At 44.8% G+C, this 71,383-nt stretch overlaps 2 protein-coding genes across 2 annotated transcripts; both read right to left on the bottom strand.

The window, feature by feature from the left end:
- Nucleotides 1-6,699: 6,699 nt before the first annotated feature.
- Nucleotides 6,700-10,075, bottom strand: LOC144246173 (serine/threonine-protein kinase pim-1-like). Its single transcript, XM_077782632.1, has 6 exons — nucleotides 10,066-10,075; nucleotides 8,504-8,607; nucleotides 8,361-8,411; nucleotides 7,694-8,060; nucleotides 7,125-7,301; nucleotides 6,700-6,803 (listed from the first exon to the last, which is right to left on the bottom strand). The coding sequence occupies exons 1-6, from the start codon at nucleotides 10,073-10,075 to the stop codon at nucleotides 6,700-6,702; spliced, it is 813 nt and encodes a 270-aa protein (XP_077638758.1).
- A 19,658-nt stretch (nucleotides 10,076-29,733) lies between these two features.
- Nucleotides 29,734-59,502, bottom strand: CDS1 (CDP-diacylglycerol synthase 1). The gene is made up of 13 exons (XM_077783039.1): nucleotides 59,377-59,502; nucleotides 51,370-51,497; nucleotides 48,312-48,408; nucleotides 44,404-44,501; nucleotides 43,968-44,107; nucleotides 42,348-42,406; nucleotides 39,910-39,992; nucleotides 38,380-38,467; nucleotides 37,296-37,364; nucleotides 36,199-36,351; nucleotides 35,497-35,616; nucleotides 33,623-33,726; nucleotides 29,734-32,460 (listed from the first exon to the last, which is right to left on the bottom strand). The coding sequence occupies exons 1-13, from the start codon at nucleotides 59,464-59,466 to the stop codon at nucleotides 32,331-32,333; spliced, it is 1,359 nt and encodes a 452-aa protein (XP_077639165.1). The 5' UTR covers nucleotides 59,467-59,502; the 3' UTR covers nucleotides 29,734-32,330.
- Between the last annotated feature and the right edge of the window lie 11,881 nt (nucleotides 59,503-71,383).

Genomic DNA, 71,383 nt, shown 5'->3' with positions numbered 1-71,383 from the left:
GCAGGGGCTGCCCAGGGGGCTGGCGGGAGCACGTGGCCGCTTGCCAGGAGTCGCCCGAGGCCTGGGGAACCTGGGAGCCGCAGGGGCTCCTCGCTTCCTCCGTGAGCCTCTGGGCTGGACCCTGGGGCGCTTCCTCCACTTCCCTCTCCGTGTCCGCCGGCCCCGCGGTTGCCGGTGGCCAAAGGCCCACCAGACAGCCACGGCGGCCAGCAGCAGGAGAAGCACGGTCAGCAGGACGTCACCGTCACCCATGGCTCCGGCACGTCCCGTCGCATCTGCACTGGCAGCTGCAGGCGCTGGCCCGTCTCACACAGCCACAGCGCAGTGATGTCACAGCGATGTCACAGTGCTGCGGCCAGCACAGCCCTGGGACATCACAGCCCTGCCTCACGGCAGCGCTCTGCCCCTTTGTGCAGTCACAGCCCTGCCTCGGCCCCGCCCTCCGCAGTGCCCCAGGAGGGATGAGGGGGCTCCCCAGGGGCACTTGCCAGCTCTCTGGAGCAGAGCGGGTGGAAGATTCTTCTTTACGTAGGACACAGGGATGAGGAGGGGAATGTTGATGGTCTCACCTCCTTGCTGGCAGAGCACGGGACATGGGTTGTCCAATGTGACACTGCAAAGTCCTTGAGGAGGGCAAGCCCCACTCAGCAACATCCAAGACATCTGTGTGCTATCCACCATATTCCCGTGCTGAATCCAAACCCAGCTCTTTGCCGCTCCCTGGGAAGAAAATGGATCCTATCCCACTGAAAGCCAGTACATCTGCCCATTCTTCACCCAGCACACCCTTTCTGTCTGTCACACAGCTGGACACCTGTTCCAGGTGTATTCTGTGAGGGACAGGATCAAAACTCCACTTAAAACCCTGAAATAGAACCTGCTTTTCCTTCCCATCATCCATGAGACCAGGCCAGGACATCGCTGCTGTTTCTGTGCTGCTGGAACTCCAGTGGTGTGAGCTCCAGTCGAGGGATCTGTGACCTGTGGATGAGCCCAGACAGGAGCAGGACACCCGCAGACATCCGCGGCTGGGAATAAGCCCATGGCAGAGCAGGAATCTCTCAGAGTACTTGTGGCCATGGTTGTTTCCATGCCCAAGAAGGGATTGTGGCCCAGGGATAAACCTGAAGCCTCTGTGGCTGTGGATTAGGCCATGCTCAGCAGGTAGCCCTCGAAACATCAGTGCCTGTGCCTGGGGTCGTGCTGGAGCACCTGAGAGCCATGACCATGGAAGAACCCCTGGCAGAGCAGTTACAGCCTTGGGGGTGCTGCAGCCGTGGTTCAGGCCAAATCCATTTCTTTAGTGGGGATGGAAAACTTCATTGCCTATACTTTGTATAAAATCATGTTTGTAAAAATGTAAGGTTCTAAATTCTTAGGTTCAGGACAAATAAAACACTGCTAATTTTCCTTCAGCTATTTTGTTACTTGTTCCATGGTTATCTTTAAGAGTGAATAAAGGATACAAAAGGCGCTCTTAAAAATGAATTTCAAGAGCTCTTTGGAATTTTGTTTTCAAAGGAGAATGAAATAAAGAGGATTGATAGTATGACCTATGCAGCTGGTGACAAGCTTGGCATTATGTTTAAGCTTTTTTTAAATTATTGGATATAGCCACTTTTTAAGAAATCTTGCATGTAAATATACTGTTAGTTTTTAAAGTAGAAAAGTGTAAGCTGATGTTTTGTAGAAGCAGCTGAATGCATTGGTCTTCCTGGCAGGTTTGGCTGAGTTGTGTTGGTGAGTGTGTGTTTTGGTTTTGTTGCAGTTATCCTGGAGAGGATGGTCTGGGCAGGAGAAAAAGGCTCTCTGCAAACCTAGCAAACAAAAGTACCTTGTAGCTGGGCTTTGTTTCAGAGCTGGATCTACACACATCCTTTTCTTATGCAGCCTTGGAAATTGCACCGCTCCTTTGCTGTTAATGACAAGGTTATTTAAATATGGCAAGGTAATCTGGACTCTTAAATCATGGTAGCCTTGCACAGCACAGCGTGATCCCTTCTGTTCCCGAAGAAATCTTGGAAGTTTAATGGAAGAAATTGCCCCTTCAAGGCAAATTAATAAAACACTTTATTCTGTGAACTTCATCCTAACATGAGCACTGTGTGAGCAGTGCTCCAAGCAGTGTCCAACTAGAATCACCCTTGAAAACTGGAATCTGAAGGATCATCAGCCTGCCTGGGTCACTTTGTTGGATGCATGGCATTGCTGGTAAATTTGTTTCTTCAGAATAGAAAAGAAAAAGAAAATTGAGGCTTTTTGAGGGTGTGTATTAGATAAACTTTTGTCTGATAGTTCCTATTTATTGATATTCTGTGGTCAATATCACCGTTAGAGTTTGAAAATCACCTATCCAATCTCTGTAGTATGTTGAGAACTTCAAATATAGACGTTTCAATATTTGCAAAATAGTACTTATTTCACTTGGGTTAAATTTAAACTGGGTTAATAATGGGGAAGCACAGCAAAATCTTCCAGCAACAACTACTTGGAGCAGTGTCTTGGTTTGAAAAGACAGGTGTCTGCTAAAGAAGGCAGAAGCCTCCCCTGAAACGGAAAATGTAAACCCCTTCCCTCCAAATCATTATAATTTTAAAATTAAAAGGCTCTCGGTTGAAAATATGGGAATAACAGTTCTTGTCGTAGTTTCATACGGAAAGAGAATTTTTTCCGGAAGGACGAGGTCAATTTAGATATTAACCAATTGAATGTGGACACACCTCTGGGAATATAGAGGGGTTAAAAGCAGAATTCCCAGGGGAACTCGCTCTCTTTAGTTCCGGTCAGCGTGCAGTGCAGCCTCCCCCGCCTGGCCCGTGGCTGGGTGGGGAGGGGAAAGCCCATGGCCTGATGGAGGTGAGGCCGAAGGGTGGAGGGACGGAAACCGGGCTGGCCCCTGCAGATGGAAGGGTGGAAGAAACCTAAGATGTCTCCGTCCCCCCGCAGAGAAACACAAGATACACAAGAAGCACATAGAAACACAAGATGTAGAGCTGTATTTTCTTCAAGACTCTGTGCCACAAGAGACTCCTGCCTCCCTCGAAGGGCTGAGTATCGATTGTTTAGAAGGTAAAAACCTGAGTGGGGTCTAGATTGTGTCTCACTGTAGTTTGTTAGAGTTAGGTGGTAGGAAGATGAATGCTTTGCAAGGTTTCAATTTGATCTTTGTGTATTTTTTCTTTCCTTTTTTTCCTTTCTCTTTTCTTTTGTAGTAGTAGCCTAATAAAGTTTTTTTTTTTTTCTGTTATTAAGCTTGGGCCTGCTTTGCTCTATTCTAGATTCCACTTCACAGCATTCAAGGGAGGGATCACATTTTCATGGGAGCACTGGCATTGTGCCAGTGTCAAACCATGACATTTTTGGTTCCCTGACCGGGAAAAATAAAATAAAATCATATAAGACAAGATAAGATAGTGATAACATAAAAGCTGTAAGATGAAATCAAAGAAGAATAAAAGCAAAGCATGTGTTAAATTTTGAAATAAATTAGGGTAGAAATTTAGTATAAGTTGCTGTTTCATATAGAATGTGTTAAATGTAATTTTGATACTGATTTTTTTTTTCTTTTTTTGTAATCATTGTTCTCTGAAGCAAAGGGTAGAGTGTCGTGGTTTGACACAGAAAGATAATTTTTTCCGGAAGGAAGAGATCAATTTAGATATTAACCAATTGAAGGTGGACACGCCTCTGAGAACACAGAGGGGTTAAAAGCAGAATTCCCAGGGGAACTCGCTCTCTTTAGTTCTGGTCAGTGTGTAGTGCAGCCTCCCCCGCCCAGCCCGTGGCTGGGTGGGGAGGGGAAAGCCCATGGCCTGACGGAGGTAAGGCCAAAGGGTGGAGGGACTGGAACCGGGCTGGCCCCTGCAGATGGAAGGGTGGAAGAAATCTAAGATGTCTCCGTTCCCCCCCCCAGAGTTTCTCTCCTGAGAGAGAGAGAGAAAGAGACATCGGCAATTTTGTCAGCAATTCCACTGTGAGGAAGGAGGAGCGGGGGAAGCTGCTGCAAGGTGCCCAGTGCGTGGGAGTTGCCAGAGTCTGGGCATCGAGCCATCCGTGCGGAGTTTGAACTTTTAACCCTTTCTTGAGAAATGAAAGCTTTGTGAATTTTTCCTTCCCCTCCTCGGTTTGAAAGAGAGGAAGAGAGACACCTTAGACCCTGGGATGTTACAAGGAGAAATTCTAGATGGAAGGGGGACAAGGAGTGGCTTTTGACTGGACTTTTCCGTGTTAGCCACAAACTGAATTAATCTTCTTTTAAGAGAGACTGTATTTTGAGAAAATGCCAGTGAGTCAAGAGACCTGTTTCAGCTGGGAAGACACAGAAGTGAACAGAGAAAAAAGTTAGAGGGTTTGTGGTGGCACCCCCTGTCTTTAAAGGAAAGAGAAGAGAAGAAGATCTCTGTTTTTAAACCCTCAGCTCTAGGGGAAATGGGAAAATAGGGGGGACAGTGGACCCAAACAGTGAAAAACTGAACTGTTGTTTTTCTCCTCTCTTGGCAGGGCATCCTTGAAAGGAAAAATCCTAAAAGCAGTCTGTCCATCCATGCATTGGTGGTGAGAGCACTGTGCATAGAAAAGAGAAGGTCACTATAGCAAACTTTTCTCCAGGCGGTGCCATGTGTGACATAGAAACACAAGATGTAGAGCTGTATTGAAGAGTCTGTGCCACAAGAGAGACTCCTGCCTCCCTCGAAGGCGCTGAGTATCGATTGTTTAGAAGGTAAAAACCTGATTGGGGTCTAGATTGTGTCTCACTGTAGTTTGTTAGAGTTTGGTGGTAGGAAGATGAATGCTTTGCAAGGCTTTCATTTGATCTTTGTGTATTTTTTCTTTCCCTTTTTTTCCTTTCTCTTTTCTTTTGTAGTAGTAGCTTAATAAAGTTTTATTTCTGTTATTAAGCTTAGGCCTGTTTTGCTCTGCTCTAAATTCCACTTCACAGCATTCAAGGGAGGGATCACATTTTCATGGGAGCATTGGCATTGTGCCAGTGTCAAACCATAACAGTTCTTTACTAGGAAAACTCAAAAATACAAATGTAATAGGACAAAGCTCAACAAAAAGAAACGAGTGAGAGAGTCAGAATAAGACCTGACACCCTGTGGGTCAGGGTGGTGGCAGCATCCCATTAAATGGTGGCTGCAGTGCTCCTGCAGTTCCAGCTGTGCTTCTGCTGGAGCAGGGATCCTGTAGAAAGGTGGAGTTTTCTTCTGAAGGCCCAGTAGTGGTATAGATGGGCCTGGTCTTCCTCTGGGAATCCAGTGGCAAAGAAAGCTGCACCTCCGGGAATCCAGTTGGGAGAAAGGCTGCCCTGGTGTCCCAAAATCTCTGATTATACCCAGTTAGGAATACTTGGTTCCTCCCCCTGGGCAGAAGATCTCCCAGTGAGATGATATAATTTTATCAGCCATGCAGGGCCACTCCATGGCCCATTACCAGCAGATGTCTCCCCAGAGGGAGGATTGGTTTGTAGAAGAGATAAAGAAAACTGCCCAATGAACAGAAGAAAACTGCCACACCTCCAACAGGTGGCAGAGAGAATACACACATTGCCTTGCAATCTAGGACAAGGAGTAACCAAGCAGTTTGGTTGGATTATTGTAGGAAGAAAAGTTACAAATGCTCACTTGAAGAGGGCAGAAAATGCTGAACAACTTCCAGCTTGCTTTAGATCTACCTAAAGAAAAAAATACATCCCAGGGTTGTGGTGTATAACATTTCTGGATTGTCAGTGTTCAATTTATGGATGGAAAGGAGTGGGGAGAGGGGGAACTTGCAATACCCCTGGGAAGGGAGGATGCTTTCGCTCCCTGAAAACCTCTGCCACAAATGGCATTCCTGAGATCAGGGCTCCACCTTTTCAGCGTAAGGGTGGTTGTGATGGAATGGGATTGCTTGATTCCAGTTTTGCTCTGACAGTGGGAATGAGAGCAGGAGAATGTGCTGTTGCCTCGCAGAGGCAGCCACACTATTTTCTGAAGGTGGCACAGGTTTAGTAGATGGCACCCTCCACAGGCAGGCAGCTGGGTGCTTTCCTGTGACTGGTTACTGCACTTTCCATTACCATCGGTTGTTTTTAAGGCAGCAGAAGATATTTTTGGGGGGTAAAATGAGACCAGCACTGTGGGAATGACTCTGGCATCTCAACATTTCCTGTGGGCTCCATGCACATGACTTAGGATGGTGCAGACCAAGCTGGTCAAGCGCCTAGCCCTGCCTGCCATTTCATAGGAAGAAATAAAAAAGAGCTCAGCAGGGCTCAACCTGAAATGATATTTTGTAGCTTCTGGCTCTCCTCAGAGTTCTGCTAAGAGAGGAACGTCTCTGTCCCGGAAACCAAAAAACCCTTGGAATTCACACATGGACCTGTGTGTCGCTTCAAGAGACACCAAGAAGCCCTGCCACTTTGCAAGGGCAGCTGTTGTTCCACTGCTGCATTTCTTGGCTGGGCAAAGCCCCTCCTGCCCGCACTAGGGCCTGAGCTGAAGATATAAAGAACCAGCCGGGAGGGCAGGCATGGAAAGCTTGACAAAGGCGGAAGGCAGCACTCTGATTCCCCCTTTTCCCAAGACGTTTCTTTAGCTGAAGTTGCTGACAAGGACCAGCCTTGACACACCACAATCGGTTGGTTGTTTTATTTTTCGGGTTCTCAGTCCTGTGTGGGACTCGGAAAGTGGGTGCTGCAGAGGCTCCGGCAAGGCATCAAAAGCGCCGGCCCTGCACCCAAGGGTGGCATGAGATCTCCTCCAGCTCCGGCCTGTCCGCAGGGTGCTTGGCCAAACACCATCGGATCAGGTGCTGGAGCTCTGGGGAGAGAAGGCAGAAAGCGCCGGTCACTGGCAGAGTCTCCTGCCCAGCTGCCCCCGTCGCCCGCGGGGCCCAGGCCATGTTGTGCCGGGCTCTGGGCCGTGCCGGGCTCCCGACCGGCTCTGCCCCACGCAGGAGAGCGGCACGGCGGGACACGGCCGCCTCCTCCGGCCGCCCGTGCCGCGCTGACCCCGTCGGCACGGGCCCCTCCTGCGGCCGGCCCTGGAGGGCAGATCCACGTCCCGCGGAGCTGGTGAGGGCCGCGCCGAGCTGCGCGCCGCCAGCTGCCAAAGCCCGCCGGCTTGAGGCCGGACACCCACCTGGAGAGAGCTGCTGCCGGAAGACCAGCTTGCCCAGCACGATGTCAGGCTCATCCTGGAAGGGGAGGCTCCCGCAGACCATGACGTACAGCAGCACGCCCAGGGACCAGATGGTGGCCGCGTGGCCGTGGTAGCAGCCGAGCCAGATCCACTCGGGCGGGCTGTACACGCGCGTTCCTAGGGGAGACAGGCGGCGCTGGCCGGGCGCAGGCTGCTGCCTTCCAGAGCCTGGCGCCGGCCTCGTGGCCGAGGCAGGGGCTGCAGCCGTGGCCACACCTTCCCCCCGAGGCCACCCCGCGTCCCCCAGCCAGCTGGCCAAAGGCACGAAACCATTCCGCAAGGCCAAGAAGGCCAGCGGAGCAGCCCAGGCCCTCGTGGGCCCGCTGAGCCCAGGGGCCTGGAGCCGCTTTTGCCCCCCCTCTGTCGGCAGGGCCGGCAGCCGGCTCCTGGGGCTCGGCATCCGCCCCGTTCCTAAAGGCGGCCGGCTGCAGGACGCAGCCCGCAGCCCAGGAGGGAACGGGGCCGTGCGGTGCCTGGCACCGGGAGCAGGGCCCAGGCCATGGGCTCACCGGCAAACCCCGTGAAGGCCCGCTCCTGGAGGAAGGTGCCGCAGCCGAAGTCAATGAGCTTCAGGTGGCCGCTCTCCGGGTTCACCAGGAGGTTCTCTGGCTTGATGTCCCGGTGCAGGACGCCGCAGGCGGTGCAGTGCCGCACGGCCTCCAGCACCTGGCAGAAAAGCCAGCGCGCCTGCTCCTCGCACAGGCAGCCCTGCTCCTGCAGGAACTGCAGGAGATCCTGCGATGCCTCCGGACGCTCCAGCACTAGCACAAAGCTGTCCGGCAGCTCAAACCAATCGAGGAGCTGGATGATATTCTGGCAGCCAGAGCCCACCTTCTCCATGAGCACCACCTCCAAGGGCACGCGGGTGCCGTCGGGCTGTGAGCAGGAGAAAGTCAGTGCCTGCAGCAGCCTGCTGCTGCTGCTGCTGCTGCTGCTGCAGCAGCCCTGGGGCTGCGCTGCGCCCTGCCCGGGATGCCCCAGTGCTCCCTGGCGCAGCCTCCCAGGCGCTTGCGCTTCCTCCCGCCCGGGGGATGCTCGGGGGTGCCGCTGCCCGGCCCCAGCTCCGCTCTCCGGTGTGCCCAGGCCCGCGGGGCTGCGGCTCCGCACGCTGAGCCCGCCCCGGGATTCTCCCTGCCCGCCACGCCCCGCTCTGTCCCGCTGGCCCCGTTCACTCACCAGCTCGTCCCACTGCAGGACGCTCTCCCGGGCCACGCGTTTGATGGCCACCTGCGAGCCACGGAGAGAGGAGGGCTGAGCTCCAGCCCTGCCGCTCCCCGCCGCTGCCCCTCCTGCCCCGCCCGGCCGTGGCGGCCACTCACCGGGCTCCCGTCCGAGAGGCGGATGCCCGAGTAGACGGTGCTGAAGCCGCCGCTGCCCAGCTGCGGGCCCCACAGGTACAGCTCCTGCCGCTGCCTCTGTTGCCCTGCGGCCGAGAGAAGCCATCAGCCTTGCGCCCAGAACCCCCCGCAAGTGCCCGCGAGTGAAGCGGGCCGGGCCCCCGCGGCCGCCGCGCTCTCACCTGCTTCCTGCTGCGCGCCGGGCAGCGGCCACCGCCCTGCAGCCGCCGGGCTGGCGAGCGGCAGAGCCGGGCCGGGGCAGCGCGCACAGGCGGCTGCGGCAGCCCCGGGGCAGCGGGGCAGGGCGGCACCGTCGCTGTCCCCGGCGGCGTGGGCTGGGCTCTGCTCCTGACGACGGCCGGGGCTGCAGCCCGAGCCTTGGCACAGGGGGATCCCAGGAGCGGCTGCAAGGCAGACAGGGCTTTTTCAAGCCGTGCCGTCGGAGGCACTGGAAACAGCCGGCGACTAGGCTGCTCGCAGGGGCCCTGGCCTGGCCTGGCCGCGCCCCTCCAGAGCCCCGGGGGAGCCGCAGGCAGCTCCTCGGGAGATCTCACCTGCTACTAGAAAGGCCTTGGCTGCACTCGAGGGCTGTCTTGGGGCAGCTTCCTGCAGATGGAGGAACCTCCGTGCTGTCTGGAGGCCCGTCTCCACCACCAGGCTGGGGCTGTTGCTGGCGGGCAGAACCAGAAGAGCGTCCTGGCTGTCCTGGCTGCTGTGGGATGCCCACTGCTGGCTCCAGGACGCTTGCTGCCCCGCCAGCTGCTCCTGAGCGGGCTCCCCTGCATCGGGCTGGGCTCCCAGTTGGACTTCTGGGCCTTCCCTTGCCACGTCAAGGGTCAGGATGTTGCCTGTGTTGTTGAAGTCCCAGAGTCCAAGGGAGCTGGGAGACCTGTCCACGGGCTCTGCTCCTTCCGCAGGCTGACAGGTCTCACTGAGCCTCTGCAAGGGATGCAGGCTGTCAGAGATAGCAGAGGCCCCTGGCTGGATGCAGGGTCTCTGACAGCCTGAGCTTCCTGCATGAATGGAGATGTCTCTCCCCTGCTGTGCCGTCCTTGCAGGCCTTGAGGCTCTCCCAGGGATGGAGAAACTTGCTGGGAGCAGCCTGTGGACGGGATGGAGGCTCCTGGAGGAGCTGGCTAAGCCACAGCAGGGCAGGTGGCCTTGGTTCTGCAGCTCCTCCAGTTCTTTCCACAATGCCTGCCACATCCCAGAATAGAGTGGCTCACATGTCCCGTTGCTATCCCCGAGGTGCAGCATCAGTTCCTGCAGCTCCCGGGCCTCTGCCAGGCAGGGGCCGCAGCTGCAGGGGCTGCCCAGGGGGCTGGCGGGAGCACGTGGCCGCTTGCCAGGAGTCGCCCGAGGCCTGGGGAACCTGGGAGCCGCAGGGGCTCCTCGCTTCCTCCGTGAGCCTCTGGGCTGGACCCTGGGGCGCTTCCTCCACTTCCCTCTCCGTGTCCGCCGGCCCCGCGGTTGCCGGTGGCCAAAGGCCCACCAGACAGCCACGGCGGCCAGCAGCAGGAGAAGCACGGTCACCAGGACGTCACCGTCACCCATGGCTCCGGCACGTCCCGTCGCGACTGCACTGGCAGCTGCGGGCGCTTGCCCGTCTCACACAGCGACAGCGCAGTGATGTCACAGCGATGTCACAGTGCTGCGGCCAGCACAGCCCTGGGACATCACAGCCCTGCCTCACGCCAGCGCTCTGCCCCTTTGTGCAGTCACAGCCCTGCCTCGGCCCTGCCCTCCGCAGTGCCCCAGGAGGGATGAGGGGGCTCCCTAGGGGCACTTGCCAGCTCTCTGGAGCAGAGCGGGTGGAAGATTCTTCTTTACGTAGGACACAGGGATGAGGAGGGGAATGTTGATGGTCTCACCTCCTTGTTGGCAGAGCACGGGACATGGATTGTCCAATGTGCCACTGCAAAGTCCTTGAGGAGGGCAAGCCCCACTCAGCAACATCCAAGCCATCCGTGTGCTATCCACCATATTCCCGTGCTGAATCCAAACCCAGCTCTTTGCCGCTCCCTGGGATGAAAATGGATCCTATCCTACTGAAAGCCAGTACATCAGCCAATTCTTCACCCAGCACACCCTGTCTCTATTTGTCTCACAGCTGGACACCTGCTCCAGATGTATTCTGCGAGGGCCAGGATCAAAACTGCACTTATAACCCTGAAATAGAACCTGCTTTGCCTTCCCATCATCCATGAGATGGGTGACTTTATGTTAGGGTGTGGGATTCCTTAAAATCAGAGGGTTTTGGGCATGTTGCAAAAGGCAGACCTCAGAGACAGCAGGATGGTGATTTAGAGCTAAGCAGTACCTATAAGATTTGTCAGTAAAAAAATTATACAAGCAGTAGTAAGAAAGAACAAATAGAACTATGGTCTGTGTATTAACGCCTGGGTAGAATAACTTCCTAAGTTGCAGAAAAGTATATCTGTTGAGATATTATGAAGTTCTAAGCTTAATAATGGACCTCTGTGCATTTTATCTTAAGGCTTACAAGCAAGTATTGTATTTGAAATAAGCAAGCATTGCTTTTACCAAAGGTATGTGTATTTATAGTGATTGAATAGAACTACTGTCAATATGCTTTTGCTTTGTGTGATTGGTCAAAATGTTTATAAAGTATGTTGTAACATTAAGTTCTTGGTCTGTTGCTTGGGAATGTGAGCTGCTGGCATCTTCCCATTGTCATAACCATGTAATGAGACTGATGCTAAAAAACAAACAGCTCAAGTCGCATACTACAGTAGTCCTGTCCCGTTCATGACTTGTATCTAGCCCCTGGCCGGCGATAATATAGCATTCAATATTTTTATACAGCATGACTTCTCATTACCTAATAAAATGATTTGTATAAATGAATTGGAATACAGGAAATAAACCAAGAAAAATATTCAAGCTATAAAAGATGTGAGTTTTCTTTCACAGTTCAAGATTTTCTTTGTATTTCAGACGAAAAATATTAGGAAGCTAAATGGTCACCCATTCTTTTAAAAAGTATCTGGATATCCAAAAGATATAAATTTTGGCAGGACTTGGATGTCAGGTATTCCTGAAAAACTTGATTTCACTGCTGCCCAACCTTGATTCAATCCACTTAAATGCAGCTATATTCCAGGTGCTCAGTGAAATTCTCCATGGAATGCATATTGTTTAGAAATCATCTGCAGAAAAAGCTAGATACATTTGAAGATCTTTTTTTGGGAATGGCATTTCAGTTCTTTCTACAAACAGATGGGATTTCTGCTGTCTTCTTCAGGCCACTTCCTCCAGAGACCTCTCCATTAAATCTCTCTAGTTCTACTCTTCTGGTGATCCAAAGTCAGCACTGGCATTGTCTAACTGCATGGAATTACTGTATGCTACAGCCACGCACTGAGGGCTTCTGTGTGCAGCATCACGTAAGCCACCCTAATGGCACCCTGTTGCTATCAACTCAGCTAGCTCAGCTGGCTGACAGTTGGATCTTAGGGGACAAGAATGTGCACTGATTTTGGAATACAAATGAGGTACTAAGAAGGAGGCTGGAGGATTTCAGTATTTCTGCCTCCAGCTTAAGCAACACTAAATCTTGGTCTTTATCTGAGAAATTATGTGAATTAACCCATTTGGCATTCATATGCCAAAAATGTGAGTAATACTCCTTAAGAACTGTCAAAAATGGAACAAATCCAATCATCACTTTATTAAAAGAATTCACTTGAAGAAGTCAGGAAGAAGGACTAATCATGCAAACATCCTTCCCTGAGAATCAGTCTGTTTATTTGCACAGCTCTCTTCTTATATTCCCATCTAATGCATTGGACATGTCTACTTGTGATGAGACAAATTCTTGCAAAGCTTACCAGATAAACCACGTGTTCTCTTCAAGCAGCAAAACATTTCTTTCTGCTTGGGTTTGCTAATTACATTTAGACTTAATGGTCTTTTCCAACCCAAGTTATTCCATCGTTCTTAAAGTTCGCACATACTACTTGTTCTGCTTTAGGGCAGATCTGGGAGAAGACCTTTGAAAGGGGACACCCCCAGAAAGCCAACCCACACGGCCCCTCCCCCCAACCGGTTTGGGAAAAATTTCCTGGGAGAGAAGTGGAAGAAACATGTTGATTTAACAGGCAAAGCACTCCCCAGCACAAAAAAATGAACACTAGCAGATGACAAAGCTCATTTGCTGCTCTGAAGAGATGACAACTTCAGAAAGTCTCTCCTGTGGCTGGCCGCTCTGTTATCAGTCCCTCCGGCACTGGGAAAGGCTGCTGCCCAGAGTAGGTCACAAAGTAAAAGCTCTCGCTGCTCCCCGAATCCCGGTCCGGGGCAGGTTCAAACAGGTCCAAGAAAAGGGAAAGAAAAAGCAACAGTCCAGAGAAAACTTCTCTGCCTCAGCAGCTAAACTAACTAAAAAGCAAAGTGCTCTCTTCTGCTCCGTCCGTGCCCAGACAGCACAGTCCAGCACAGAATGTGGAGTGTTGCTTTTAGAGGAGTGAGTGTGGTCTCTGATAACCAACTCCGTGCTTTGTCTTCTCTTTGCCTTCGCTCTCAGAACCAGTCTTGAAGGCACAGAATATAATAGCCAGCATCAACAGAGCAGACCACTGGGGATACAAGCATCAGAAAGTCACCCTAGGACACTGCTCTATTGAGATATGTCAGGAGACTATGCTAAGACCAGGTTTTGGAATTGCTAATTCAAATTCTACAATCACAGTGGAAAGCTGAGGAGGAAACATTGTTCACTTCAGTTATCTTGTGGCATACCAGTACTTCCTTTCAATCCCAATGTTTTTTGGTTTTAATCCCATGACATCACAGGCATAACTAAACATCTTTTGAGCAGCAAGGAAGATATTATTCTTCTCATGATACTGATGGGTAAGCTGAAATACAAAGCAACTAATTCAAAGTGAAAAAACAATAATGTCAATTGTAAAACTCACCACAGTTTTGTTTACTCCCCTAAATCCTTACTATCCCAAAAGACAAGAACAGCTGGAAACACCTTGTGGCTACTTAATTTTTTCCTATACCTACATGGTAGGGGAAGGGATAAATGATCCCAAACAATGGTAATCCACAACAAAGCATTCTTGGCATCACGTTCAGGTCCTGCATAGCAAGCTCTTCACCTGGTAAAGTTATTCCATTGCAACAGTTTGGGGAGTATCTTAGAGGGCTGGGTTTAAACCATTAAACCATCCTGATGATTGAGGTCTTCAGTAGCAATGAGAAAGTTTCCAAGAAGATAGTACTATGCATTGATTTTCATCTATGACAGACACATTTCTACAAGACAGAAGGCTGACCTAATGCTTTACTACATATGGGTGAAGTGGCATCCTGTTGCCACTTTTTTCTGGTTTTCTGTTTCTTTTGAACTGCTTTCTTACCAGATTAATGAGCTGAACTACCTCAAAAAGGAATCAGGTAAGTGCCAGAGCTTTCAAAAACAAAACAAAACAAAACAAAACCCCCCCCAAAAAAAAATCAAATGCAAAATGGTGATCTATAAGTGCATTTGAAAATAAAAGATTTTCCTACTTTTCATAGACACATGGAATTCTCTAGAATAATATTGTTCCAACGTTTTGTTTTGGCTTTTTAAAATTCTAAATGTTATGCATTATTTTTGGCCATTTTAGTAATGAGTTTTTTTATATGTTCTTTCAAGCTGAAATTGATTCTAGTAGATAGAAGCACACTGGTAGGTAAAAGTAGACTAGAAAAGAGAACATTCAGATATTCAGACTAGAAAAGACAACATTCATGTCCTCCCATGCAAGCAACTGAAGAAAGCAGGCAGAAGACTGTCAGATAGCATGCTATGTGAATTGAAAAGAATCTGTTCTTATTTGAAGCAACTGAGAAACTCAAACAAGGAAATACAGATCAGAGAGAGAAGGGGTCACATACGATGTCAAATCAATACATTTAATGTTGGAATGAAACAAGATTTCTTTAAGTACAATCCTATAGAAGAAAGGTGAATTTGCAGAAGCAGTTGAACTGGGTCTGTTTTAACTCAACTGAGAATTCAGGAAGGCAATCTTGACATTAAAATGATTTCAAAACATACAAATACCAAGACTGGCAGTTCATTAGCTTGAACAGTCTCTTTACAATGAAATTGATTTGGAACTTCTACTTGCCGTGGGTCTGAAGCCATTAGGAAGGCTGCAATATTAAAAACAATCAATCAATCAATCAAACAAAAAAACAAACCAAAACAACTTTCTCAAAAATCTTTGAGAAACTAGAGAAATGATGATTTTTAGGGGTTCAGTAGTCCTTTAAAATTGTCTCTGGGAAAGAGATAAAAAACCTGTAATGACTGTGGAGTATATTACAAAACTGTAATGAAGCCTGTAATAAAAAGACTATGCTGGGTTCATCTGTTGAAAGCATTCCAGAACGGTCGAAATGACTATTCACGTGTTGTGAGAGAAAAAAAAAAAAAAAAAAAAGAAGAAATCTGATTAAAAAAATTTGAACATATTTTCCCTTTCCAAGATGGTACAATGGCTTTATTTCATTTTGTTACTAAGAGTATGTAATATCTGAAGTGTTTTACAAGAATGAGAGTGTTCACACTAACCATACCATTTGGATGGATCTCTTTTACTTTATACAGCAGCAGATATGGTTTAGCCTCCACAATTCATTCCCTGAAAGTGAATGAGCAGCAGATTTAACCTATTTGCCCAGTCCACCAGAATCTTTCAATATCTTTAAAAATGCTTTGCTATATCTCATTATCTGGACATGTCTCCTTATCTCCACTGTGATCTCCTTGATCTTTCATCGACAGGATGAGATCCAAATTAGCCTAACAAGGATATAGCCTTTCAAAACCTCATCTGTTATCTTCTCTATTCCTACAAGTACATTTATGTGGATGTGATAGCCTGGTCAGAGAGAGAGAAAAGGACTAAGTTTTCTCACAGGGGACTTGTGAGACTTTTCGGGAGTTGTAGAGAAACGATGATAGCTTGTTATTGTAAATAACCTGCAGATTGTGTTTTTCTACTCTTTCCTTTTCTCTTCTTCTCAAGGATTGTTTGTGAGGAAAGTGTTTTTGCTAATTAGCCAATGTCCTGGTTTGTAAGAAAAGCTTGTATTCTATTTGCCATCTGTTGGAGGTTGGGCAGGTTTGTTATTTCTTCCAAGAACAATGGTTTGCTCCGAAGAGGTAATGGTTTGTTAATGGGCCATTGACTGACTCACTTGCAGGGCTGGTAAACGTAACATCATCCCATTGTAAGATGCTCCACCCAGAGGGGGAAGCCAAGCACTCTTTTATTGTATAAAGTGGTACCTTTTGGCGACAGAGCAGCTCTCTCTCTTTGCGGGATTTCCCAGAGAAGCAGCTCCTTCGGCGGAATTCCCAGGGAAGCGGCTGGAGCGCGGTGAGGAGGCGGCGGCGGAGCTCGGAGGCAACCCCGGCGCAGAGGAAGACCGGCCCCACTGCCACCAGATCTTCAGAGAAAACTATACCCTTCTAAAGATCACCACTTCAGCTGCAATTCATCAGCCACTGCAAGAGGAGCAGCTATCATTTCAACCGGACTGCTACCAACACCCCGAATCCTCAGGTTGTGGACTTTATCACTAGTTTTGTTTGTACTGATTGTATTTGCCTTTTTAAATTGTTATCTAGTTTTCTCCTAGTAAAGAATTGTTACTCCCATTCCCATATCTTTGCCTGAGAGCCTTTTAATTTAAAAATCCTAGTAATTCGGAGGGAGGGGATTTACCTTCTCCATTACACAGGAGGCTTTTGCCCTCCTTCACAGACTCCTGTCTTGTCAAACCAAGACAGCCAATCAGGTAGAATGTGTGGGAACAGTCTATAAAGAGAAGAGTTTTTAGAATTGAAGTTGTGGTGGTGCAAAGCAGCCTTCTTGGAGTCCATGCTGCTTTCTCACTCGGTAGCGACACCTCTAAACTGCAGGAAACAGTTTGGAAGAACCTAGTTGTTTTGTTTCTCAGATATGTTGCTGCATAAAAGAGCTCTTCTTTGAATTTTTTCTCTGCTGAAGTATAGCGTCTGTTCTTCAATGATTGTGATGCTAAATCATGGTCATCTATTCTGTAGTCTTAGAGAGTATGCAGCAAAGTTTTCTCTTCTTCTGCGGATATTTTCCTCTTTTGATGAGAAATGTTGAAGGTCTGAATTTAGTTGCAAAGGTCACTGATTCACAGGCTACAAAATTGTTAAGGCTAGTAACAGCAGGGAAAGTGTGCTGTTGATGTGTGTGCAAATGTCATGTCAGCTGCTGTTTGGATTAAAAAGCATGAACATAAGCAAAGATATCTGCATGGCTATAAAAGAAACAAATAAGAAGACACTTGTTGTGATTTCTCCCCTAAGGAACAAGAAGTATTGGAGGCCTCATTTCAGTGGCTAGATGTAGTATCTCATTTGGAGGAAGGCGGGGCAGGAATGCAAGAAGAACGATTTCCACTGGGGCCCTGAGCAGCAGCAAGCTTTCATCCAGATGAAGCAGGAGATGGATCATGGAGTAGCCCTTGGCCCAGTCAGGACAAGACCCAATGAAGAACGTGCTCTAGTCTGCAGCTGGGAACCATGGTCTGTCCTGGAGCCTTTGGCAGAAGGTGCTTGATGAGACTTGAGGCCGACCACTCGAGGCAATCCAGGGATTTTGGAGTCGGAGCTACAGAGGGTCTGAAGCTAACTATACCCCAACAGAAAAGGAAATCTTGGCCTCCTCAGAGGTGATTGGTACAGAAGCACAACTCCTCCTGGCACCCCGACTACTGGTGCTGGGGTGGATGTTCAGAGGAGAGGTTCCCTCCACTCGCCATGCCACCAGTGCTACATGGAGCAAGTGAATTGCTCTCATCACGCAGCGCACTCCTATTGGTACATTGAATTGCCTTGGGATTTTGGAAGTAATTACAAATTGGTGTGAAGGTGAAAGTTTTGGTGTCACAGATGAAGAAGAAGAACCAGTGACACGGGCTGAAGAAGCTGCACCATACAACCAACTGCCAGCAGAGGAAACACACTAAGCTCTCTTCATTGATGGTTCCTGTCGCATTGCAGGGATGAATCGGGAGTGGAAAGCAGATGTATGGAGCCCCACAGGACAGGTTGCACAAGCTAGCGAAAGTGAAGGTGGATCAAGTCAACTTGCTGAAGTCCAAGCCGTTCAACTGGCCCTAGACATTGCAGAAAGGGAGAATTGGCCAAAGCTCTACCTCTACACTGATGCACGGATGGTAGCCAATGCTCTGTGGGGATCGCTGGAGAGATGGAAAGAGGCTAACTGGCAGCGTAGAGGAAAAGCAATTTGGGCTGCTGCAGCATGGCAAGACATCACTAGCCAGGGAGAGAAACTACCTGTAAAGGTTCGCCATGGAGATGCCCATTGAGGCGTGCCCTGGACCTTCGTCCCACGGGGAACACCTCAGTGGGGTCAGTCAACAGGAGCCTGCATAGCTGTAGTATGTTGTTCCACCGAGACAGGATGACTCACAGGCTGCTGTATTTCTCAGAGGGCTTTATTGTAGGAAAGGCAAATCGGAGTGAAGGGAAACAGCCACTCGAGAAGGGAGCAAGCTCTGAGAGCCCCATCCTGAGGGAAGGCTAAGGTATATAACGGGGTAAGGAAAGGAGGGTCAAAGTACATAAGGACCAATAGGGGAAAGGCTCAGGGAGCAGCAGGGGATAAGTGACAGGGGATAAGCCAATGGGGACAAGGGGTAGGAGTGGTTATTAGGAGGGAACCAATGGGGGTACAGAGAACAGGGAACATTCTGGAACTGAAGGATAGTACAAACAATGATTGACAGGAACAGGGAAAGGCATAACAAATGATTGACATCAGGGGAGGCAGGAAATTACACAGTGGTAATCTCCCAGCGCATCCCAGGGCAACTATCCCCAGGACCCCCTCCCACAGCCCATGTACCAAGAAGCAGAGCTAATGAAGAGCAGCAAAACAATCAGCAGGTAGATCAGGCTGCAAAGATAGGGGTGTCAAAGATAGACTTTGAGTTTGGGAGCACAACGGAGGGTTATTCCTAGCTTGATGGGCCCATGCCTCAGGTGATCAGGGTAGAGACACCACCTCTAAGGGGGCACGAGACTGAGGTGTGGATTTAACCATGGGCAGTATTTCTCAGGTTATCCATGACTGTGAGACATGTGCTGCCATCAAATAGGCCAAGCAGGTGAAGCCCCTATAGTATGGTGAGTGGTGGTCCAAGTACAGCTATGGGGAGGCCTGGCAGATTGACTGTATCACACTGCCCCAGACACGCTACGTGCTCACAATGGTAGAAACCACCACGGGATGGTTGGAAAGCTCCTCTGTGTCTCATGCTACAGCCTGTAACACCATCCTAGGCTTTGAAAATCAGGTCCTTTGGAGGCATGTTACCCCTGAGAGGACTAAGTCAGACAATGGGACTCATTTCAAGAACAGCCTTATCAACACCTGGGCTAGGGAACATGGCACTGAGTGGGTGTATCACATCCCCTACCATGCACCAGCTGCAGGCAATGTGGAGAGGTACAATGGACTGTTAAAAACCATCTTAAAAGTATTGGCTGGGGATCTTTCAAAACTTGGGTGCAGCATCTGGCAAAAGCCACCTGCTTAGTTAACAGCCGAGGTTCCACCAATCGAGCAGGTCCTGCCCAGTCTGATTCCCTTAGGTCAAGTTTAGTTAAGACTTGTTTTAATTCAAACAGTAATATCACATCCCTCATAAAGAGCAAGTTAAACCATCCCTTGCGTTGAACATCATCATGTTCCCAAGAGTTTCAGTGTTAGCTCAAGTTAATTATGTTTAAATTATTTCCTTTAGTGAGCTGATGTAAAGATCATCTGACCCCTTAGAACATGAGCAGCAAATTAAAGCTTTCTGCCACTGCCAACAAAGGCTGCCTTACCACTGCACCCTCGTGGTGGTTTGCCTGTCTTGAATTTTAACACTGAAGGGCTACATCATGTAAAAATCATTGCTCAGTTACACTGCTTGGTTTTTTACCTAAGATTCTTCCAGGTAGGTGCTCAAAGTTCTCATCTTCCAAATATCTTTGTCAGGCAATGGCATGAAAACAAAAATCACTGAGCATAAATGCTCACCTGTGGAAGTTTCCAAACATGGGAATGTGTAAATTGGAAGCTCTTTCTGTCTTACAGCACAGCTAAAGACAGATAACTTCCAGGTGAGACAGCTGAGAAAAACCTGGGGTTTCTTGGGCAGCATTCCTTTTTTGACTGTTTTAAAATAAGCCCTTCAAACACATAAAGGACACGAATGAAAGAAACTGGATGAAAATGCCTCAAATCTGTTTTACGAGTTTTCAAAGTTTTTAGCCCAGGAGCATTCAAATTATCAGACAATTGGAACCTTTTCCACATATTGTAAGTATACAGATACTCTGGCCACAAAACCAAACAAACAGTAATGAACCAGAAGAATTTGTAGCTAGTGTTATCAGTGGCTTTAATCCTTGTGCTGAAGGCATGCCAAATCTCTGCACAAATTAAAAACCAACCATGAAGTACACGAAGGGACCTTTTCTGATTCTGGCAAATGCTTTCTTATGACCTTTTGTGTTGAATTTCTACACTGTAAATAAATAAAAAATTACTTAAGGCTTTCTTCTAAAGACTTACACTTTGTGATCTGATGGGTAGGGATGATGCCATGTGCAGAAGACAGGCTAGTCTTTTGTCCTGCTGTACAGGGATTTTCACAGGAAAAAAGCTTAAAAGCAGCATAAATCTCCAAGCTGTTTTTTCTTACAGCCTCCATTCAAAAACGGTGGCATTACATTTGCTGCATACCAGATGAATAAACATGATAACCTCAATGCTGTCAAATTGTTTAAGAGAAGGCAGAAGGCAGATATGATGTTGTCTTCTAGCCAAAGCTTCAGAGGACTTTGGTTCAAAAATTAGGTGAAATACACCAATGCCTGCAGACTAGCACTCTTTTCAATTCCACCCTATCAGGGGGCTCAAAGTCCCATCCAACCTGGCCTTGAATGCTTCAACGCATGGAAACTTTAAAGCCATTCTTCCTTTCTCTATCACTACATCCCCTTCTAAAAAATCCCTCTTCATCTCTCTTGTAGCCCTTTTCAATAGTGGAAGGCTGCTAGAAGGCCTCTTCAGGGTCTTCTCTTCTCCAGGCTGAACAACCCAAATTCTCCTGTGCTGTTTTCATAGGAGAGGTGCTCCAGCCCTCTGATGATCTTTGTGATGTTCCCTAGACTCCCTCCAACAGTTCCATGTCCATCTCATGTTGGGGATACAGTATTCAGGCTGGGGTCTTAGGAGAACAGAGTAGAGGGACAGAATCATCTCCCTTTACCTGCTTCCCAGGACACATTTGGCTTTTTGCGCTGCAGATGCACATTACTGGGTCATGTCAAGCTTCTTATCCGCCAGTATCCCCAGTTCTTCTCAGGGCTGCTTTCAATCCCTTTGCTGCCCAGCCTGTACTTGTACTTGGGATTGCCCTGACCCAGGTGTGGGATCTTGCACCTTGCTGAACTTCATAAGGTTCACATGGGCCCACCTCTCAAATCTGTCAAGGTCCTTTTGGATGGCATCCATCCCTCCAGCATGTCCACCACACCACACAGCTTGGTGTCATTGGCAAACTTGCTGTAGCTGCACTCAATCCCCCGTCCATGTCACCCACTAAGATTTTAAACAACTTCTTTTCTAGCTAAACCTTCTGTTTCCCTTTGAATAGGAAGTGTTTGTAAACATGTATTTTTGCTATGTGAAATTACTTTAGTTGTGTAATGACTATAATTTGTTAGTTTACAACAGAGCAGGCTAAGGTTAAATTTACATGCTGCTTTTGAAAGTACATCTGGCATTAGAAGAGCCAAGGATGCTGCAAGCTGGAGAAAAAAGCTTCCCATCATGTCCATTCACTTTGCCAGGCAACCTCCCTAGTTTTTGTTTGAAGCTGAAATAAGCTAGCTTGGGACTGGGTAGAAATTCATTTTGCTGAAGAGAGGAGGCCATTCAGGTGTGGGAAATACTGTTGAGTAACAAGGTGTCAGATAGTTTTGAACCCAAGATGAAAATCTAAATTTTTCATTTCTAATTGCTAACTATGCTTAGCCTTGAAGTAGTACTCTTTGCATGGGATAGGAACAATTTGGCCACTTTGCTTAAGTGCCTGGGTATAAAAGCCTCTAGAAGAAAGTCCATCAAGATAAAAAAAATCTTTCCGATTAACACGATATGTTTCGATTAAGCCTGCTCCAGTTAATGCAAAATCTAGAGTTTCATTTAACCTTTGCGACGTGTTTGGGTAGCCATAATCTCAAAATACACTTGAAGTCACTTTTGCTCAGACAAACAGAATGGTTAGGGAGTATTTAAATTTCCAAATCCAGATATATGCTCTGCAGGATTCCTGCAAACTGACCCTGAAGATTTTGACAACACAAATACCCACAAGCTTTCAAATTTAAACTCCCCAGGTTCATCTACTTCTGCTTTTGGGACAGCTCAAAGCATGAGTCTCTTTCAACCTGAGGATTAGCCTGCAGATCCTTGCTTCTCCTGAACACATCAAACCCAGATCATGGCTTGCCACATGCCCCCCTCTCAGTTGCTTGGCATGCAGTATCTGCAAAGGACAGTTTTTTTCCAGAAGAGACCAGAAATCCAGAAATCCATTTTTTTCCAGAAGAGATCCAGAAAGACATGATTGCTTCCCAAGACAGAGAGAGCACTGGGAATTAGGACCTGCGGCTTTGGAGGTAAATGCCTTGCCGTTTAGGATAGCTAAACACGGAGTTTCCTTCTCAGACAACTTCTGCATCACAGCATTCTGCTACAAACAGCCACTGTGGGAGTCAGGGTTTCATTCCTGACATAGTACAGAGGTGCTCTCTAGAGGCAAAAATGAGACTGGAACCTGAGCTGGCCACTGTTGTACACTGGAGGGGTGATGGCTGCATTCCTTTCCTGCTGCTGGATGTGGAGGGAATGCTGGTCCTTGCTTGGCCCTTAAGAGAGAAGAATTTGTTGTCTCTCTTCAGCAGCAGGAGGTACCTCACTATAAATCACAATACCAAAATACACTCTATTCTGACCAGAAATTTAAGGGGCTCTGGGATGTACCGGAAGTTGTCTGCAGCTGACACTGCCAGCTCCTCATTCTGAAACACCCAATTCTTATTGACATTTTAAAAAATGCCTGTTACCAAGATTATCCTGAAATCCCCAAACACGTCAGAACATCCAGATTTCTAGCCTCAAAACAGTGTATCTCTGATGCAACTGGAAGTCTGCTGAGACACAGCTTTGCCCAGTAGAAACTGTCCTTTAATCCTGTGACCTCTACCACAGCTGGCTGTCCCTTGCCATTCTTTCGGTGAAGGAAGTTTCCTGATACCCAGGCTGTGTCTTCCCTAGTGGAGCTCATCCTGTTGTTTGCTACTTGGGAGAAGAGACTCACCCCCACCTCACTACACCCTTTTCTCAGGTAGTTGTAGAGAGTGATAAGGTCTCCCTTGTCTCCTGATCCCGCTGCTCGGCCGCTGATCCTTCCGCAGAGCCTCCCGCTCTGGGAGGGAGTGGGATGGGGCAGGATGAGGGGGAATGCGGCGGGATGCGCGGACGGCGGGGACATCTAGTGGTACCCAGGCCCGGCCGGGAGAGGTTTTAGGTCCTGCTGCCTCATTCAGATACCTGGTGAAATGCTTGTGGAAAAAGTAAAGTCAAGTCAGTATTTTTAGACCACTCTGTTCAAAAGAGGGGAAAAGCATGTTCAGTGTAATTGTCACAAAACCGGGTCCACAAAGTGTGGCTGTTTGCAAGTGGCACACACTTATTACTTAGTCTAACACTCTTTAAGTCTTACAAACTGAGCTTAAGAAGGGAGATGAACTGTTAGAGACGAGAAGGAGGGTCCATTCAAAAATGGGATCTACTCAATAATTTTTGATACCAAAAGCATAAGGCCAGAGCCTTCCTTAGGGACACTCTAAATACTCTTCTGACTACATAATTTTCAGCTCATGCTAGGCCACGTACTGCTATTGTCCATTTAGGATGTCTCAGTGTAGTGCAGACATGCCATATACTCATGGGGCTGCAGTGCTCTGGCACAGTGGCTGGCCCTCAGCAGAGGGAAACACATCCCATCCCATCCCATCCCATCCCATCCCATCCCATCCCATCCCGTCCCGTCCCGTCCCGTCCCGTCCCCTCCCGTCCCGTCCTGTCCCGTCCCGTCCCGTCCCGTCCCGTCCCGTCCCGTCCCGTCCCGTTGTGTTCCATCGTCCTAAGCAGGAGCCATCACCTGCTTAGAAGTAATGAAAGTACCCTCTGAAATTTAAAACTGTTCTTTTTCTCAGCTTTTTGTGTTGAACCAAATTTTGTACACACACAACTCAGGTAATTGGGCTAAACTGACAGTTTTATTGAAGAAAAATTATAACATATTATATACAAGTACATATAAAACACAGTCTATTTGCAAAATGTGTGTGATAAAAATGAACTAGATCTAATCATAATGTCTGAAGGGGAATCACAGACTGCTGTCACAAATACATGGCCAAGAACAATCTGGCAGCAGGATGGTCTGGGGACAGCCAGAGGCCTGAAGAACTGGTCCTGCATCCATCCCTGCTGTGCTTCCCCGTGTCACTCTCTCAGAGGCCACTGCTGAGGCTCAGAGCATCTGCCTCCAGGTACCTGCCTGGTGCTAGGAGCAAGGCACTACTGCTCCTGCTCCTGTGGGTGGTGGGTGCCAAGGAATACCCTGCATACAGCCCTGAGTGCCCTCCTGAACAGGGACTGTCGCTGCTGTTGCACCATGGTGTGACTGGCTGTGAGGGAACGAGATCTGTCCCCAGGGGACTGTGAGGGCGACAGGTGAGCTCCTGCCTGCAATCCTGGCACTAAGGGCACTTTCCAGGAAGAAAAAGATTGTTCATGGCTAGTGCTTGTGGGTGTGGTGTGACCAGTCTCCCCTCGCTGCTGTGATGCTTGAGCTGGGGACGTGGCAGGCTCATCTTTGGTGTCCATGGAACCAGACAGGGCAGGAGATGTGCTCTGCAGTTTGCTGATAGCCTCTCCTGTTGCTGCTGTGCTCTCATCTTCTTCCCCATGAAACAGCTCTTGGTCACTGTACACTTCTGACATGTCTTGGGACTCCTGGCTTTGGCTGTAGTCTTTCCATATGTCTGAGGTCACTGGAGATGTGATGTCCTCTTCCAATATCTCATGGAGCTGCTCGTTGTCAGTCTTGTTTTCATAGTCCTGATCCACCTTGGCCAAGGCCTCTGGATCATTTGGAACATGCACTTCAAGCCACTCCAGCACCTTCTGCATGCTCGAAATGACCTCCAAACCCTCCAGGCCTGTTGGTGGTGGCTGCCCATGGTTACGAGATGTGTTTCCCTGGAAAGTGAGGAAGGAGAGAGGGGTATTTCTTGAGTAGTTCTTCCCCAGCTTGAGTAAGAACTTCTTCACACTGGGGTGGCAGAGCCCTGGAATAAGCTGTCCAGGGAGGTTTGTGGAGCCTCTCCCTCCAGAGACATTCCAAAGCCACCTGAACTTTTATGTGTGTAACCTGCTGAAGGTGACCATGCCTTAACAAGGTGTTGGACTGGACTGTCTCCTGAGATCCCTTCCAAGCCTAATATTTGTGATTCTATGTGATTCAGTGATTCTGTTATTTGTAAAGGTCACCTGTCTTCCTCCAGGAAATACCTTCTGGAAACCTGGCAGCAGCAGCTGCTGGAACAGTGCTGTGGGAGATGATAGGGCTGCAGTGGTACAGTGCAGCTGGCCCTGGTCAGAGGTTCATCCCCGTGTCCCATCCTGTCCTGTCCGTGGCAGTCACCTGCCTGGGTCTGCCATGGAGCCACCAAGACCACGTCAGGGAGGCAAGCTGCTCCTTGCCTTCCTGCTTTGGGGGCTCTTTTTCCTCCAGGCTGTCCCGCTGCTGTGGCAGGATGGCATTCCTCTGCGGAGCCCTGCCCCTGGGATGGGCCTGGCCAGTTTTCTCCAGCCCTTGAAAAGGTTTCCACTTGCTTTACAGGATGGCTGGGGCACCCCCTCCATCCTGAGAGCTCTGGGTGGAGGAGCCTGTCCCCATGGAGGGACGAGGCCTGGACCAGCCTCTCCAGAGGCGCTGCCTCTGGCAACTCGTGATGCACCCTTGGGAAGCAAGACCAGGAGGAGGAAGAGGGGGATGGAGGCAGCTGCCTTGGCACAGCGTCCCTCACAGTGCCAGCCAACCCAGCCCCAGCCCCCGGCAGCGCCATGAGCCCCACGGCCGGCCTGTCCCTCCTGCCCCGTCCCTCACCTGGCACATCCAGTCCAGGCTCAGCAGAGTCCTGTGCCTCTGGGAGCTGGCATTCCTTGCCCGGTTCTCCATGTCTGTCCTTGACACTCTCTGCTGCAGGGCTGCCAGGGCTCCAGGGGAGACGCAGCCTCCTGAGGGAAGTGCTCTCCTGAGCGTGGCACCCCGGGGCTCTGCGTCCTTCAGCCCGCCATGGCCCAGCAGGGCCCGGCAGGGTCACAGCGGTCTGTGGGCACCGAGCCCCGAACCCAGCCCCGCTGCCTGTGCACGCCTTCCATGGCAGACAGAAGAAATTATACACAACCATTTTATCCCTCAGTTCTTGTACCTTAAGCTGATATAAGAACTGTAACTCAGATCGTTCTGATGCCTGCAGGAGCCACCACCTGCTTAGAGGTAATAAAAATACCCTGTGAAATTTAAAACTGCACTTTATTTCAGCTTTTTGGTCTTGAACCAATTTTTTGTATACACACAACTCAGATGTGTGGGAATCCAGGGCTTCCCTCTGGCTGCCCTGGCAGGTCTGGGACCCTGGCAGGGGTCAGGAACCCCCCTGGACAGAGCCCCCAGAGACACTGTCTGTGATCTCTGGCCATGGAAAAGAGTTTTCAATATTATAGGATGAATTACCAGCTCTGAGTGCTTGATATGAGTTATAATTAAGTGTGGCAATGTAAAATTTAAATTAAATTTAAATAATAATTAATTAAAAAATAATTAAGTGTGCAAAAGTAAAATTTTAGGATTCTAGATTAGGGGTCCAAAGGGCACAAGATGGAGGAAATTGGGTGTGTCTTGTCCTTTTTCTCCTTCTTCATGCCCCCCATGTTTCACTGTGGTGTTGGCATTTTTCTGTTGGTTCAGGCTGGGGACACACTGTTCAGTGTAGGTGACAGATATTGGCACATTATTGTAAATCCAGCCCAGGGAGTTTCTGGTATTTAATGTTTGTAACATCCCACTGAGGGCAGAGCCCCACACGCTGCCCTGCAGGACAGAGCTGGGCAGGGCAGCAGAACATGTTAGAGATAAATGGAATAAACAACCTTGAAACCAGCACAGACCAATTATGGCTTCTTCTTTGGCAATGGGGCAGAAAGACAGAGACTTTCTACAATCTCAGAATCATCAATACCACAGATTCCAACACAGATGAAATGGGTAAATTGACAGTTTAGGTTAAGAAAATCTAATACTTACTAAATAGATAGGTGCAATAAATTTTATTTGTGAAGTATTTGTAGTAAAAATATGAAACAGATCTAATCATAGTCTGTCTGAAGGGGAATCATAGGCTGGTCTCACAAAGCCACAGCCAAGAGTAGTCTGACAGCGGATGATCACCCATCAAGACCTGCATCCATGTCAGGGTTGGAAGCTGCTCCTCCTGCTGTGGGAGTTCTCTTTCAGTGTCTCCTGCTGCCATGGCAGGGTGGCATTTCTCCTCGGAGCCCTGTGAGGCTTCATCACAAAGCCCAGGCACCTGAGTCTGTTCCCAGTGCAGGTGTTTAATGGAAGATAAAAGACACCATATAAGAACATTATTTTTGGTTTTGAATCAATGTTTTTTATGCACATAACTCAGGTAATTGGGCTAAACTGACAGTTTTATTGAAGAAAATGTATAATGTATTATACCCAAATACATATAAAACACAGTCTATTTTCAAAATGTGTGTTGTAAAACAATAAAACAGATCTAACTGTAGTGTGTCTGAAGAGGAATCACAGACTGGTGTCACAAAGACATGGCCAAGAACAGTCTGGCAGCAGGGTGGTCTGGGGACAGCCAGATGCCTGGGGCACTGGCCCAGCATCCATCCCTGCTGTGCTTTTCCGTGTCACTCTCTCAGAGGCCACTGCTGAGGCTCAGAGCAGCCATCTCCAGGCACCTGCCTGGCACTGGGAGCAGAGCACTCACGGGTGGGTGCCAAAGAATGCCCTGCACACAGCCCTGAGTACCCTCCTGAACAGGGACTGTCACTGCCACCATGCCAGGGACAGGGGAGATCTGTCACAAAGGGGCTTTGTGGACATCAGACAAGCTCCTGCCTGCACTCCAGGCACTGGGGGCTCTTCCCAGGAAGGAGTGGATGGTGCATGGCCAGTGCTTGTGGGTGTGGTGGCACTGAGATAGCCTGGCCAGTGCTGCTCTCTGTGATGGCTGGGCCAGGCTTGCCCTCGCTTGGACAACACTTGACTCAGGGATGTGGCTGGCTCATCCTTGGTGTCTGTGGGACCAGCTGGGCCAACAGACATGCTCTTGTAAGTTTGCTTTCATCTGAAGTCAGGAACTTCTTTTGTGCAGCTGAACATGACACAAGATGGAGTCGGGCAGAGCTTGCTCCATCCCGGAACAGCCTGTTTGTATCACAGTTTGTCACATCAGAAACAAGGTCAAAGTATGCAGAGCTACACACACCCTTCAAGTACATACAACCTCCAATGATAAGCCCCAGTTAGGTAGGTAATATAAGCCACTACTGGGCAATAAGAGCTCTCGATATGTTTTCTTTAGAGGTGTGCATGATATCAGCCAGATAGCATGAGTATTTCACTTCCTGCAATCAAAGAGCAGGGTCCCAGCAGCAGAAGTGAAAAATCCAGCCTCTTGCTCTGAAAACCGCATGGAACTAGCTCAAAACTCAAGTTCCTGCTGAGCTGGGGACAAATGGCCCAGTCACTTCACATGGGAGCAGCATCCACTCGAGGAAGCAAATTGCTTCTATTGCCCCTTGACAGAGAGAAGTGCAAGTCACCTGGTAGCAATTAAAGGGGACCAAGCCTTGACTTCCCTGTGAAAATATGTTACCTTTACACAATCACTTGCAAAGCCTATGTACATGTTAATAAAATCCTTATAATACCAATCTTTGTCACCTGCTCCCTTAGGGATTGAAGCGTAATTCCTTGTAATTCACCAGGGAACAAGCATCAGTATTAAGAAGTCAGGATGAAGTATGCATCCCATGAACAAACCCCAGTGTCTGTAGTACTCAGCTGTACATTAATGGAGGACTTGGAGTGCTGGGCTAATGACTAGGCTCAATCGTGTCGAGGGTATTTTCTGACCTAAAACTGGTGTGTGTTTATGGGTGACACATTCCCACCTGTTTTTGGCATCCTGTCAAGATACAGGACTCACACTAAAGTTCATGCAATTTGAAATTGCTAAACAGGGAACTGAATATCCATTTAATAATTGGGAAACTACTTGCAAGATAAAGGGAAATTTCAGTTTAGGTAGTAGTACCAGCTGGACAAAAGGACTCTGTACGAGTAACAGTATCAAACATTATCTGTCTAGCAGGAGAAAACTCACTGCTAATTTTCCTCTTCCTTTCCTCAGAAGACCATTAGGAAGCAGACACAGACCACAGGAAAGCTCTATGCTCCTTCACAAGTTTCCTAAAACCCAAGGAGGTGCCCAGCACACACCCAATTGGCTGAGGGTTTAACGTTACACTCTGTGCAATTTTGAAATAAGATGCATTTTATACCTGGCTTGTTTGAGACTGCAGGAGATAAAGGGCCTCAAATCCAAGACTTAAAAGGGAAGGAACAGGAAAGCAGGGAGAGGTAGCTGCCAGCTGCCTCCCCATCAGCACCACAAATAGTGAATAGTGATAGGTCTACATCAGTATTGTTGGAGCGAGCACCTTTAGGAAAAGATGACAAGCCTGCATATCTTCAGACATGAGGCACATTGTACAGTATTCAGCAACAGATATGGGTGGTCTGAAGTCTAGAGGGACAAAAAGTTGGAAATTAATAGCAGACTTTCTACTAAGTACACAAATGTAAGGAATGAAAGGAATATAAGTTCTTGTTAAGAAAATTCAACCCACTATACATGCTATAAGAAATAAAAGACAGGAGGATTTCTGCCCCAGTTTTATTTTTTTTACAACACCTGCTTCAATGAAAGATTGAAACAGTCAAACTAAAACTGACATTAAATGCTCATACCATTTACAATATTTACAGAATATACATTTTTCTTTTTTGCTCAGCAGGTAATCATAGCCACTTGGGACAAAAGTGCAAGTGAAAACAGTCACTGGTGTAAAAAGTTAACTTCCTTGTTGATCATGTTGCAATGCTTGAACTAACAGAAGTAGTCAGTGTGGTAAATTCTCTTTATAGTAACCAAGCATGGATGTAACAGATCCTGCTCAGTCATATTTACACCAAGCCTAAACCAGAAGGAAGCTATTACTCTACCTAGAAAATTGATGAGTGAGTTCACAGGTGATCCCATCTTCATGTTAACATTGAAAAGCAGACTCGCAGTGTTGAATTTTCTATTGCATACACAGCAATTAATTTCAAATGCCCTATTGCATTAAATACTAAAATATATTTTAACTTTCTTACTGTACATGCTATAAAATTGCACTAAAAATTTCAAGTTTCTGAAGTAACAATTATCCTTTTACATATATATTTTCTATATAATTTTAAAATATTTAGATATTTTAATACCCAGGATAAAGATATACTAGCTCCAGTACGGCTGTGTTTTATCATAAAATATACCAGAGTCCTATACATAACCAAAGCCTCATATAGAAGCTAGTTTTGAAGATATTCTACTTTGGTTTCCTTCACATTTTCTCTTCCCTTGTTTTTAAATCACCTTTCCAAAGGTAGCTGTGATATCTTTTAACTTCAGGTTCTGCTCTATCCAGAGCAAGGGCTGAACTTCAGCCCACTCTAACTAATAAGTCACAGAGCCACTGATGGACAAGCAGCAGGTGATGTTTTTCACCTCTTGGAGTGTTCCTTCATTACAGTACTGAAATCTCCAAGTCAGCCATAATTTAATATCTATCAATATTTGACATGAACAGGAATTACTTTAGAATTGGGTTTTGTTCAATGTACAAGGGACTGCCTTTCCACACACAAGCTGTACAAGCCCAAGTGCAAAACAGAATGCACAGTGGTCTCAGTTATGTTATGTTCAATAAAAAGCAGTTTGGATTTTACTTATACATCTTACCACTCACCCAAGTGATTTCCTCCATGATTGTAGCCTCAAGTAGCACCAACCATTTAAATTTTATCTTTAGTATATATACATACATCTTTTAATAATTTATATACACAGACATAGATACAGCATCGGTATGTGGAAAAACTTATTTACAATTAGTTGGAAAAATGAAATTGTATCAATTTACAGTATATGAAAACAAAATTGGCATTTGTGCTTTCTGTTTGTACAGCAGTAATTTTTGTCATTTCAAAAAACGTTCATATTTTTATTTGCATCAAGACATGTTACATGTTGAAAAAAGTTGTAAAACAACTAGGATTGAAAATAATAGAGCATTAGTCCTCCTCATATATCCCACTAAATCTAGAGAATAGCTGCTTTCTGTAAAAATTCTCCATTCATATTCCTCTGTGGTTACTTAAGCTTGCTTGAGGATCAATCTTCTTAATAAATAATAACACACAGCAGAAGAACCATGCCTCCTGTCTTGCACTGCGCACATTCATGAGATAAAAGTTTCTGCCTTCACTGAGTAACACACTGATACACACCATTTAAACCTCATTTTTTACTCAGGACCTCAAAGTGCTTTTAAAAAGAAGGAAATATCCCAATTCTACAAAGCAGTTAGGAGGCACAAGGAATAAGGCTTGAATTTCTTCAGACACTGACCTGGCCGTGGAAACTAGGGACTTAAGCTTCAGATTCTCCCTGATCTGTTTATTGGGCTGAAGAATTTGGTTTTCTCAGGTAATCTCTACTCCTGGAGGTACACACTTGTATATGATGTGCAATGTTAACAACAAAAAAAAAGCAGCTCCACAGTCCAAACTATCCAACTGTATTTCAATGCCCAGCTGTATTTCCATAAATGTCCTTTTTCTCTTGAAAGCATGAAATGGTTTAATAAGAAAGCTGTTAAATTAAAACAGAGCTAGGTTTAATCTTCATAACAACTAAGTAAATACAGATAGTCTGATACAGCAAGCTTGAACTACTTTGACCAGGCTAACAAGTGTTTTCTGGCCAAGAGTAATTTCAGCATCAGCCTATACAGAAGTTACTGCCTCCCTGATGTGTTTACACTTCATTAACCATTGGAGACCAAAAAGGTATTGCTAAGATATACAGCTTTAAATAATTCATTAGAAACTTAAAGTGAATTTCATAATTTTTTTTCTTAAATACAAAGACTGTTAGGCTGGGTGCTGAAGAACAACTACTCCCATCTATCTCAGAAACTAAAATGCACAGCATGTGTACCATTACTTTATGAGCATTTGAATTATTTTAAGAATAAGAAATCTTTAGTGTCCTAGTAGGAAGTCATAGCATACACATTCATTTCAGGAAACATTCACCTTTTCCAGAATACAAACTACTCTTCCTTTAGCCATTATTTATGTGCATTTTCGCAATGTTTTTCCACAGGCTTCTGGTAGATGGAGTTTTCTTCTAGTCTTCTGTTTTGACAAGCTACCCTCTTAGAGATGGCTGCAAGATCCCTTTTTCAACGAGGTGAGATTTCAGGGTTTTATACACACTTAATTGTTGTTCGGGCTGAAGTATCAACAGTTGTTTCAGTAATTTGCTGGGATTTGGACCCCTGTCAATGAAAAAAATAAATCTTTTTTGTGACCACAGCTCTAATGAGTCTTTTAGATTTCTTCTTGCTGCCCATACAATGCCTTCCCTTTCTTGAGGGCACCAAGTTACAGATTTCTCCCAGACTGTCTCCTAAGGATGCACAGGCCAGCATTATTGGCAAAGCATACTCTTAGTTAAATATAAACAGAAACTAAAAAGCATTTCTATTTGTTGTCAAATTAGGATATTAAGAAGGCTTATGACAAGTAAGATTTCTTGATTAATCTTATATCACTGTAATCAATTTTTTTTGTTAGTAGATCTTTATTTAGTATCTGTTGCCTACCAGATAAGCTATGTACTACTGAACTAAATGGGAAATTGGCCAAGTCAGTAAAGAAAACTGCAAATTAAACCAAAGTTTTCTAAATATCAGCCTCATTTTTAGCTAGGCACTTACAATCTACTTTAAGATGAACCAAATATAAGGCAAAGAATTTGTTGCTGATTAGGTATCTAATAATTAATTAGCCATATGCATTTACAAAACTACGGGCATGTCTTGATTTGGCCCCTTGAGCCACCCTGCCTCAGAAACTAAAGTGTATGTTATAAGAGAATTGCAATTCCCATTATTTCATCTTGAAAGTGATGGTGTGGTTCAGGGAAGATCAGCAATATTTTAGGAAGCTGTCTCCTTTCCCAAACTATAGTGTTTTCATCTTAAACAGAAAATCCCAAGCCAAGCAACTGAGAAATATTGAAACTCATGGGAACAACTGCAGTCTCTCAACCTACAGGATCTTTAGGAACCACACAGGGAAAGCAGATGCTGCACAACCCTCCTGCCTGAAACCCCATCCTCCACCTTTCTGTAATCAGTAAATTCTAATAAAACTTCTGATAGGCTGCTACACAAAACTTTCTTGTATTTCAGGTACACCTGAAGGTTACCTTCAACAGCTGTCACAGAAACATTCAGGCATAGTTTGAACCCAACACAAATCCTAGGCAGGGACATTGTTTTCTTAATAGTCCTGTATTTGAAGTGACTGGATAAATCCTATTTAGCAACCTGCAATCTCTGTTATGCTAACATAATGCATAATGCACTCCTATGCATTCATTATGGCACAGTTCCTGTGCATGCTTCTGTAGTTAATATTGTAAAAAGTCCATACCTTATGAAACTTGTGATATAGACATGAACAAAAGTGGCCATCAAGTACTGACAATCAAAGCGATCCATTATCCCACCATGCCCAGGGATTGTGTCTGCAAAATCCTTTTGGAAAGACAAAAAAGGGGAAAGAAGGAAAAGAAAAGATGGTCAGTGGTTCCCAAGAAACACACAAATGATGTTATCACTTGGCAGCAGCACATTAGGGCTGCAAGTAAGCCATGGTTTCACTGCCTGGAGCCAAAAGTTAGCAAGAGGCTCCTTTGCTAAAGGAGTTTTTAACTGCAAAGGCAAGCCAAGGGGTGAGAAGAAAAAGAAGAGAGGCAGCAATTTGTCCACAGTTTGGCATAAGAGGACAGTAGTAGATCAGGTGCAGGTGTGCCAGTACTGAGAACACTTGTGTGCCTATACACACATCATATTGTAGCAAACCTCTTAAGCTGCTAGCTGTTGTTTCTTGCTTCTGAAGAATCTAATTCTCCTCTTTAAGACCTTTTTTACTTTATCCTCTACCATAGTTAAAAACCATAATATGTGCAAACAATATAAATTTATCTAACAGAATCAAAAAACACACTGTGAAAAAATGATCACTACTTTAAAAATATATATTTCTGATGCAAACAAAGCTAGGTAACCTTTGTGTTACCTAGCTTGTCTATAGAACAGCTTTATCAATCAAAATACCTTCAGACATCCTTTCTGTCAGCCACACTCAGTCGTGTCCTCTCTGAGTGAAAACCATGATCTTAGTCATGTGGGGTGACTGCGTGCAAGTTAAACTAGTCCTGCCCAGGGCAGGTCAGGCATGGAGTGTGCCACCTTCAGCTGCAATTCCACAATATCCCTGACTTCTGACAGTCCTTAAGTCATCACTTTGGGGCTCAGAAGTTTTAAAATGAATCGTACTTTTTTATGATCTACTTTAAGAATAAGTGCTGCTTTTCAGCAACATTTTATTCATCCCAAATTCCTTCTTCACACCAACAGTCTTTTGCTATGTGACTATACAGGTACAAGAGTGCTGTGGCCAGCAAAGTGCTGGGCAAGCTGCTGGGATCAGCATGAGAAAGGGGGGTAAGTACAAGCACATATACAGGAGTTCAGCACAAACAGAGAGGTTTACACACTTCTGTGCAAAGCACATGCCAGCTTGGTGGACATACAGAACAACAATATGAACAACAACAAGCAAGAGGGTAAGAATTACAGCAGTCCTACCAAGACATAAAGAAGGTCGGGAGAAATTTGGGGCTGCCCTCTTGCCATACTCCTGCTGCCATTTAATACCAGCCAAGGACAGCATTGCCACAAGCGACAGCGCACACCTTGCAATAAACAGAGGGCAGCAGGTCATATAATTTGCCAGTACACACTCCAGTTACAAGGCAGATGTTTGGCAAAGGCAGCCAAACATCTCATGCTTTGGCGAGCCTAACACACCAATGCCACCGGTAAAAATCAACCAGCCAAATTCTGAAGGGTAAACCACTGTCAGCACTTCTGAGGTGTCTACAGATTGCCCTTCATGTCAAGTATAATATCTCACATCTTGCTGTCTAAATCACTTCTGCACCATGATTTGGAAGAGTAATCATCGTCCAAACTATGTAACCAAATTATTCTTAGATTTCCAGCATTGAAGTCACATGCTGACTATGCAAAGTTTGACGAATATCATGCACGCACACACACATCTGATAAAACTAAATCCTGCTTCTGATACTAAAAACCAGCCAAAACATTGTTGCAACTTAGTAGAAGCATAACTACAATGAAGGAGTTAAAAAACCTCTAACTCCTAACCCACCAATTTATCTAATCCAAAGAGAAAAACAAAAGAAAGCTTAGAGTCTTGCAGGATTCATAACATACCTTGATTTTGAAAGCTCTTTTAAATCCACTGGCAAAGAATCCTCCAAATGGCCCAATTAACGAGGCAAATGTTGACAGTGCAAAGCTGTGCATCTGAAATGGGTACATATTCACCGTTTCCTACAAGAAAAATAATTAACACTGTGTTTCAACACATTTGATTGTAGGCATTGTTAGCTTACATATTTAAAGGGTTTGGAGAGTACATTACATGTAACTATTGCTGGCAGTACTTTTTCACTCAGCCTGGAAGTAATGGCACTAACACACAGGATTCTGTGTGGTGAAGAGTGTAAAACTCCAATCCTAACAGCAGTTACACACTAGCTGAATAGAGAATGAAGTTCTACAGGCTTACTTCAGCTTGCCACTAATTCAGGCCATAACAAGCCTTTGTCCATTTCCCAAAAAAAAAAATCAAAGGTTGCTCTTCAAAAATAAGTTTTCAAAATGCTTAAGCGGCATCCACATGTAGCACAAAGAGAACACAGGCAGGTTCCCTTGGGTGTCTCCAGAGGTGATTCTGACTGGGTGACCACATCCCCTGTATGAGCAACAGAGGAGCTCATGGTATTGACTCAGTTCTTAAGGTTAAGCTTTACCAGCATTCAGATACCCTTTTAAAATGATTTGGAAACCCATTTAAGCTGGGAAGCACAATTTAAATTTTAACCAAAGGCTGTTCGTTGTTTTTTCTCTTACCCATCCCAACACAGCCTGAATCAATGGTGGCACGGAGTACTTCTTCATTTGGAAGAGCTCTGAAGGTTCACATTCTGTCACAAATCTGTTGGTTTCACTGTTGTATTCCACAGGGCAGACAAAGTACTGATGTTGAGCCAAAAAATAGGAAAACTGAAAAGCAAAACAAGAACTCCTGAATTAGGCATTTGTTATTGCACTCAAAAAACATAGTAGATGGCTTTATCACCACAAGCTCAGGGTAATAAAAATCTTTCTAATAAGAGACACAGAATGGAGAAAAATCAGCCTGCTTAAACTAGAGAGTGCCTCAACAAGGCAGATGTTCCATGAGCTTAGTGATGATTTCCCAAATTATTTTCCTTTTTCTATCTCTCAGATTTCTATCTAGTTATCTTCTGCATTATAAAATCCAAAAATGTCATCCACTCTATTTTTTTGAAGTTCACTTGTCCATTAAAATTTGAATATCTCCTCTACTAAGTTTGGCTATTACGAGTTCTGCTGAACTTGGTGACAAATTACTTATCACAACAGTTACTTATGCTGGTATTATCATCTGTGCATATCATTAGAGTAAATTGCTTTCCAGGAGAAATATCATTATAAAGCATGTAAGACAGAAGGACTACTTCACAAAGCATAAATAATGCTATTGATACACTTCAATTTCAAAATATGGATGCAACTAATAGATAAAATTATTCCAGATACTGTGACAGAAATGGCAGAAAATGTCCAATACGGTCTCTTCAGTGGAGGTTAAAACCTTGCCTACCCTTTCCAGCTAGTTACAAATTTGCAGAATTATCTAGGCAAAAAAAAAAAAACCACCCTAACCCTGAGGCTTTCAGGATTTTGAGATAAAATTAGTGATAAATTTGGTTAATTCAAGTAAAAATATGAAGACTGATTCTATACAAGGAAATTCCCATGTGCCTGGAAGTGTTCAAAGACCAGGTTAGATGGGCTCTGAGCAATCTAGGGTAGTGGAAGGTATTCCTGTCCATGGAAGGGAGATTGTAATAAGATGATCTTAAAAGGACTCTTCCGAACAGGACCATTCTTGGTTCTATGGGCGTCCTGTGCTTACTTACAATAAATCCAAATACAACAGTGGAAAAGAAGCCTCCAATGAACCCTTCCCAGGTCTTCTTGGGAGACAGCTAGGCACAAAAGAGATAGTGTTAGTCCACCAATTAAAACATTGTACCCTTTTTTACTCTATTTCTTGAACTTGTTTGTGAAAATTAACCTCCTATTTTGTTTTTCAAAGGTTTGTGTGAAATACTAAATGTCAGCAACTGGAGCCACTGAATGTGATAAATAGAAGAGTATGGCCATGACCCATTCCAGGCAAGGTGGGGAAAAGCCACATTTTGGTTGGTGCCAGTGGCCAGTTTGAGAAAAGGGAGAGCACCCATCCCATCTGCTGCTGCTGTCTGGAGGCTGCTGCTGGCCTCTGGCTGCATCTGACCCAGATTAAGCAGCTGAGCTCCCTTCAAGCAAAAGACTGGGACACCTGCATGTTCACACCTCAGCTCTGTTGGAGAGCTCTGCAAGCAAGTGCCCATTTAGATAGTGCCAGAAACCTGGGTGTGACACAACCACTGCTGGGGATGCCCCTCAAGAGACATCAGCTTTCTAGAGAGACCAGTGTGCCAAACTGTTGCCAGAGTCTATCACGTTTTCAATTTAAGAGCATTTAAGTATCAGAACCAACTAAATCCTCAAAAGTTAACATGGTGACATCATGAAAATAACTCATGGCTTTATGTGGGTCTTGAATATTCTACCAGAATAGGAATATTAATGCTTGAGCCCTTCTCAGTCAACAAGAGGAGCAGGTGTATATGATCTAGTGGCTTATTTCAAAAAAGTTTGTCCAGTAAGTATGCAGCCAAACCTGCATCTGAAATTCAAAGAGAATGCAATTATAAATGCTGATGCAATAGGCTCAAAGTGTATTATCCTGTAATGCCAATAACACATTCACATTAATCCCGGTTTCCCATATACAAATTTTCAGGAACCAGTTAGTCAGTCTGGGCTTTTTTAGCAAAGATGTGAGTCATGCAGTACAGTGTAAAGTATTTTTTCCCATTAACAGTTTTTTGAACAAGTAACAAAATGGATATAAATTATAAAAGCTTGTTAGCAAGGAAGTGCCTAAACACCTACCTTAATTAATGGAGTTCTGCCAAAGAAGAATCCAAAAATATAAGCAGTAATGTCATTGCATATAACACTTGAAATTGGAACCAGAAACCTAGAGAAAGACATAAAAAGTTTCACAGAGAAAAACTGCCTGAACCTAAACACCAGACAAAAACTGAAAGAGACAAATTTCTTCCTGGGAAATTTTTCTGCAGTATTTGGAAGGAATTATGTTTCATCATGTGTTCACATTGTTCCCCCATGAGAACCACACTTAGCTATACTGGTTTTAGTCTTCAGGCAAACTGGATTATAACATATGCATGTTAGTTCAAGTTAAAGTGTTATTTTGGTGGATGAGCTTAAAACATGAATGGGTTGGCTTTTTCCTATCAGGCTTAAAGACTGGTACCACAGGTAAGAAGAAATCAACAGATATAAACATGTTAATGTTTTTGGTAATATCAAAACAAGCAAATTACTAAAAAAGTTTAAATGACAGCTAAATTAAAAAAAATAATTTTCCTTTTTTTTTTTCCCTCTTGTCAGTTTGGAGCAGCTTTTTAAGTGCTCTTTGCATGCAGACTGAATCTGAAGTTGTTGTTCAAGTCTATTAAGCTTCCTTTTCCCCCCTCCTTTTCAAAGCAGGGATGTATTAATAAGCCAAAGTCATACTTTTTGATCTCCTGCTGAATTGTCTAGCAAGAGTGGCAATAAGAAATAGTAGGCTAGCAAAGCAGACACATGAACATAATCACTACGAAAAGTATTTGTATATAGAGACTTTGTCAAAGGCTTTGGGCTTTCCTTTTGACTGTAAGTATGCCTTGTCTGCAATAATCTCCCCAGATGTACATATATCAGGAAGAGAACATATGGCATTATGTCCTTGGAGGAACACAAACCATCTTCCACATGCTTCTTCCTTCTTTCTCAACTTAAAATTTACCATGTCCCTGAAGGGGTAGGAAAACACACCCGCTCTCCGAGGAGTGGCTTTACATAATCAAGTTTAACTGCATTGCCAAAATGTAATGCATTACTGAAAATGGGACACAAATGTTGCCCAACCATAACCAAGATTAAAACTCTTAAAACATATTAAGTACTCTGAATTTATTTGAACAGGACAGGCTACAGGGAACATGGCCAGATTGGGGATTTCAAATTAAATGGTCCAACTTCAATAGCTCTGAATAACTCAAAGCTCCCAAGTAATTGCAAAAGAATTGCTGGATGTTCATTTGTTCAGCAAAATGCTGTGGAAACAATTTAATCTAGCATGTAATAAACCCTATTCCCTGCAAGTAAATGAAATGATTGTTCAAAACTATCAGACTTGTGTCTGTCAGTCTTGATAAAGAGGTTTCTGCTTCCTCTCCTGTATGCTTTTACCTCCACTCCCAATTCCTCCGATTTCCTTTCCAATTAGACATTAATGCTCCTATAATTTGTCCTGCTTAACTGTTCCCACAATTATTCCCTAACCAGATCTATGCAAAAGAACCAACCTTTCAATTCAATAGAGGTACAAATCTGTTACTGTCCCCTTACCAGATCATGCCTTCAAAGAGATTTTGGATGACAAGATGAGATTGAGTTACAGTGATCAGCAAAGTGACATGAGTCCATGCGAACTGTTAACAATGCAACAACACAACAGTTAGTGAAAACACCAACCCAGAGACCTGCATAAATCCTGGCACATCAGCTACAGGAGCTACTGAGGAGCTCCCTGGGAAGACCAGTTCTAGTGATAACGCAAGAGATGTGTGCATACAGTATATCACAAGTGAGCTAGCTTTTTGAAGCAGGTTCTGAAACTTCAGCAGGTCTCTTCATCACTTACCTCCACACAGAATTTTATAACATGCAGTTTTAACACCTGATTTAAAAAGATATACACCTCTATCATGAAAGCAGCAAAGAGGTTTAAGCAATGTGGTATTCTGTATATACATATAACAGACACGTTTGAACTGTAACAATAAAATGGCAATGAACTACTCATGAAAGAGTACTGTTACACAGATGTGGATCTCTCTCATAACAGGATACACTTATGAAACATGAAAATTCTCAGGATTAGCAAAAGTGAAGTGTTTGCTTTTAAGGGCATGGTCATTTAAACAATCATTTAGTTCAGTACTACTGTATGTACTTGGTGTTTAATCTGTAGAGCCAGCGTACAATAAAGTGGTTTCCAAACAGGCTACCGGTAAAGATTCTGCAATAAATTTTATTTTCCAAACACTTTTAAATCAAGAACTGGCAGTTTTCTCATGATATATCAAACTTAAGCACTCTAAATGTCTGGGCCATTTACACTCAAAATGTCCTACTTCTTTAATTCTCTTATCACATGTGTTTACCTATGGCAGCCAGACTCTGCTTCCAGATAGGACAACTCAAGAAGCCTTAAAATGTTGGGTGGAGAGGGGGGAGGCTACAAGAAATCACAGAAGGTTTCTGGAAATATTACCTGCTGATTAATTAATGCAGCTCTGCAGCAAGGTTTTTAGCATTTGTACAGTGACATTGGAACACCACCTAAACCCAAATACCTATGCTACTAGAATAATGGAACAGTTTGGTTGGAGAGGACCTTAAAGATGACATAGTTCCAGTCTCCTCACCACAGGCAGGGACACCTTCCACTACATCAGGTTGCTCAGGGTCCCAGCCTGGCTTTGGACACTTCCAGGGATGGGATACTCTCCTTTTCCTCCTAAACACTATGTTGCTGCACAGTAGATATATGGTTTCACTCCATTTTGTTGCAATTCCTGGGTATCCACATTTTAATGTTTTCTGGGAAGATGTTGAGTCATGTGACTGGCACTACACATTTCCACCTTCTTTCCAGAAGAGGAAAAAAAAAACCCCATAAAAATCATGGCAAGTTAATATATTTAGGTTGTGTCAATCTGAAGATGAGGATGGTTTTTTGGTTTGGGTGGTTTTTTTTTTTTTTTTTTTTTTTTTTGGTTTTTTTGCAGATTAGAAGAGAAAGGCTAGAAAATCTGCATCTCACTGTCAGGTAAAGTCTCCTACTATCAGGGTATATTATTTTGAGTAAAAGATTATTTTATATATTATTATAAGGCTCAGTTAAGTTCTGGTCTAGAAATGGGGATCCTCAATGGTAAAGTGCTACCTAAAGCAGTGCAGAAACAGAAGGGTTAACCACATTACCAGAGCTTTAGGAAATCTTTAAATTGTGCAATGCCCTGATTGCTCAAGTTCTTTCAAGACAGGATTTGTCCTGCTACTGCTGTTTCCCTGCAATTTCTAATCATTCCTACATAGGCATGGGAGGTGGGGCATTGTCAGTGGGGTGTTTTGGGTGTTTGCTTTGGTTTTAACCTGTAATGTTACAGAATTAGTTTTCAATGTATAAGATACATCTATGAAAAAGTTCATGCTGTTGCCTAGCTACTATGCTGACTATTAGGTGGGCAAATATGAGAGATGGGAATGCTGGTTTCTTTTAATACATCAATGATCTATTGAGACACTGCAGAGCAAAAGAGCAGAACAGCTGTGAAATGTCACAGAATAAATATTTCACATAGGGGTTAAGATCAAGACCCTTCATGGTACTTCAGTGGGGCCTCTAGAAAGCAACATTTGAGTCACAAGAACCATTTTCCACACAATGCTGTACTGTTTGGCTTCAGACCTGGCAGGGAGATGCATCCCCCTTCAACAACCTCTTTCATATCAGCCTATCACTAAGGGAAACATATCATGTTGGACATGCACAAGGCCTCACCAAGGACAGCCTGTACTGACTGAGAGGCCACATCCTGGGATATAATAATCATCTGGAAGGTGAAGAGATACAGTCCAGCATGACTTGATTTCATGCTACTCTCAATTTAAGCCACTTTCCACACCACTCTTCCGAATTATTTTATGAGCATATGGACATGACTGTTTCTAGTGGCATTTGTAACGTGAATGAGCACAGCAAAGTGGGTAATACACACCATGTAAAACTGCAGACGATAATGTTTCTTCACTAAACTCAAAACAAACATGCAGAATCCTGTAAAACAAAGCAAGTGCAGTTTGTACCATCTTCTATTTATTGACACTGAACTGTGATATGCCAGTAATTCTCTTCCTTTGAAGCAGTTTTTAATCCCTCTGCTGCTAGAAGTGTTGGCTTATATTCAAAGTACATCTCGAGTTATTCTCATACAAGACTATGATTTAGTTAACATAGTAAAGAACTATGCTTTAGCTAACATCAGTAAAGAACATCCACAGTAAACCACCAGTAAAGAATAACCCTCTGGGCACACACGAGGTCGCATTGCAGACATCAAGTTCTAGCAAACTTTAGAGTGAGGATCTCTTTTAAAAACCACTCGAAAGCCAGGTCAACAAACTAGTTCTGAATAATGAACAGAAACAAATGAAAGGAAAAGACCAACTTGCCCCTTTCCCCCAGACAGGCATATGACTGCAGGCCATGCAAGTGTGAAGCACAGGTGTTGGAGAATTCAGTTGACCAAAAAGAATTTTCTGGGTTACTAATTCAGTGTTTCATCTCCCCTATGGCAACTTCCTGCACCAGAGGGTGCAGAGGGTGCCAGAAGCCCTCCAAAAATCCTGAACCCTGGGGATAGCCCCTAAGTGACCTCACAATCCCAGCACCAGGAGGCTCTGCTATGCTCTGCATCCTCCTTTTGCTCATGCTTGGCTTGTCTCATGTCTCCCCTCACCAGCTCACAAGGCATTATTTAAGTTAGTTCCCCCAAGCCAAAGCCAGCTGAAAAAGGTCAGGTTCTGCAAAGCTGGTTTCAAGTTTGTGATCTAAGCACTGAGCAGAATGTTTATTTGGTTTAAGGAAAAAAAAAAACCAACAAAACAGAAAAACTAACAGATCATCACAAAGATCAGATTTCTTAGTACACTTTAGAAATATTTGTAGCATAGCAGGCCCCTGTCCATTAGGACAATCTGAGTCTTCAGCTAATTTTACGCTGAACTGCATTGCTGAAAAAACATATTTACACATTCACAAAGCAATACCCCAAGAAAGTACCGACTTGTGTCTCATCTTCCTAGAAAAAAGCTTTTTTCTATGTTTTTATTTGGACAGGGAGGAAATTTTTTCATGAGGAAAGTATCTGAATATCTTGCAGACAAAATTAAGACTCAGTAATTTTGACTAATCAGTTTAAAAATATATTAATAAATCCTATTACTAGAGACCTAGGAGAGCACTTACACATTAAAGAATCAACCCAACACAGCAATTAAACACAGAAGTAATCTCTACAGCCTGCCAAAATAGCACCAGTTCTTCAGCAATCAAAGTTAATGCTTGCCAACCTATTTTGAGCACTGTTATCTCAACTCTCTAAAGATCATCCCCTTGTTTAGGCTGCTTTCTTCTTCTCAGTGAATTCAAAATTTGTACTCATCTTTTCACAGGAAAAATGCTTAATTTCCTCAAACATTAAGAGGAAAAAGAAACTGTGCATAATGATGGGGAACAATTAATATTTAAAATTAATATGGGGAATAATTAATATTTTAAAATTAAATGAGCAAATGCAGGACAAAGTTTATTCACTTTCCTGATTTCCTGCACTTACCTGTTAAATAGAGTGCAAAGGATATAAATCTGTGGTAACGAATGAGGAATTGCAGCTGTTCTCTTCTTTGCACAAATGTAGCAAAGTAATCAGCTACAGTCTCTCCATAAAAGAAGTAGTTCACACACAGCAAAAAGTACCTGCAATATACAAAATCTAACAGTTATTTTAATAAGACAATATCTACTAAATGCAATTCTTAAAAGCAAAACAAACAAGGATTTATTTCTAACAAGTTAAAAAAAAAAAAGTAAAAATGCTAACATTTGTCCAAGTTCACAGGAGCAACACAACTACAAAATTCTGTATTAGAGACAGATGTCAAGTTTTATGTTTGCACATGACCCACAAAGCTGTCATTCCACCACAACAGGTGAGGAAGGAGATGATTTAAGTATCACATCCTGGCTTATTGATGTTCTGGGTTGTTACTCACCAGCTAAGGGATCTAAACCATGGTAAATCATATGAGTGGTAGACTCTGTAACCAATAGTAATGATTTCGTGATAACACTTCACTTGGATGCTTAAGACCTAAAATAAGAGAAATAAAAAACTTTGTAAATATGCTGTAGTTGTTTCTTAATGCAGCCTGCATTAAGGGAAAACATTCTGAAGTCAAATTCCACTCAGAAAACAGCTCCAAATCAAATCCAAGGAAAGACTAAGCTCCATTTAAAACTTCAACAAAATCTCCAAAGCACTGTACATGAAAGAAAAAAAAACACATTGGGCTAGCTTCAAGAATATACATGTGAAGCAAGAGAAGGCTTCGATCGTTTTTTAATGCTATCAAGCATTAAAACAGCTTGATAGCAGTAGATTAGAAGTATTTTCCGGTAAAGAAAACTCTCCTATTTCTTTGGGCTAAGTTTTATCTTTACATTTAATTCTAGAAGTATTTTCTGGGCTCAGTGGAAAAAAATAGCTGTGCAACACAGGACACCTAGGTATTTCACTTGCAAGCATCTCATTAAGGGCAATTAGCCTTTATGATTAGAGGCAAAGCTCATCTAACTCAGGCCTGAATGTCACACCGTCCCACACCTACATTTTGTTTTGCTGACCTCACTGCTTCCCTGGGTTGCCAGCCTCACAGGGCCTTTGGGTTTCAAAGGGACTCTGCCATGCCCATCCAATCCGCAGCATCTGAGCAGATCACCCTACCTGTTGGAACTCAAAATGCCCCTCAGACATTTTTAGAGGTTTCAGGCCTTGGTCAGAAGCATTTTAGATCCTGGCAGGCAGCTGGAAACAGCTGTGATTTTGAGTTTGAGCCATGGAATGAATTACCAACTTTGGAGGTGGAACAAGCAGTCACAAAAGGTTAGATAGTATGGTAAAAGTAGTTACAAAACAGAGGGGAAATTTTTTTAGTATTGTACAGGGGGGTTTTTATTTTGTACATGGGGGTCAGAAGTTCTAAGATGGAGGAAAGTGGGCTGATCCTGTTCTTCCTCCTTCTTCTTCCTTGCCTCCATGTTCTTGGTGATGTTGGCACTCACAGATTGGTTTAGAGTAGAAAAGTGCTTTGTAATATAGGTAGTAGGTATTGGGGGAAAACTATAAACATGTAAAACGTAATATATCATATAAAAGATAGCAGCAGCCCTGGGCAGGGGGAAATAGAAGAAGAAGACAGCAGACAGGGAGGATGTCAGGGTGTGTGTGTGAGCTTCTGCCTGGGCCACTGACCAAACAGCCGCAGCCCGAGAAGAAAATCTTTTAGATAACTCACAATAAACTGCCTTGAGACTGAACAGCAAGAGGCTGCAGAGTTTTTCTTTGGAAGCACGGGTTGGAGGAGAGACTTTACCACCACACGAGACCCCAGACCAAGCCCGGGGTTCTCACACCTACCCAGACATATGGAATTGCCAAATTCAGCCCATGGGTAATGCCGTGCAGGGGCCGGAGCAAGAACCTGCCCACACAGCCAGCGCGTGTCAGCACGCAGGGCGCTGCAGCAGCCCTCACCACCTCTGCTCCTCCGTGCATTTCGTCTTGCTCAACCCATCAACACAGATTCAAAAGTCTTACACCACCTCAGTGAGTGAAATCTGAAGTTCCCCTATCTTGTGTTCTGTCTTCTGTTTGGCCAACCTTACAAAACTTAAATGCTACAGGCAAAAGCAACATCACAGGATTGCACTTTACAGCAGAGCAGGGCACCAGGATCCAAGCCATGGAAGCCTGTTACCCAAGCAGGCAGCAAATGCAGAACATACATCCCAGCTCTTTAGAGCTGTCTCACATCTTGTCCTCCAAACCTCACTGCATTACTCTTCCTTCTTCCAGTCCCAGTATTGGTTTTAACATGACAACTGTTATTTAAATACAAACTATTTTATTTCAGTCAAATTAAATAATTAATGAGCAAGACTGTTTTTTTTCCCTCCATTCTCCTTTTTATGCAGTCTCAAATATCAAATTAATTACTCATTATAATAGAAGAGAAACTTTTTGCTTTACAGCACAAAAGAGAAACTATTACAATTCTCTACTAACTTTGATTGCGTTTTGGTTCACATCTTAAGAGCTTGCCCATTAATACAGAAAATCACCCTGCAAATTAATAAATTCCTTTTTGTTCATAATCATAATTCTCAAATGTAACTGACTACTGAAGGAAGGATGGCAGGGAAAAAAATCTTTTTACAACAACCTGCACTTTAAAAGGGCTTTTTTTGTTGTTTCTTCATATGCAAAAAAAACCCCTATATGAATGAGACAATTATTTAGTAGTTTGTTATGTCATTAATCTGAAAACAGGAAATATTAACCAGACTAATTCAGGAGTAGAAACTGTAATGCAGACCATAATGATGGTGAAATAGCATTCCAGTCTCTCAAGACACTAGATTTTATGACCTTTGGAAGAAGGAGAAGGTGACTCAGAATGAATACAATGTTGTTGTGAGGTTATGCAGGAAGAAAAGTAGAAGGGCCAAAGCCCAGTGAGAACTTAATCTGGCTACTGCCATAAAAGACAATAAAAACCACCTGTATAAAGACATCAAAAGCAAAAGTAGGGCTAAAAACAAGTTCCATCCTTTGTTGGACGCTGGAGGAAACACACTGACAAAGAATGAGGGACAAGCTGAGGTCATTAATGCTTTCTTTGCCTCTTTAATGGTACGACCAGTTGTCGAGTTGGTTACCCTGTCCCCTGAGCTGGGAGACAGGGGTTGGTCTCTTCTCCTAGGCAACAAATGAAAAAATTACCTCAGTTTAGATGGGAGCTGAGGTTTAGACTGGATATTAACAAAAATTTCTTCACCAAAAGGGCTGTCAAGCATTGCAAGATGCTGTCCAGGGTAGTGGTTGAGTCACAATCCCTGCAGATATTTAAAGGATGTGTAGATGAGGGACTTGGGGACACGGCTTAGTGGTGGACTTGGCAATGCTGGGTTAACAGCTCACTCAATTATTTTAAAGGTATTTTCCAACCTAAATGTTTTTAGGAATACAATCCTAAAATTGCCTCATAGGAAGCCAAGAAAAAAGTTTAAAAATTTTGATACCTGAACAAACTTAGAGTCAAAAATAGAAGCAGTTACCTAGAAGAACCAATTTCAGCATATTAAAAAATGAATTGCTATCTGTTCCTTGCTAAGACTGGGAAAGATAGTTAAACCATCATTCCATAAAAATACCAGCAAATAAGATGGTGCAAAGAAGCAGTAAAGACTGACCTGCTATATAGCATGTATGAAGATTATTATAACCTTTATTATTGTTATCCTCACCAGTATTTCACTTCATGACCTAAAAATGTACTTTGTCTGTAACTCAGAAAGAGATCTAGCTCTAACTTACAGATAAATGCCAGGCCAAAATGAAGCCTCGTAGAGAAATATGGAATTAAAGGAGCATGTCTGAGGAAAGCCTGTCAGTGCCAGTTGCAGACAGGAGGCCAGGACTACCTGCTTTCCTTAGCCTCAAAATTGCACTTGTCTCTTAATTTTTTGTTTTTGGATTTTTTTTCTGTTGTTAGTGGGTCTGGAGTTTTTCTTGAATTAATTTTCATCTGATTTTTGTTTGTTTGCTTTTTAGAACAAACCTCAACATGCAACAGCAGGTGATACAAACTAGCAAGGCAACAGTAATTCAACTTCTTTGAGCTACTTTAATTCCAAAAAAAAAAAAATTACAGTATATAAGAACTCCTTAATCTGTAAGGTCCAGTTTTGAATCCCTCAAGTGTTTTTCAAAAGTATTTGCATTTACAGAAATAAAAGAAAATTTTTCTGAAATGTCCATGTAGTTTCCTTTCAGCTTAGGCATAATGGATGAAGAGATCAAACAACTCTTGTACAGAAGAGTGCATTAAAATAAACTTACCAGAAGCATCAGCATAAATGATCCCAGATATATAATCAGAAAAAAACCAGAAATCATAGCTAGAGAGAGAATTCCACGAATCCACCAATTTTTCCACCTATTAAAAAAAAAAAAGGAAGCAGTTATTAGTGAAAATGAATTATATTTCCTCTGCTAACTAGAGATTTAACTATACTAGAAACAGTGGGAAAAGTAGAAGTCTTTGTGTTTAATCAATGCATAGCAAAAAACCACAGAATCAAGCAACCATGCAACTGCACAGTAAAAGAAATTAAAGTTGGACACCATTCTTCTTCTTGTGTACTGCCTCAACCCTGCCAAATGTCATTTGCAATGAATTGGTGCAACCCCATATTGAAGCTGCTGTGAAAATACATCAGGACCCTCAAAAAGCATCATGTCAGCTGCAAGACTGATGGGGGCCCAGCCATACAAAGGCTGGCAGAGGAAAGAAAGGCTGCAAGGTAGAAAGCAAGTGATTGTTTGAGGAGTAACAGACACACGACAAAAGCTCTGCAAAATCTCCAAAAGTGAAAAAGTGACCACCAACTTTCTACAGCAAAGCAGCTCTTTAGCCAAGCAGAGGGTTATCTGTTGGAAGCAGACCTATGCTCTTGTGAGTACTGGAACCAGGACAGGGGACTATGTGACAGTTGGGGTTGATGGGTCAAACTAGCTGTACTCTTTTGTCCTTGGCAGCTACTAGTGGCTACCTAAGGAAAACAGAATAAAAATTTCTGTAACTACAGAGTCATAGAATCACTTGAGCATCATTTGAGCTGGAAAAACGTTTAAGATCATTGAGTCTGTTAGCCTAGCACTGCCAAGTCCATCACTACATCACATCCCTGACTGCCACATCTACACATCTTTTAAGTACCTCCAGGGATGGTGATTGCACCAGTTCCCCAGGCAGTTTGTTCCAATGCTTGACCTTTTTCCTAAATTAAACCTCTTCCAAACCTCTTTCCTAAATTAAATTTTGTAACATCCAACCTAAACGTCCTTTGGCACAATTTGAGGCCATTTCCTCTAAACGTCTGCTGAAGCAACTAATCATAAGTGACTGCTAAACACAAAGCCCCCTACCATAACCTGAAGACATTCTTCCTAATGTTTTGCTTTGCATCAGTCTTGTGTTTCACTCCACCAGGAGATACACCTGGCTCAATGTTTGTTTCGAATCATACTCCAGTTCCAATGTAAACTTCAATAATTTGATTTTCTAGAATGTGACTCATTGACAGGTTAATGGCAGCTACAGCCACTAATTGGATTTGCCTTAAGTATCAGAATAGAGGCAGAAGAGGTTTTATCACAGCATGCTTTATGCTGCTCTATCATGTGGGATACCCAGTAGCAACTTGGCCCTAGTGGCATATCCATAGTGAGCAAACCTCCTCCAGAAGAATTCAGCTTCCTTTATGAGTAATGTTAAAATGCCACATGTAATCTTGGGAGTGTTGGCAAGCACAGCACTGGAAAGACAACTTCAGGAAGACAAGAGGCTCCAGAATTCAGGAAGCCACTTGGCAAGTTTATTGTATCCTAACTCCTCTCTGCTAGAAAGTCATAGATACTATTTCTTTCAAACATCAAATACAAGGAGTATCCATATTTCTGAAAGTTACAGTGCAACTCACTCATGTTTCACATGATGTACAACAACTCTGCTGGAACTGCTGGCTACTGAACTAGCAGGTAATTTCAACACCAGCATCCATAAAGCACCAAGAACTTAATTTTTTCATTCAAAGCACCCTTTGTGCAAACACTCCAATAAAGAATTTCAAGCCCATGAAACAGGAACGGTTTCAGCTGCATCTCTTAGTTGCAGGCTTTGAGGTATCACCCTGTCCTTTGGAACGAGTCTGATTTGAAGACCTAAGATCTCCACATTTAACACAATGACAGAACTCTGAGACAGACACTCCTTGCAGTGTGATGGCAACAGAGAATCACATTCTGCTCACAGCTGGTGCAGTTTAGAAACAGGCTTTTTAAAACCTGAAACATTACATCTGCTTGTAGCTCATGGACATAATGGAAACAGACAACAGATTAGAAAATGAGCAAGGCAAAAAACTCATTTCACGGTGCTATTGGAAAAATCTGCTGGAGAGCAGTTTTTTTTCAAGGATTTGGAAGGTTTTAATTGTAGTCTGGATTAGAGAGCCTTCTTTTGACTGTTGCAAGACCTAAGTTGCTTCTAAAATGTACACTGCATATTGCTTGATTTGTTATATTGAGCATAACATATACATGACACCCATATTCATTTTAGCAGGTAGTTTTTTGGTATCTATCACCTAAATTCTCTTTCACTGTATCAGTGAAAAAAAATTTGTTTGCCCCAAAAGCATTTGACTGATCAGGTGTTGTAAAGGGACTGCATAAAAATTATACAAGGACCTTTATCTGACAGCCTTCATGAATATGCAGGTCCACACAACTATCTGTCTATCTGCACACATACACATCCCCTCACATTTGTTTGCCATCAAGATCCTGGGAAGACAGAAGTAGAAACTTAAGTTTGAAAAGAAACCGCAGGAAAAAAAAAAAAAAAAAAAAAAAAAAACCCAAAAAAAACCATTGCTTTTAAAGGTATGGACATATCAGCTTTGATGTATTTAACTGACAGCAAATTATTTAGAAGTGTAAATGTCACAAAAATATAGCAAACCTTATCTTGAGAACTTACACATCATTCATAAACCAATCCCCCTCTCAATCTTGGAGGTAGGATATCAGTTTATTACAACCTCCAGAAATAATTATTCTGTAATTCAAATTCTTTAGTTATTGCAATGCTCTGACTCAGTAGATATTTATGTAAACTGTGTTAACTTAGAAAATCATGCAATGGATAAACACAGGTGTATGCAAAAAATATTCCACTGAAGGGACTATCAAAGCATAAATAAAACAATAATATCCAGCAATAATTTATCCTTGAAATTTTCACATCTACCATATAAAACTTAAAACTGCAACATAATCTGTATGACTTTTAACCACCAGCCATTAAATTTGAGATCTCCTTTTTTCAGTGTACCTGGCAGATAAGCCTGACAAAGCCCTCTTGAGGATTTCTGGAGTGCTGTCTGTTGGTGGAGGAACATCAGGAACATCCAAATCACTTCTAAGGTCCACCTCATGAAGTCTTTCTTCCAAATCCACTTCCTATCACGAAAAGAAAAATAAAACTATCAGAAAACTCAATACAAAATGAAAGATTATCAGATATTTTGCCAGAAAACAGCATTCTGAGTTAAACATTAGTTTAGGAACCGATACTATCTGCACTATCTTCTAAAAGACAGCAATGGTGAAACTGTGATGTTGTAGGAAACAAATGTATGCCAGTAAATGTTTATAGGGAGGCCTGTACTTGGATGTTGTGACATTACCTGCTGTAGTCAAGAAACTTCCCATTCTAGGCATCACTTTTTCATGGATATATGTTTCCAGAAATATTCCAGCTGACACGGAATACTGGAGTTTGCCCAAAATCCCCAAGCCTCTAACACATCTACATCTCAAACTACCCTTCTATGGAATAAGGGGAAGGTTAAATGTCACATTAAGAAGAAAAAATAGAAAACATCACACATGAAAAAACAGTCCCTTCATACAATGAGAAGAGGTTGCTGGCGGTTTTATACATGGTACATTGAAACCTCAAGCTTGAAAAGAACAATCCAAAACCAAACTGTGAAGTGACCAATTGTTCCATGGACACAGTATTACTCAAAATAATTTTGTGTATGACTGCAATGCTATAATTCTTCCTTCAGTTTTCGCTGAGTGCGTCTAGCCCGAATGCAAAACAGGCGCTATGTATTTTGGTGACAATGTACAAATTGTCACCAACTCTCAGAGCACACTGTCAGGACTATTTTTCCCTCAGTTAAAGCCAATACAAAGGGTGACTTCAGTCATTCTAAAGTTGCAAACACCACAGCTCCAAGGAGCTGAAAATCTGCACTCAGGCCTGGCACAGCACTAATGCAGAGAGCAATCTCTGGCTCAGTGTCTGGCTCTTTTGAGACCTGAACTTCCCCCTGACCTCCCTGACTCGCCTCACCTTCTTACAATCTCAAACAGCTTCCAGCCTGCCCTGGTGCCTCAAGTTCATCAGGAATGTTAAGTAACTGCACTTTAAAACTTTTTCCTCCACTGCTATATGCTATTTCTCCATCTCCCTCCCTTTCCACTTCCTCATCGCAGTTCTTTCTCCTTTATTTCCATTCTCCTCTATTTTCATTAATTAGAAACTCATGCTTTTCTTCCCTACTCCTCCATAACAATATTATTTTCTTCCCTTATTCTGAGTAATTTTGTCACTTTTTCTAACCCACCAGAGGTATACCCTCTCTTTCGCCCCCACTACGAGACACCAATTTAGGTGCTTATACCCCCAGTCATCCCACCCAAGCGCAGCGTGGTTACTGTGTTTATAATCCATGTCCTTTTCCCTGCAGCTGCGCTACAGCGTAACCTCTGTGCCAGCGCCCGGCCCGTGCAAACAACGCGCGGCACAAGATGAAGCTGGACGGAGCCGGGGCTGGCAGCGGCGGCCGCGAGGGGCCGGGGCAGGAGCTGACCAGGGTGCTGCAGGCGGCCTCCAGCCTCCCACCCTGCCCCGGCTCTCCAGGGAAAACAAACACCATCCTTGCCATTCAGACGGTGCTTTGAACCTTCCAGGACCTGGCGCTACACGCATGAGCAAGCCAAGTGGGTAGGTACATCCTCTCTTTTTTTAGGGTTTTTCTCATTCGCTTGATGTACCACATGCATGCTTTAGATGAAATCATCATTTTTACGCCATTTACTTCATTCAAAAAGGTGATCAAGGAAACCCCACAGCTGAATAACTAGGTAGACTCAGCCTATAATTAATACAAGTAACAAGAGCAAATAAGCTGCGGTCCAGACTTCAGAGTATGCAGAACACCTGAAAAAGCACATAAATAAAAAAAAAAAAAAATTACTACACTCACAACCCTGCTATTCAGAGATGTTTCTCAGAGTGTTGTACCATAGCCTAGGAAGTTCACTACAGATGAAATTGAGGGGATCATAGCTCTCTTCCAAAGCCATGTTTCAACTCCTGTGACCTGCTCTGGAGTGCAGCAAGCTGTCTGTACAGTCCTAGAAGACCTACTCACTGTGCAGATGACAGGCAGTAATCCTGGCCCTAAGACCATGACTTAGCGTCTTTAATATTAATCCCTGCTTGCAGATGGCAGAGATGTTCTCTCTTTTAAGCACTCAGAACTAAGAATATCTCCAAACTTTTTTATTCCACATTGGTGTTGCAGAAAACAATTGTGTTTAAGCAATTGAAAGAAAAATATCACACTTAGTTTCATCCCTCCGATCTTTAACACACAACTATCACTTATAAGCACCTCATTATCAGCAGCACTTTCAATTTGCTACTTCTGACATCTGAATTCACAAATGCACAGCTTTCTTCAGAGTATCTAACCAGCCTGAAGAAGGGGTCTGTGTTTATCTGATGTGATTTTCAGCAGCACATGGAAGTTTGGCTGGTGCAACCTGAAAATTGCTTAGAACTCGGTGTTGGAAAGGATGGATCAGTGCGGGGTTTTTTGCCTTACATTACTAAAATAACCAGGGGGAAATCAACACCTCAACTATCTTCAACTTCCCCGTGCAACATAATACAAAAATTACCATGAATGCTTTGTTTTCCAGTTAACTGCTATCACAGCCACAACAATTTCCTGAATGAGGCATTTAATTTGTAAAGTCAATAGCCAAAGAGGACAGCTAGTTGTCTTCTGCATCATTAAGTGCTTAGAACACCATCACTGGGGGATGAGATTTTCTTGCTAATAATTTTCTAAATTATTTTATGTGATTGATTACAAACATTCCAGTTTATAGCCACAAATAACAACAAACATTATGGAAGGAAACACTAAGTTAATCACTATAAAAGTGCTCAAAAAAAAAAAAAAAAACCAAAAAAAAAACCAAACCAAGAGCCTTGCTACTGCAGCTTGACCTTGTAGAAGCAGTTCTGGAGTTCAGCACAAAGCAAAGCAGACCTTCCTTCTCCTGCTCTTCAGATTTGAGCTGTGGCCAAACTTAGTACACAATAACATCAAGGACCTGTGAAGGTCCATGTGAAATGCCATGGGTTTCACACTGTGAGCAGATATTTAGGAGGTTTACAAAGGTTAATTGAAACCAGCACAGGTTGTACTGTCCTAAGTGCCTAGGAAACCTTTCAACCCCAACTCCAAATTAAGTGTTTTATCCCAGGTATTTGGATTTTTTCCTAGAGTTTTAAAACTGCCTGTGACAGAACTGTTTATTTATATACAGAGAGTGTGTCACTCCTTCCTGCTTGATTCACACACAAAGTGTCTGTAAGGGGTAGATGGTTAAATTTAGTATTCTCAAAATACAAGACTTTGATCCGTGTGCTAAATCTCTACAAGAACACAAACACTTGTCCATACAAAGGGGGAAATTCAGCCAGTCAAGAGCTTGAGCCTCCATGCCAGAAATTCAGAACATGTGACATCTTACCATAAATTAGGCTTCCATGTGGATTTCTGCTTGCCGGCTATTTTGCAACAGCTCATGAATTACAGCCATGTGTAATGGAGAAAAAAATAGACCTCTCCATCTTTCATCATCTAAAAGGCCACACATCTGAACTGCTGTTTTGTACCACATGCCCTCCACTACAATTAATACATGCCAAGCGAACCACACGCCAGAATTATTCTGGTTACAAAGGCACTTGCAATGTTCCTCTTGTACAGCATTTTTCCACGACACCATAAGGAACTCCTAAGTAGAGAACAAATATGTTCTTTGAGAGTGTAACCTGCCAATGAAGAGAAACTGAAAAAATGAAGCCACAGTCCAACAATTTATGAGAAAAAGTTACTGAGCAAAAGAATTTAGTTATTGTCATTTTATAAGTCTAAGTGTTACTTGAAGCATGTTTTCTCCTCCATTTTTGATCTTTCTGCAGTCTCTCTCACAAGTTCCGTAGTAAAGTCAATAGTTCAGTTAGAACACATTCAAGAGTATTTAATAAGTTGTACCTTGATACCTCCCTCTGAAGCCAAGATACCAAAGTATCAGAAGGTGAATAATGAAACCTTTTTTTCCCACACCATTAAAGCCTGACGTATGCAGAAACACGTGAGAGACCTGCACATGCTGAATCAGTGACTGGAAACTACAAACTCTTTGCTCTCTGCATTCACCACCGTTTCCAAGAAAACAAAGGCTTGGAAATAGTCTGCCCTGCTTATTATTGCCATGCTTGTAGCAGAAAGCATAGAGGTTAGACTTCTCTGTGAAAATTAAACTGATCCATTTTTGGGGTACTCCAAAAGAAGTAATCCAAATGAAGCAACTAAGTGATCCATGGCAGACAGACGGATCCACAATAGGCTATACTGCAATTAGAAATTTCATTTATGTCCCAGCAGGTTTGTGAGGTTTTGGACATCAAAGATCCAAATGTCACACTGAGCTTCACAGGTCTGAGCAACTTATCTGGCAACTGATTCCCTGGAAGGGCTGTCCCATGGAACAGAAACAGTTTTTTTTAATACCACAAGAGAAACAGCATTCAGTGATTCCAAGCTTTCTTGTAGTTATAAATGATTAACAGCCAGCAATGCAATATGATCACACTTCCCCCTCCCTGTCCTACTCTGACAATTCTGTACAGTACAAAGAAGAATATTTGTATGATTTCTTCCAGGATATACAATTTTTTTGGGAAGCATTTGAAAGCACTGTCCCTTGTTTTTTAGCAAAGAAAGTAAACAACTGAAATTTTAAAAGAACCATGAGCACATGAAGATCAGCATCTGAATGCCAAGTCATTCCTCTTTCTCCCAGTGCTCACAGAGTATTTGTGAAGGCACTTTGATCAGACATTCTTAGGAAAAAAGCAGCCAGGGCAAGCAGTGGGAAGTAAGAAAGTGACAACCAAAAAATCACTCCTGTATGCCACAAGACAATATAAATAAAACAGCAAAGTTGTGAAATTGCAAGAAAAGGCATGTTCACAGCCATTTTGCAAAATGTCACCAGCTCAACGAGCTAGTGAGCAACTGGAGACACTAAGACTTGCAGAGCTTGGGAACTTCAAGAAGCTTTCACAAAGGGTATATCATATTCCTTCATATAAAACCAAGGAAGTTAACTTTCCTTTGGAACTACATCAATATAGAATAGCTACCAGTTGTTTCCAATTAGTGACAAAAAGGCACACAAATGAGGAAGAAAATCCTCAACAGCTTCACTTCAATTCGGTAGGAAATGAGCATCTATGGACATAGTAAGTGTAACATGAAAAGTACTATATAGCACACTGAAAACAGGGCTCAAAGTAGAATACAGAAAAACCTTCAAACATATTTAGTGTTTCTGGAGTTCTTCAATAAACATAGAGGGCTTCTCTACTTGGGCAAAAAAAAAAAAAAAAAGGTGCATGATGCCTTTATATACATGGAAGGCTTGGTTTGGGCCAACAAGAGCAGAAGAAGAATGAAACACATATGATCCAAAGAAACAAGTTTTCTCCTTCATTACAAGTGATGAAGAGGATGATGTTTCTGAGCTGCATTCCAGAAGCAGCTTAAACCCACTGCATCACACCTATCCTGAGTAGTTATCAGCCAAAGAACCAGTTTTGAGTCCAAACACAGGATCACCACACCAAAAAGGTCATCTCAAAATAGCCAGAGGACAATAAAATTATCCACTTGTAAAGTCTAGACAAGAGATAAAGCAGAGTGATAACCATCTAGGAAGTTGCATAAGGTTACACCTGTGAATCCTGATGACCAGGTGCTACTCATCAAATCACCTACAGCAGACATTATGTGTGTGCTCATATTCAAAACAGAGTCCCAAACTGTGACCCACTGATTGAAACCTCAGTACAAAATACTGGTTTATCTCTACAGTTACTAACGGCACTAAAGCCAGCTTAATATGTAAAACCAACCCTTATTGTCACTTGTGAGCCACAACAAGGGTCGCCAGTGCTGGCTATGTTGCAGATAGGTCAAACAACTCCAGTGAGAACAAGGAGGGTCCCACAAATAACCCATGAGAAAGTCTCTTGTGCAGTGAAAAAGACTTTCCAAATCTGTTGTTCAAGTGAACACAAATGTATGCACGTTGAAATCCACCTCCTGTAACCAGCCTCCTGCCTGCTCAACATCATCTGAGATGAGACGAAGCACTAAGATGTCGAGTAGCTGGAGTAAAACCACAGCAGGCCTGTAAGTAAGAACAGCATTTTCTTCTCTGAAAATCACACAGGTAAACCAAGATTAGAGGCACCTGTTGGAGGTCTGGGTAGCAGAGGCTTTGAAGAGCAAAAATTCTTTGAGGCGCACCTCAGAAATAAACTTACTCTGTAAAATAAAGCAAACCAGAGTATCTCCACAGAAAAACAGCTTTTGGAGCACACTGTGATGAGAAATTAGGTTTAAATGTTAGTTCTTGTCTACAGAGAAATACTGTGCACAGCTACAGCCTAAACACTACTTTCGGTGATCACAGCTCTCAAGGCAGCACAGCACTACAAATTTGCAAGTTCATTGGCTTTGAATTAAAGCAACCAAAGCATGGAATAATAAGTCTTGAGTTTCACTTTCCAGTTCCTTGCCACAATGCCTAAGGCAGACTACACTCTGCAACATTGATATCCATGCAAGTTTAAGCAGTTACTGAGTCAAGTAAAAACACATGTATTGCTACTTCAATTTAGCAATCAGAAAGCTTTTTTTTTTTAAACTTTATTTCCAGTTACCCAAATGAGACCATCTCTTTCATTTTATTCAGACAGTTAGCAACTGTGATGTGCTTAGCTTTTGTAGAGATAAGCCTTAACTCCACAATAAACAAAAGAACAGCACTGTGGCTGTTTTGCCACTGTAATGAACCTGATGCATAGACTTAGTATTTCAAAAACCTCTTGCCTTAGCAGAAATGTCATAGCGTAAGTCCTTTCCAGGCCAGAGGTGAATGCCTATCACTTAACAGGGCATAAAGCAGAAAGAGTTGCTGAGGAAATGCTGACATAGCCTTTAAATGGGGCAGATCACTGTTCTGAGTTAGTTCCAGTGCTACTGGACTGGCCCGACCACACTGAAGCATGCTCTTTGCTTGGGCCGGTGTCCTGGTTTCATTCGGGATAGAGTTAATTTACTTCCTAGTAGCTGCTACAATGCTGTGTTTTGGATTTAGCAGGAGAATAATGTTGATAACACACTGATGTGTTGGCTTCACTGAGCACTGCTTAGCCCAAGTCAAGGACTTTTCTGTTTCCATGCTCTGCCAGTGAGGAGGTGCACAAGAAGCCAGGAGGGGCCAGAATAGTTGATCTGACCTGGCCAAAAGCTCTCCTGGGGGGTATTGGCTGAGAAAGGCTGATTGCTGCTCGTTGTTGGGTAGGTGATGAAGCAATTGTATTCTGCACCACCTGCACTTCCATGGGTATTATATGCCTTCTTGTCATCTCCCTTTTCATTAATATTACTATTTCATTTCAATTATTAAACTGTTGTTATCGCAACCATGCGGTTTTACCTTCTTTCCCCGACTCTCCTCCCCATCCCAGCGGGTGGGGGGTAATGAGGGGTGTGAGGGAGCGGCCGGGTGGTGCTCAGCAGCAGCTGGGGTTACAGCACGCCATCAGCTCCCTAGTCAAGAGATGAGATACGACACGCAGCTACGGCGCTGAGCTTTCGCTGCGGGCCCGGAGAGAGCCCGGCCGCTCCCATTCCGGCCTCGCCACGGGCGAATGGCAATGGGGTAAAACACGCGTTAGCACACAAACCCTAACTTGGCACCTGGCCCTCTCTCTGCTCCCGCCACCCGAGAGCGCGGCCGCGTTGCAGCCCGGGAGGGACCGGGAGGGTTCCTGATGCCGGGGCCAGGAGCGCAGCGCGGAGCCCCACGGGCGGCTCGGCCCGGGCCCGCGGGGGGAGGCAGCGCTGCCCCCTGCCCCAAAAGCCGCCGCCGCCCTGCGCGTCCTCACCTTGTCGCTACCCGCCTCCTCCGCCGCCTCCTCCTCCTCCTCTTCCTCCTCCTGCTCGGTGGCCGCCCTCCGCCGCCGCCGCGCCGACATCGCGCCGCGGGAGCGCAGCGCCCGCCCGGCGGGGAGCGAGCGCAGGCGGGGCCGCGATCGGGACGGGGAGGGAGCGGAGGCCGCGCACCGAGCCCGCCCGCCGGCTCTCCTTCCTCCTCCCGCTGCTCGGAACCCGGCGCTGTCCCCACCACCGGGGAGGCGGCGCTCCAGCTGCGGACGCCGCCGCAGCTCGGGGGCGCGGCCGGACCGGGCGCCCCGGGAGCGGAGAAGCGCCCGCGGCCGCGGCTGGGTTGGAGTGGGCGGGCGATGTCGCTCAGGTGCGCTCGGCGCTCCGCCCCCGCCGCCGGCACCGCCCCCGGGGGGCGGGGAGCGACCGGTCCGGCCCGCGGGGCTCCCGGCCCGGCGCGTCCCGTCCGCCCGAGGCCGGGCGGCTGCGGCGTTGAGCGCCGTAACCCGGGCGTGGAGCTCCAGGTTGTTCTCTCCTGGATGCCAGAATGGCCGCGGGACGCTGCGTGCCTGCAGCCCGCCGGTGGAATGGCCCGGGAGCCTGGGACAAGCATCTCTAGGCAGCCTCGGGGTCAGCTTCGTGCTGCAGCCCGCGCGGGTGTCTGTAGAGTGCTTTGTTTCCTCCTGGGATGCTCATGCCCACCTGCCCTATGTCCACTTACGGAGGCAGGTGCGCTGCTTGGCTCGTCCCTGCCCCACCATGCCCTGTGCACTGCCGAGTGTGGTGCCACCAGACTGCACAGAAACGAAACACATCTGCCTAGGAGTCGAGAAAAGTGCTCTGGAAGGCCAGATACACGTGCTGAATTCCTGCAGCGCCCTGTGTCGGTGCTTGTGCCACTCCACCGTTTTTGTATGGCTATTCTTGGCCTGGCCATGGCAACAGCTGGCTGCCCAGGAGCATTCCTATAAAGACAATCAGTCTAGATAGCACTTCAATGTCCACACACTGGCTTACTGTGCCTGCAAACACAGGGCCAGCACCTTATTTGAGGAAGTGTCGAGGCACTCCTGCTGTCATTTAGATTATCTGTATGGTGACTGGTTTCACCAACCTTGATTGGTTTTGTTTCAGTTTTTTTTTTAGTTTTATTACATAAACAAGATTATTATTATGTCCCTACAAAACTATGCATGGTATGTTTTTAATGTAAACACCATGGTTCAGAACTGCTGCTGTGGGTGGACATAGATTATGACATTAGTAAAACAATTCCAGTCTTTCTGCCAGGAAGTGGGGACACCCCAGTATTTCAGAAAAGCAGCCATTTATATGAAAGATTTTACCTGTGCATTGCTGACAGCATCAGGGGGCAGTGTTCCCAAAAAAACTGCAAAAATGCAGTGGGTCCAGCACAAGGCAAGGCAGAGACCCAATGCCAGGCCACAGAAGCACAGTTTCTGGCATTATGTCCCTTGGTGCCATAATGGGAAGTGTGAAAGCAGCAGCCCACTGTAGGTCAGTAATATGGCCATATGGCCAAGCCTCTCCAATGCTTTGCTCTTGCTAAAGTATAGTTTTGATGTATTTCCCCATAAGTGAAATATTATGGGGTAAATTGAGTTGGAAAAATTCAGCTGTCCTTGCTTAGAATATGAGAGAATGGGAAACAGGTATCCAGCAGGTCAGAAACCTAAACCATACAGTGTGAGCAGAGGGGACCCTGATGAATAATTTGGCCTTTCCACTCTCCCCTCTTTCAATATGTTTCTCCTATTGAGTTTTCCCTTGTGTGTGTTCCTCCAGCAAAGCTCTCAGGAGAAACCAGTTTCCCTTACTTCAAGTGCAAGATGTGCCTGTTGGCCCTGCAAATGGGAGGAGTTGTGTGGGGGGGAAATGATAATTGTTTATTTTCTCTATGCAGAGAGAGTAAGAAGTGGTTTGTCTGGTCTCCACACCTTTGCCGCCCGTGGTTGCTGCAGTGTGTGGAGCACACATCCAGGCTGTTTCCCTCAGCATGCAGGTCCCACACATCCATCAGTAGCATGGATTGGGGTGGACACCAACTGCCCTATGTGCACTATGGAGCACCTGGATCTAGCTGAAGTACATGCCTTGTTACAGCCCTTCCTGGTAAACCCAGAGTGAAAAATATAGGGCTAGAATGACTAGATTTCTTTTGCCACAGAAAAAAACCTTTCTGTGGCCAATGTGACAGAGACTATGCTTCAATACCTACATAAAGATCATTAGACAGATCTTTACATCCTATCTAGGAGAAGAGTAAGAACCTCCATTTCTTCTACATCTGTGCTCCATCCTCAACCTAAGCAGTGAAGGGGAAGAGAATTTGTTTAGAAAAGCTGGGAGGAAAAAAAATTTTTTTTTAGCAAATCGTGTGTTGGAAAAAAGTAGCAATAATGTCAAAGAAGGAAAAGGTGAATTACTCAATGCATATTAATAAGCAGAAGGAAGGCAAATTCAAGAAAATGAGTCAGTGTACAGCAAGCAATGAACAGCTGGTGACAGTGGGGTGAGGGGTGAACAGTCCTCTGGGCAGGGCTTCTGGGAGAGAGAAAATTAAAAACAAGGAGTAGGCTCTGATGGGATCAGGCAGGAATTCAGCCCTAGCTTCACTCCTCTCTCCCAGCTGGGTGTTCCTGCTCCTGTCATGCACCTTTTCAACCATGGAGTGCTCAGAAATGCAAGAAGGGACAGCAAAAACAGTTGTATCACAGCAAAGCATTTCAAGCCTCTCCAGCTCAGAGGAAAGAGGCAAGGGGCTCCCAGAAGAGTTGTGGAGCAGGGGGCTTAGGGATGAAGCAGATCGTGGTGTGGTTGTCCCACTTCTCAGCTGCAGCACCTTGCAGCCATGGGAGACTAGGACCTGGTTAGACTGGTCGGATGGGAATTTTCCAAGTCAACACCCTGTTACTCAGGTTCCTTTGGGGCAAGTAACTACACTGGCTGGAATGTAACATCACTTCTCCAAATGTTGTGACTGGGCATGGTTTCACAATGTGTGGCAGAAACTTCCATGCGCTCCCAGGACAAAGGGATTATCATGTCAGCCGACGACTTTCCTGATATCTAAATATTATCACCTCTCCTGGATGGATTTCAGTGTCTCGATGTGTGAGACCTCAGGGGTTTCTGCTGCTCTGTGTTGCCTTGTATTCCCACATTAATTTAGTGGCTCAAAGCTCTCAGTAAACAGCCCAAACCTCATCTACCGACTCAACATTATCTGCAGCACAGGGAAGTCTGTAACAAGCAAACCCCCGCACTTCTGCCAGCTGCCCCAGCTCAGGACACATCGCCCGTCCCGGCTGTGCTGCCTCCTGCCCTGCGCTCCGGTTATCCACAGCGGGCACATCTGCCCCGCCTACTGCTGGCTCAGCCTGGAGCTGCCTCGACCTACGTACAAAAGGAGGAGTTTTCTGCAGGCAGACGCAAAACGGGAGCCCTGACATTAAAAGAGTTATATAAGCCCTTACACAAGCTGCAGGCAGCCTCCTAGAAAGGCAGCCGGCATGGAGCTGCTGCTGTCTCCGCTGAGCAGCAGTAAAACCCCTCGCATGGCGAAGAGGAAGAGTGGAGCTGCTTCATGGCTGCAGCAGCAGAAGGAAATGGGAGGAACTGGCTCCCTGTCTGCTCAGAACCTGGGGAACGGAGGGTATCCGTCTCAAAAGATGTCTTGGAAAGAACAGCATGTCTGCAGTTGTAACACTGAGGATCCTTATTGCCAGCAGTCTCAGAAACAGAAGCGGTTTGCAGGGTTTGGGGCTTCTTTTTAATGGATTCCTACTAATGCACAGAAGTGAGACAAGTGGAAAATGTTTATACCTACTGGCCAGCACAGATAGCAATGTCAGGCCTTGTCAACGATAGTTCAGTATCCTCCTAAATAATGTCAGTTATGAACAATATTGTAATGTGCCACATTCAATCAATTTTTTTTGTTTTTTTTTTTTTTTTTGCATCCCTAAATCATTTCAAAGAGGATAACCCCAAGTCAGAAAGAAGCAGAGGAAACAGAGATACAACAGCCTCAATCAGGCTGTATGATTGCTCTCCAAAGCACAAGCCTAGCTATTAATACCCTGTGCTCCCCTGACGAAACCAAGAGCTGCAAAACACTGCCTGGTGCTGCCTTGAGACAGTGCATGGGAGCCCAGGTGTTCAGGATATGCTTAAAGCTGAAATTCCAGGTCAGAAGCTCATTATTACACAACTTGTGCACTCTGGGATGAATCCTCCAGCTCTAGTCACTAGACTCAGATGCTAGAAAAAGGGAAAGCTGCACTGAAATATGGGCTTGTATGAGTCAATAAAGAAGCTGCTTTCCCCCCCTTTAAATGAATACAGCATGAGTTCTAATACTGTCTTACTGGTTTTAACAGGGGTCAAAAGCCAGTGATACTTTGCCAAGGCATCCTGAAGAGAACATACATATCTATATTTTTAGTAATTTAAATCCACTGACAGCATTGAATTGTTCTTTTGTGTTTAGTTAATATGTCATGTAATCTGTTTGCATTTGCTAGTCTGGCATAAAAACCTCGTAGTCTGTGGCATTTGTGGTTGAGTATTTGCTTATTAGTTGTACATTTGAACTTTATATAATAGGCCACTTGTATGCCAGAAAAAACAAAGCAACAAAACAAACTGACCTCATTATTTCCAAGTTATGCACCAAAGTCTGAGGAACATAATCTAGTGACCACTGACTTCTCTGGCAGCAGAAACCTTTGCCCTAGGCAGCTGTCTCCTTCTGTTTGGTCCAAGTGACTGAGTATTGCACAGCTACTTTTTCCTTTATTCCTATCATAATCCCAGGGATGGTCATACTTAAAAAAAAAAAAAAAAAAAAAAAAAAAAAAAAAAAGGGGGGGTGTTATTTTGTGGTGGGTGCTTGGCAAGCTGCTGCTGTTTTTGCATTAGATGTGAAATTAATTCTTGAGCTTGTTGAGGCTGTCTGAACATGCCATGAAATTGCAACATACCCTCCTTGTGCAATCACACGTGCACTATGTGTTACATTATCCATGCAGATGGATAATACAAACCTTTTCTTGTCATACAAACCTCCCTTTGGAATACCATAACTTGCAACTCTTCTTTTTGCAAGGAGCTTGGATAAAGGCAGAGACAAGCCTGATGAGAAAACAGACTTGACAGGGGTAAGGACTATACTTTCTCAATTCCACCTGGGAAAGGCTAAAGGAGTTTGAAGGGCCAAATGGCACCACTCTGTCAAACACAAGTGGCTGCCAGAGAAAATAGAGAAGCTGGTTCCATTCTAGTCAAGTCCCACAAAGTGTAGCACTGGCAGAATCACCTGTCCCCCAACAAATTCAGTCTAAAGTATTTGGAGAAACAAGCTTACTCTCTGAGTGCCTTGGGAGAACTGAAGAGCAAATCATCCTTCAAAAAGTTGCATAAGATGCTTTTAAAAAGGCCTCAGTAGATGCACAGCATCTCCTTCAGGTGACCCCACACACAGTAGCACCCCAGCACCTTCAGCGTGGTACCAACCTGGTGGAGACTTGGGATGCTGGGACACCTTATCCCTCACAGGACAAGGTCAGGATCCCTAACTCTAAGCCTGCAGCAGGAAGGGCAGGGGGAAGGAAAAGGAGAGTGATTGCCCCCAACACAGCTCCCATCACTCTCTCTGGCAACACCTCCTTGTCAGAAGAAACTTGGCCAAGCAAAATGATTGTGCCCAGTGCCACTTCCCAGTGGTTTCCCTGGAGGTGGAGACCATTTATATTAACACGTGTATGGCTGGCACCAGCCTTAACACCACAACTGCCTGCAGTTTGCTGCCAGCTACAAGAGATAATCCCTTCTGTATGCTGTCAAGGCAGCCATGTTTGTGCCCAAACTTCAATCCCAGGTCACGCTGGTTCTTCCTATGTAACTGGGCAGACCACAATGCTCTCTGATGGACAGATTCTCAGGGAATGGGCTTTCCTATCACACTATGAGCAATCCCCATTTTATCATCTGGCAACACTCACATGCTCCCCCACAGGCCAGATATGAGGCTGAGCCCTGGTCCCATCTGTGGGAATTTTGCCATCTCAGGCCAAGGCGAAAGCTCTTTGACAGTTTCAGCAATATCTCCCAATATCAGTTCAGAATAACTTCCACAGGAAGTATTTATTGTTTACTGGATTTGTGGTGCATGGAGCACAGCTTGCACTTGTCTCTGCTCTCTGTCACTGGATTTGCTCCCCTCCTCTTTGTGTTGCTTTCAATAAGTTTTATATAATTTCATTTAATTGAACTCCAGTATTACCCACTCTATTATATTTCAGTTCATGAGAAAAGTTCATCTAAGGTATGATCAGGCATATCACCATTGATTTTTTAGCAGTTTATGAAATATCACTCTGTTTTGCCAGGAATACCATCTAACTATCTTATCTCAAGGGACAGGAGGAGCATTATGGCCCACTCAGAGTGTATTTTATAAGTGGTGAGCAACCGACAGTATGCAATTAAGCCAAGTATTGCAGTCACGATCTGCAAAGGTTGCCCTGTAAAGTCTTGGTTTGCTGCCACTTTGCTGTGGTAGTCTTCAGACTGAAGTACATCTTGGACTTTACGAAGGTGTTCCTCCATATTCACTCAGGCTCATTCTTTGAAAGTTACCTTCCAGTGGTATAGCTGTAAAAATACCCTAGAAATTACCAGCTGGTTATACATCTTTTCCATCTTTCTCCAAACCCGGTGGACTGGAACTATGTAACACAAGATCCTGAGGTTTTTACTAGGGGCACACATGTTGTGAGAAGCATCTTCCCCATACCTGAAGAGTCAAGAGAAAGCTTCAAAAGACAGAGACTCAGGGCCTATTCTCTTTTTTTCTCTGTGTTTCCAGGTTTGTGGTTGAAAGCTCCTCAATAAATCTTGACCAGTAATTTTGAATATATGCCACAGCACTCCCATTCCTGATCTCACTTTTCTTGTTCCTAAGTCACACTCACATGCAGAAGCAGCTCCCAGGAAGTTCTTCTTATTCCTCTTTATCTTACCCAAAAATGCCAGATTTATCAGGAAAGCACTTGATCCTGGAAAGCTTTTTCTAGATATTTGCTCTGTTGTGCTAAATGGGCAAAGGCATCTGGACTCCATCTGTGTTGCCTGTCTCCCAGGCCCCCCAGGTGGCTGCCTGCCTCGATCACAATGAAGGAGGGGTCTGTAACACCAGGAGTAATGGGTACTAGTTGCTCCAAAGAGAAATCAGTTACACCTTTCAGCATATTTAGCTCTTTTGAGGGCTGTGACCAAACTGGCTGGTCCTCAGTGAGCTACTGCCAGAAGAGCAGGACTCAAAATGGGAATGGAAAGCAACCATAGCAAGTGACTTTCTACTGCTTCTATTGTTGTGACAGCAAATGTCTGCTTACCTAAAGCCTGCAGTGTAAAGCCAAAACAAGAGAAAGTCTGTAATTGCGAACTAAAGAAATTCCTTGTTTGCCAGCACAAGAAGACTCAGTTTTAGCCAGCTGCTGTACTAGCATGGTGCTTTCTGAACAGCATCCTTCGTGCCTTCATGACACCTAGCCAAAGATAGTACTGGAAGAAATTACCTGGGTATCTTATTACAGCCAAGAATTCCCTGCTGTCCCAGTGCCACTAGAGGTTCATGCAAGCTGCACAACGTGACGTGACATCACTGGTTGTGAGAGATGAAAAGGAAAGTGTGAATGTAATCAGAACAGGAGCTGATAGAGAGGACTGAGAAACATGTAGGAAAATGAGAGTTTCCTCTGATGGACAAGAAACAGCAGTATGCTTTATCCCAGGAATTCTTGACATTGCCACTGCAAACTGAGGCAAGAAATGGGATTCAAACTCTCACAGTGGGAAATTGCCCCTTCTGCATGCAGGCATTTTAGTGGTCTACATTTCTGATCCTTCACTACAGAGGGAAGAGCAGGGGGTAATACCTCCCTAAAACACAGAACAGTTGCCCTAAGGATTCAGGTTCTTACAGAAAAAAATCTGACCAGTGGTTTTCCTGCTTCCTCAGCAGCTCCCTCACACCTCTGGGGAGCAGGTCCAGCCATCTTGCGCTTCCCTGCACAGGGTCATCTCCAGCTGTCGCTGTCGAGGCAGGACGGGAATGAGAAGACTGACTCAGAAGGCTGCTGAGAGTAAAACTCCGGTTTATTCAGAATAAACTGCTCTTTTATACAGAGCTTTGCAAGGATCAAATCCATTGGTTCTGAAGTGAAAACAACGTATACCATTGGTGCAGAGTGCTTGATGCACAGTGATAGAACTTAAGTATAAACAATGTGAAAAACAAGAGAGATAAAGAATTATTTACATTTTTTCCTAGCTCTTTCTCAGGCTTTTGCCTGGATAGAAACTCTCAGTTTCTTTCTTTGACTGAATCTGAGACTCACATCCAGCTATGAGCGTGCTGCCCCTGTCGCCTGTAGCATTTTACCTTCTCTGCCAGAGAACGGGGTGGAGCCCGACAGAAGCCACCACACCCCTCAGTCTCTGGGCATAGCACTCACAATTCCCCTTAACAAACCCCCATGCTGTTGTTTGGACCAGTCAGCTGGAGTTTGCAGGGCTGGATGGCACCTCACCTTGGAGAGAGGGAGGGATGGAACTCTTTCCTGCTGCTCAGCGTGCTGCCAGGCTGTTCTGCTCCGGGAAGCCCCAAAGGCAGGAATTGTGCGCACCAAAAGCACCAGTGGAAGCTCCAACCCTGACCCACCCAGGGACACGCTCTGGCCCCTTCCATTACTGCACCACAAGCCTCCACTGGCATGGGGCAGGCAGAGCCACACTCTCCTTCCCGGCTGCACAGACAGATTTGTGCCTTCCTGCGGTTTCCAGCGGCCGGCGGGCGCGCCTCGCTAGGTGGAGCTGCCGGAGCGAGCGCGGCAGCGCCGGGAGCCAGCGCCGGGATCCCAGCCCTGCTCCCCGAGCTCCCGGGGCTCCTGACACCGCCCGTATGCCTCGGCTCGTTTTGGTTACACCGAAACTGAAACGGAGAAAGCAGTTCTTTTCTCAAACGAAGCCGTGGTACGAGGTATACCGCTATCAGTGGTTTTGTCCATCACTTGGATTGAATCTGCTAATCAATGTGGCCCTGTCAGTCTTTGATGTGATGGAAAATGCTGAAATATTATTTTCTAAAAAACATAAAATTATGCACATAATGATAGCCATCGCCACTGCTTTCCCCCTCCTAACCCCATTTAGATCATCAATTTAACGATTTTCAGTTCCCTGATGCTGGGTTACCCTGTGCCAACAATTCCTAAGCAAAGCTCTCGCTGCTGATTTCCACGGTGGGGCTGCTTAAAGATCAATAGCAGCGATGGCCTAGTGTACATATATTTGTCTCACAGAGTGAAAGGAACTGCATAAAAGCTCCAGCTTTGCCAATTAGATTTCCATACATTTTTGCTGCTAATGTGGAAGCAAAGAAAAGCTAGCCATTAGTTTTAGCCATACAATAGATGAGGCTATCCACATCAAGAAATCCCTCACGTGGATGCCAGGGCAGTGCCTGGATCCATATCCAACACCTGTGGGGGAACTCACTGTCCTGCAGGTACTCGGGAGGCTCAGCGAGTCAGCCAGGGCTGGGGGATGACGGGTGAACTTCTGTTGGACTTAAACTGACGTCTTTATCCACATCTCATATGCACACACACATTGCAGAGTGGGAAGTTTCTGTGCAGCAATGTTCAACAGAAGGGAAAAGGAAGGTAACTTTGAAAGAGTGGCACCTTCACAGCCCTTAGGCAAAGATGAATGAAGGAGATGTCCCTGCTGTTGCACACCTGGCCTGCAGCAGGTACCCTTTGGCATCACTGTTAACAGCAGGTTTCCAAAATAGTTTCCTTGCCTGGGGCGGATCAGCTACATGCATCCAGTCCCCACAGAATTCTCACCTGGAAATGAAGGAGGCCTCTCACCAGCCATCACACCACAGACTGAGGTGTGAAGAGGTGGCAGCAGTCCCATTGCTGCTGCTCCCAGACTAAGAGATGGGCCATCCCTACCACAAGGACTTCAGTCCTTAGCAGGTTAGAGTGAAATGCCTTGTCTGAGTGCCAGGTCACATCACTGGCACATCTGTGCTGGCTGCAGTATTTAGTAGCCCCACACGGGAATACACAAATATGGGATTGTTGAGAAATCTGTTGTGCACTAATTAGGATAGACAGAGGGCTGGTAACCAGTAATGCCACAGAGCTGTTGCTAGCAGGGCTTTGGGCTAGGATGCCAGCAGGGAGCTGGGTGCACCTGCAGCAGACTCCTGTGGCCATACTAAATCAGTATGTGGTGTTTCTACAATGCACTGTAGCGGAGGTGGTGGCAGGTTCTGGAGGTGGAAGACGGACAAACTTCAGGTAAGGCTTGTACTGCCCAGAGGGAAGCGTGCAGTGTGGGCAGAACCTGAGCAGGCCATGGGCCTGGCGTGGGAATGGGGCTCGGAGCAGGACTGTGCCAGGAATGGTCTCCGGTGAACCTGTGGATTCTGAACAGACGCTCTGAATTTGTAATCCTCTCCTCCTGGCTTCCCCCAGCAGGGGTCAGGCTGAACCAACGATCACAAATCAAAAGTAAAAGTAACTACTCCGCTTCACCAGCAAATATTCTCAATGTTCCAGAAACGAGAAAAATATTTTGCTTTCCCGAGGATACGGAAAATGCTTGAGCATTTCACTTAAGAAAAACAAAAGAAATATTGAAGTGGCAACAGAGGTGAGTGCAGGCTGCAGCCTGCAACACTTCCTCTTTGCAGCTGTTTTAAAAAGGCAATGACCGTGTCCTGTTCCCATTCAGCCTCCGCTCCCAGTTACTCTGGATGCGCTTCGGTGTAAATGCAAAGAGAAATTCCACCAGCGCGTCCTCAGAAGCGACTGGAAGCTCCGGGGAAGGCAGAGCCCGCAGCATCCGCCACCGGCCGGAGAGGGAAAGATGCTCCCCGCACAAACCATTCCTGCGCGGTCACAACGAGTAAGTAACGCAGAGCGCTGCCGGTCCTGGCCGACTCCAGCACACCCCCAGAGAGAGATGGCAGCGTTTCATGGTCCTTGGCACTCTGAAGAGCAACCCAGGGAATCCGCAGTGGGATCGCCCGCGAAGTGACGCCCCTGACCTAAGCTGTCACCAGAGGTCTGCGGGCAGACGCGCTGGAACAAGAATGCTAAAAAGCAGGTGAGATGTACCCAAGGGCCCGTCTCCTGAAAATTTTTCTGGCCAGCTTCGTCTCAGTTTATCGCCTAGCAAGAGGACACAGGATGGGATTTCATGCGTTGAATTTTAATGAGAAATTTATTATATTTTAGTGTATTATTGGCGTCCGATTTTGTAGTCTTACAAGAAATTTCCGTTTCCACATCTCCATTAAATGTCTGATTCATTTTCTTGGCTCGAGGTAATGCCTCAGGATACATCACTAAAGAATCAGTGCTCTGCATTAGATAAATATAAGACCAAGTCTGATTAACCTATTAACTATTTTTAATTAACTTTTACTGTTTTTGAGGAAGCAGAAAGAGGGTGAGAGCAGGCTGGTGCTGTAGAGATGTATAGAGGTAGCATATGGACCAAGATTATTCATCATCATTGGCAGCAGTTCTGCTGTAGGGAATCTTGCAACAACATCACAATTTTCCCGCTAGAGTGAATGTCATAATGGACACATTTGTGGGGTGAGTTATGGTCAAGATAGAAAAAAAATTCAATCTTCATAGCGTTTTTATGCTCTGTCTTCCTTTTTGGTAATCAGATCTTGATTAAGAGTTCGAATTAGCACCCAGAAGAACATTATGCTTTCCTGGCTCAGCTCCTTCCCACGATGTAGGGCAGGCAACAAATGATTCAGTGGCTTAACAGTGCTGCTACAACAAAAAGGTGTCTTATATTCCTATCCACCACTTTAGGAAAGAAACAGACTGCTTGCTTGCAATGAGGAACGCATGGTAGTGGCAAAATATTTTATTTGCTAAATAA

This window comes from Lonchura striata, chromosome 4, assembly GCF_046129695.1.
Source record: "Lonchura striata isolate bLonStr1 chromosome 4, bLonStr1.mat, whole genome shotgun sequence".
NCBI classification, from domain to species: Eukaryota; Metazoa; Chordata; class Aves; order Passeriformes; family Estrildidae; genus Lonchura; species Lonchura striata.
Note: the sequence above shows the minus strand (reverse complement) of the source record. Positions and strands in the feature narration are given on the sequence as shown.

Bases quoted from the DNA above. Each gene is read 5' to 3' on its own strand.
- LOC144246173 (XM_077782632.1), bottom strand. The intron at 8,412-8,503 runs GTGAGTGGCCGC...CGTGGCTCGCAG, and splicing joins GCCTCTCGGACGGGAGCCCG to GTGGCCATCAAACGCGTGGC. The intron at 6,804-7,124 runs GTGGGTGTCCGG...TTCTCTCCCCAG, and splicing joins CCGGCAGCAGCTCTCTCCAG to AGCTCCAGCACCTGATCCGA.
- CDS1 (XM_077783039.1), bottom strand. From the start codon at position 59,466: ATGTCGGCGCGGCGGCGGCGGAGGGCGGCCACCGAGCAGGAGGAGGAA. The intron at 44,108-44,403 runs GTGAGTAACAAC...TGTATATTGCAG, and splicing joins TGGTTTAGATCCCTTAGCTG to GTACTTTTTGCTGTGTGTGA. The intron at 38,468-39,909 runs GTAAGGGGACAG...GTCTTTCTCTAG, and splicing joins CTCTTTGAAGGCATGATCTG to GTTTCTGGTTCCAATTTCAA.